The 70,366-nt window shown below is 49.6% G+C and overlaps 2 protein-coding genes and 1 long non-coding RNA gene across 5 annotated transcripts; 2 read left to right on the top strand and 1 right to left on the bottom strand.

Annotated features, from left to right (window-relative positions):
• The first annotated feature begins 32,588 nt into the window (after nt 1-32,588).
• On the top strand, nt 32,589-47,763 carry IFNLR1 (interferon lambda receptor 1). Of its 3 annotated transcripts, none has more exons than XM_036914715.2 (7): nt 32,589-32,713; nt 36,084-36,207; nt 38,826-39,010; nt 40,468-40,610; nt 42,033-42,192; nt 42,499-42,629; nt 43,766-47,763. In XM_036914715.2, exons 1-7 carry the CDS (start codon nt 32,656-32,658, stop codon nt 44,516-44,518), a joined length of 1,554 nt encoding a protein of 517 aa, XP_036770610.2. In that variant the 5' UTR covers nt 32,589-32,655; the 3' UTR covers nt 44,519-47,763. The 3 variants fall into 3 exon arrangements, with proteins under 3 accessions (XP_036770610.2, XP_036770609.2, XP_036770613.2); XM_036914714.2 differs by having other exon boundaries at nt 42,496-42,629; nt 43,766-47,762; XM_036914718.2 differs by lacking the exons at nt 32,589-32,713; nt 36,084-36,207 and adding an exon at nt 36,223-36,659 and having other exon boundaries at nt 42,496-42,629; nt 43,766-47,762.
• Nucleotides 45,623-68,204, bottom strand: LOC118927035 (uncharacterized). Its single transcript, XR_005030690.2, has 4 exons — nt 68,122-68,204; nt 49,142-49,694; nt 47,791-47,990; nt 45,623-45,721 (listed from the first exon to the last, which is right to left on the bottom strand). It is a non-coding gene; the product is annotated as an uncharacterized LOC118927035 (long non-coding RNA).
• IL22RA1 (interleukin 22 receptor subunit alpha 1) lies at nt 53,350-69,760 on the top strand. Its single transcript, XM_036914713.2, has 7 exons — nt 53,350-53,508; nt 57,268-57,400; nt 58,312-58,490; nt 59,845-60,020; nt 63,523-63,661; nt 66,783-66,904; nt 67,936-69,760. The coding sequence occupies exons 1-7, from the start codon at nt 53,460-53,462 to the stop codon at nt 68,860-68,862; spliced, it is 1,725 nt and encodes a 574-aa protein (XP_036770608.2). The 5' UTR covers nt 53,350-53,459; the 3' UTR covers nt 68,863-69,760.
• The last annotated feature ends 606 nt before the right edge of the window (nt 69,761-70,366 follow it).

Below are 70,366 nucleotides of genomic sequence, written 5' to 3'. Positions count from 1 at the left end.
TTAAGCCCTTAGCACTGAGCCTGGCTACTAGTAAATGTTCAATGAAAGAAAAGAAAAAATCCTTGACCTGATCACCCCAGGGTTTCCCAAACACCCTGAACTCCTGGACGTTCCCTCTACCTGGAACATCCTCTGCTCCTTCACTTTCAACTCCTATCCATCCTTCAAGATGTCCTTCAACGTTCATCTCTTCTTTAGAGTTTTTCTTCCCTTCCCTTCTCCTTACCCAGCTAAGTGCTCCTTTCTCTGACACCTACAGCTGTGCCCCAGAACCTGGCTGGGTCTTAGAAGCTCCAGCCTCATGTTAAATCTATGTATGTCCAACTGAATCAAAACATCCAGGGTGGGGCCTAGAACCTGTGTTATGTTAGGCTTCTCTACAGCTGAGGACATGTAACCAATGGCCACCTCCACCCTTACAGCACATCAACCTATTTGTTTCCAGGACGTTCAGTGTGCTGTCTCACAGAGGTGGAGGGGACCTTGAGGGCTGAAAGTGCCTGCTTGTTTTTCAATCTCCAACCCGTTCCTAACATCTGCTGAGCAATCACTCTATGGGAGGTATTGTTGTAGGTGCTCTGCTTAGATTATTTTATTCAACCCTCAGATTATCCCAGTAAACAGGATTTGTTATCAGAGTAGGTTCTGTGACTTGACTCACTCAACCTCCATTGCACCCTTCTGGGGCAGCCATGAGAACTTCCTACTGCAGGGAGTGGTACTGCCCGAGGGCCCCATGGGATGGTCCCATCAACCACTGACTAACAAGGATACTAACACAGACTTGTTCCTTGGGGAAACAGCCCTGGGATCAGCTTTGGTTCAAGAACCCTCAGATGGCTTTGCCAAAACTTCCTTCCAGCCTTCTCTCCATCTCGCCTTCAGGCTTGGAGACCGCTCTCCTTGGAGCCAGACTTGCTTTGTAATCTCCCAGCCTTACCGGCTGTTCTACCCATTTCCCCTTTCACAGGCAGTTCCTCATAAAATCTTCAAATGTTTGATTCTGTCTTGTATCTGCTACCCAGAGTATGCAGACTATCTCACCTTTTGTGAAAAGCTTGGAAAGCGAAAGTCTACATTTCCCAGACTCCCTTGCAGCTAGGGTTCTGGCTACATATTAGAAGTTCTCATGTGATCTTTGTAGGTGGAGGAGAGGCAGAATTCCTTTTCCTCTCTTTCAGTTGTTCCTGTTGGCCAGCTAAGTTGGGGCAGTATGAAATGTCTCTGCAGCATTCTAATTCCCTTTAAGCTCAAGTGCCAAGAGGCAGTTCGATGGTGGCTTCTAAATCTGCCTTTCTGACCCATGATTGGTAGTTATTGGTGTGTTGTCTTGAACACAGCCCAGAGGTTATAGCTCCCTTGATGGGTTAATTCTTGACATGGTTCCCAGAGGCCAGCTTAGAGCTGTTCCCTCAGTCCTTCCAACAATTCCTTGAGCCCTCAATTTTCTGTATTAATCCCTCTTGTTTAACATACCTTGAATGGATTCTGTTCCCTGCATGAACACTGGCATAATTATTATTCTCTTTTTATAGATGAGAACACTGAGCCTCAGGTGACTGAGAAGCCTACCATGCTGACAGAGTGGGAATGGGCAATAGAAGCCTGCAGTCAGCGGCCCAGCAGTGTCCTCAGCCACTGCACCACACCCACTCTGGCACCTGTGCACTGCTCTGCATTCCTTACATTCTGGAAGTATCTGCAATAATTGAATTTGAGGAAAACAAATTTCCCACTTTACAAAAAGAATTCTATTTGTATTTTTAATGTGATTATTTTGTACCACACATCTTCATTCCACACATCTTCAAGTGGTTTTTACATACAGAAAAAAAATCTTCCAAAATACAAATCCAATGTCATGTTGTGCATAAGAATTGCCTCAAAACCAGGGGGGAAATGCTAGACTCAGCAAAAATATACACATTTTTTAAACTAAAAAGATATTTGGCCTCTTCCTATTTCATTGTATTAATAGGGGAATTATAAAAACAACAACCAAAAAGTAAAGACAAATTACTCAAAATTCTGCTTCCCCGAGAAAACTACTGTTAACATTGTGTGGCATGACCTCTATGCTGAGCAGAAAATTCAAATTCCTCGTCATGCCCTATAGACCCAATATGGCCTGGGCCTGTCATCTCCCTGCCCCACTTCCTCCCACACTTCCACCCCAGGGCCTTTGCGCTTGCTGTTTCCTCCACATGAAATGCTCTTCCCCAACATCCCTTGGCTGGCACCCTCCTTTCCTTCAGGACTTTACTCAACATTCACCCTCTCATTGCCATTTCCCCTGGCCACCATACTTAAAATTTTAGTTCCTCCTTCACCTATTCTTTTCCACTTTATTTTTTTCTCCTTAACTCTTATCACTGCGTAACGAGTCCTCCCTTGTACATTCTTGCTCATGATTGCCTGCCTCTCGCATGAGAATGTTGTTGCCTACATGAAAACAGAGTTTCTGTCTGTCGTTCACTGCTGTGCCTAATACTGTACCAGTCATACAGATGTGCTCAATAAATATTTATCGAAGGAATTCATTCACGTTAAGAAAGGTTTGTGCTTTCCACTGTTTTGGAATTTTTATCATTTAACAGTTTGGAATAAAACATCTGACTATTTGAAAGCAGCTGCTCTGAAATTCCAGGGCCTGTGGTTACCACACCATGAGCATTAGGCGTTCACCTACAGGCTGTGACATGTGAATGGAGCCATCTTTTTGGATACCAGTGAAATTGTTTCGGATTCTCCCCAGATCCCTCCAACTTAAGGTCTGAACCAGTCCCTCACCTTAGGGGAGTGTTGTTTTATACGGGGTCCAGCAGCCAAAGCCCACAGCCTCCACAGTTGGCAACAGAGCAGAGCAGCTCTAAGTCCTGTCCTTCAAGATTTACCTTCTCTTTGGGGGCCTCTCATTCATCCCCAGTCTTGGGGAGGGGCACATACTCTTTTTGGGGGGGTCTGTTTCAAACGTGGTCCTTACAGTCATTCCCTACAGCACAGCTGAGACCCTTCAACAAGATACTACTAAGGTGGGGGACATAACAGGGAAATAAGCACAGACGGCGTCACACTGCTAAGTTCTCTGTGTCACATGCCATGCCGCCTCAGCTTCGGGTTCAGTCATCTCAGCAAATGCCCAGTTCTATGTCTCCTCCGTGTGCAAGAGGCCCCCACTCTACCCACAAGAGAACCTTCCACCAGAAGTAGACTCCCCCAGGTCCAGATCACAGAGAGTGGGGCCCAGAGAGACTCAGATGCTCCATCCCTTCATCGAAGGCCTCTGTTCTGAAGTCCTGTCTTCCCCACCCAGGACCTCTCTGGGAGCTCAGGTCCAGGCAGTTGACCCCCTATCCGGGGGGAACCAGCTCCTTCTAACTCTAAGGCGGAGATGGAGGCCAGCTGCACTCCTTCTTCTTGTGCCCATGTTAGATGTCACTGACCAACACAACCCTCCTCCCCACTAAGCCCAGAGAGACCTCAGAATCCTTCTCAACACAGGGCCCCACCAAAAGTACTAGGGTTCTTGGGTTCCATTAAATCTAACCGCTGTCCCTGACTTGTGGCCTCAGCAGTTCAAACAGTGACACTCTAAACCCAGATTGCTGGGTGAGGAAGACCCCAGGTGCCAAACAAAAAGGAGTACAAGGGCCTTAGGTATGGCCCTGTGGAGGGGAAACTGGAGGGAAGCCACCAAGGAAAGGCAGACGAGGAGAGAATCAGGGGGTGTCGCGGGTGCAGTTCAAGGGAATTTGCTCCCGAGGACGAAGGTCATCCCCAAGGGGCCAAGGTCAGTCACTGATGGCTTAAAAACAGCAATTTTTGACCTTTGTTCCAGAATATGATCCCATTTGAGGCTCAAAACAGTCTCTGTGCAGTAACTTGGATCTAATCTTTAGGAATTCAGATTTTATGCTACAGTGCCCCACAGACTCGGATGCAAGTCCAGCCACCTCCAAGTTGTGTGCCCCTGACCACCCTCATTCTCTCTGAGCCTCCATTTCCACATCTCTAACAAGGTTCTCAACCGGGGGAGATTCAGCTCCAAGGGCATTTAGCAATGTCTGGATAATTTCCATTGTCACAATGGGGAGAAGTGGGGAGTATTCCTGGCATCTAGTGGGTAGAGGCCAGGGATGCAGCTAAATATTCTACAGGGCCCAGGAGAGGCCCCACAACCGGGAATTATCCCCAAACATCAATAGCACCAAGGGTGGGAAACCCTGCTCTCTCATAAGGGGATAATAATATCCAACTCATGGGTTGCTTCTGGGGAATTAAGTGAGGAAGTGCACATAAACCCCTGGCATGCAGGAAGTCCTAGTCGGGGAGAGCTGTTGCTGCAGTAGAAGCCACCATAACATCACAAGGGCAGCCCAAAGGTTTCGATCGTGTATAATGCAAGATTTTGTATTGCAAAGTTGCAACAGCCTGCAGAGCAACCTGAGCATAACTCTAGGGGACCAGGAGCCAATTGCCAATCACAGTTTACCAAAATTTGCATTATCAGGGGTTTTACTGAATTTTGTTATCACTACTATGTCACAACTATGAAGCCCCGTCTCCTATTGGAATCATTTCTGCCTGAGCACATGTCCATTTTTGAGGGCTTCTTCATCCCCAGCTTGATTTTTCTAGTCTGAGATGGGCTGCAACAGCACCATATGATTCTTTGTTTGTAAACCAAGAGTAACTAGGTTAAAATTGAGGATCGGAGGGTACTTCTGGGAGAAAAGTCATAGGTACTGGTGCATGAACTTTATACTGTCTGTTTCATGGGCTCAGAGATCTTTTTTTTTACTCACTTCCTGGTTCACAGATGAGGCTGCCTGATATGGGGTCTGAAGAACATAGGTATTATCACCATCTGAATAAATTCTGTCCGCTTTGGAATGCACTGTATGATTTTTTATCGTGCCTGAAAGTGACTTCCTTAGGTTGGACTTTGAAGAATTTTTTCAGCAAATACATATTAGATGCCTACTCTGTGCCAGGCACAATCGGTACAGAAAGCCACAGCCAGTATGGGATCCAGACCTGAGTACCCACCTCCACATGGTAGAGTTATCCAACATTTCATGCATGCATGCATTCACTCATTCATTCATTCACTCACTCATTCATCACGAAGCATTTAATAAACATCAATGTGTGCCAAGCATTATTCTAGGAATTCAGTTACATGAAATCCTTTTATCTTCAAAATTACTATGTGAAGTTAGTCTAATAATCCCCACTTGACAGATGAAAAAAGACTGAGGGTCACAATGGAGAAGTTGCTTGTTCAAGATCACACTTCCAGGAAGAGGTAGAGCAGCTCCTGAGCCCTCAACCCCTGTACGTCCCTCTCCCGGCTCCCTGCCCCGCTCCTCTCCCCTCCAGCACAGGGCTTCCAACTCCCCCAAGAAAGCTTTGCCTAACTGCTGTCTAAGAACCTCGCATGGAGCACTTGGCTTTGACTGGCTCCAGGAGCCATGAAATGGGTATTTTGTTAAGCTCTTTATAAGCTTGCCTGGTTCCACCCTTGACAGATACCTAAGCTCCAGCCTCCCATGACAGAGGGGAAGCCCAGCAGTTCTGGGGCCTTGGTAACACTGGCCTAGTGCCAGCTGTCCCGAGCCCCACAGCAAAGCCAGGCCTGGCTGTGAGGACTGAGAGCTAGCAAGCAGAAGGCAGGGTGAGGTGTCAGCCATCAATCAGGACAGAGGGAGGTTTGAAAACCTGTGCTGGGGGTGACTTTCGCCTCTGGGGAAATGCCTGTGTTCTTGCGTAGTTTAGTGGGAAAGTGTGGACTTTGGGGCTACCGAATCTAGTCTGCCCCCTATTAGCTGAATAACCTTGGGCCAGTTATATCATCTCTCTGTCCCTCAGTGTCCTCATTTTAAAAATGGGGATGATAAGCCCTCCCCTGTGTGGATCAGATGAAACCATGCCCTATTTATTCAACATAAATTCAACAGGAATACAAAAATTGTGGCACAGGTAACTCCCTATTTCCCTCCTATACCCATGGCAGACATCACTAATAGATCACAGAGCCCTTCCCCACCAAGCCCAGTCACAGCTTCAGACTCCTGCCCGTGGCAGTGTCCTAGGCAGCCACCTCCAATAGAGGTGACATGTGTCCTGATAACCTATTGTTTCACAAAGTTGGTGATTTAAAACAAACATTTTATTACAGCTCATGATTTTGTGGGTTAAGAATTCAGGCAGGGGTCAGTGGGACAATAATTTAGGCTCCACAGGGCATTCCTGAGGTTGTTTGACTCCACTGGCAGCTGACTTATCGGAAGACTCCACTGGCTACACCTACGTTCCTGGCATTTTGGGGTGACTCCTGTAAGGCTGGGTTCAGTGAGGCCACTTTCCCACTCCATACAGTCTCTGGGAGCCTCTGTGTGTGATTTTGCCAACCAAGGTAGTAAGACCCATCCATGTGGCAGCTCATTACCCCCCATGACAGCAAATAGAAGCTCCAGTCTTGCAAAGCCTGAGCCAGGGCCTGGAAGGGCATCGCTTCTGCTGTATTCTGCAGGTCAGAGCATTCGCAGGCCCACCCAGGTTCAAGGGAAGGGGCTCCAGACCCTGCCTCTGCACGAGAATGTCAAGAACTTCAGCATCTTTGATCCACCACAGCAGGGAAGATGAAATTTACCAAGGCCCTGAAACAATCAGCAGATGAGGAGGCCCTTCTCACCCCTCCCTAGGCACTCCCTGTCCCCATCTGTATTTATTCAGAGCCGCCTTAATGCCATGCTCCATAGGGGATACAGAAATAAGTGGGTCCTGGGCCCTGCCCTCCAAGAGCCCACTGCAGGTCTGAGAAACAGACTGTGTTCCATAAAGAGCAAAGTAATAGGGCCAAGTGCTTCAGCCAAGGGAAAGAGAGACAGATACTACGGAGGCTCAGAGGAGGGAAATACGGCTTCCACTTGGGGAAAGGGTGGGGGCAGGTGGCATCTGAGCTGCATCTTAAAGATGGACAGTGCTTTACAGCTGGATTCACATATTCGCCAAGCATTTATTGGATGTCTGCTGTATGCCAGGTGCTGTTTGGCCCCGAGGATGTGGCAGTGGCTAAGACATGGTCCCTCTCCTAAGAAGCTGACCATTCTGGTTGGGGAAGACTATTAATAGGCAAGGTTGTAAATAAAGAGCATAGTTTCTGATCACGATAAAGGCTGTGAAGAGAATAAAGTGGGATAAAGGGGCAGGGAGCAAATGGGGTGGGAGAGGGTGTTTAGGCAGGGAGTCAGGTGAGGCTTGCCCAGGCTGACAGCGGAGCAGGGATGTGACTGGCATGAAAGCACCAGCCAGGTGAGCGCCAAGGCCCCAGTTGGCCAGTGGGGCCTCTGCCGATGTCAAGGCTGTGAGACAGCGGTGGTCACAATTCTGTCTGAGGAATGGGAAAAGGCCAGTGAGGGGATACTGGGCAGTGTGCTTTGTGCAGAGATGGGACTCCTGTGGGACAGGCAGGCAGGGTCAGGGCAGTGAGGCTATAGAGGCCCCGGGAGAGTTTGCAACTGACGGAAGTTTGACCTGAGTTCCTTGTAAGAATGCCCCTCCGGCTGCCGTGTGGGCGATGGATTAGGCGGACAGAGTGGAATCCGGAGGCCAGTGAGGCTGCTACGGTGTCCGGGGCGGGGGGTGGTTGGGGTGAGGGAGTGGAAGCAGAGAGAAGGGCTGGATTGGGGTGGTTTGGGATGTGGGCAGATATAGAGTGTTGAAATCAAAGAAGACCCCAGAGTTTGGGGCCTGACTGCACTAGGTGAGGACAGGGTGTCACTCCCGGAAAGGGGAAATTGGGGGGAGGAATTGAGCCTGAGTCAGAGGTCATTGCTGTCATTTAAACTTCAGCCTCAGTTTTCCAAGCATCACCTATGGTATCTTAAAACACTTACTGCTTTAAAATGTCATCTGTGAGACAGGCTTTCTTGTGCCCACTTTGCAGCCGAGCACACTGAGGCTCAGGTAGTCCCTACCCAGTCCCACAGTCACCGGCAGAGCTGGGCTGTGAATCCAGCGTCCAGCCAATGCAAACCCATTGCCATGCATTATACGCCAGCACTTCTCAACCCCACCCCACCCCACCCTGGGAGATATTTGGCAGTGGCTAGAGCATTTTGGCTGTTGCAACTGGGGAGGTGCATCTGCTTCTGGTGGGTAGAAGTCAGGACTGGTGCTCAGTATCTTACAGCGTGCAGAACAGGCTCCACAATGGAGAATTACACCCCCCCCCCCCAAAGGGCACGAGTGCTGGGGCTCAGAGACCCTGACACAGGCCATCTGAGAGAGGCAAAGGACAGCGTGAGTGGGGCTGGGGCAGGGGATTGTGGTTTTGGTGATGGGACTCGAATGAGCAAAGGCCCTAGGGCCACAAAGCACAAGTTGTGTGAGAAGTACAGGATGGCCAAAGGGCCTGCAGGACATGTGCAGTCAGAGGTGGGCTGGGACCAGATCCTGACAGGGCTGGGGGGCAGGTCAAGGAACCTGGACCCCCCTCAGCAGGCCACGGGAGGGTCTAAGTCCAGGGGAGGGTACGATCGAAGAACATGCTTTCCCTTCCCATGTTCCTCTCAGGAAAACAGCTGGTAAACATCTTCACAGTATGGATAAATGGCAGAAAACTGAACTGGTGGCCCTTTCCTGGGCTATCTGTTTTTTAAGGATAGCCGTGTTAAGCCAAAGAAGTGAGTCAATAATGGTGGAATTTCAAGCATCGTCAGGATGAGCCTGGGCAGAGTTGGCCAGGGAGTGATTCTCTGTGCCAGGCCCCGGTCAGTGCTTCTCCGCAGCGCCTCCATGAGCCCCACAGCCGGGGATGGCAGTTCTGCCGTAGCCAAGAGAGCAGGGCCTTCCGGGGTTAAGTGACAAGTCGTGGCACCGGTACCTGAACTCCGGCAGTGCCCCTCCGGGGCCTGTGTCCTTTACCATGACCGAGCCCAGACAAATCATAATAATCACTATCACGTACTGCGCACTTACTAGTTCTCAGGCACCATTCTAAGCTTTACATATATTAACTCATTCACTCCTCACTACGAATGTGTCAAGTAGCCTATTATCATCCCCATTTTACAGATTAGGAGATAGAGGCACAGAGAGGGAAGTAACTTGCCTAAGGTCACACAGCGGCCGAGCTAGGACTCAAATCCAGGCAGTCCTGCTCCAGAGACACACGCTTTCCCTCCATTCCAGTGGAAGCCCAGGGCTTTGTGGGAGGGGAGAGGCGGGCCCAGGCCAGCTGTGCACCCCCAGGCCATTTCCGGGGTCTCCCACTCTTGGAAGGGGAGATGGACACTCTGGGAATCACAGACATCAGGAATGGGGTGGACAGTGGGGAGGGACGAAGGCAGAAAGTAGAAGACACATTCTTGGCTTGAGGCCAGTTGAGAAAGTTAAAGAAAAGACCAAGAAAAATCTCCTTTGGGGGCCTGGTGCTATTTTGCAAGGTGTTGCTTTCCTCCTCGGCTGTATTTGCTTTGCCAAACTGGAACATTTTCTGAAATACAGCAGCCTGGGAGGCCCGGGGCTGTTGGCCAGGTGAACAGGGCCGGGGCAGGCGGGGGAAGTGAGGGGCAGGACTCTGCGTGGCACCAGGGGCCCGCCTTGGCTGCCCGCTCTGGAAAGAGGAAGAGAGGGCCGGGCAGAGAAGCAGCGGCCAGAGCTCTGCGCTGGGAGTCAGGGGGCAGGCGACCTCCTGGTCCCGTTTCTACACTGATGGCTCCCAAATGTGCACAACCCCAGGCCCCCACTCCAGGCTGGATTCATATGTCCACCTGCTCCAATACTGAGCCACCTGGATGTCTCATTAACATCTCAAACTTAACATGTCCCCAAACCAAACCTGACCAACACCCCTCTGCCCTCTGATCCCTGCTTTCCTCCCAAGGCTCCCAGCCCAGTAAAAGGTGTGAGGATCAGAAATCCAGGAGTCATCCTGGACTCCTCTTCTCTCCCTCATGCCTCACTTCCTACCCATCACCACCTCCTATGGGGCTGCTCTCAAAATATATCCTGCGTCTGACCACTGCTTGCCACCTCACCAGCCTGGTTCACAGCACCAATCCATTCCAATCTGCCGTCCTGTCCACCCTTGTCCTTCCACAGTCCATGTGCACATGGCAGGCAGATCATATTTTAAGAATGTGAGTCAGATTGTACGATTCTCCAACTCAGAACGTCCCACAGGCTTCGCATCACACTAGGAAAAAAGCCACTTTTCTCAGCTTGATCTCAAATCCTGTTTAATCTGATCCATGTTCACCTCTTCTTCCATATCAGCCCCCACTTGTCACCCTTGTTCACTGTGCACCTGGAACCTGAACCTGCTGTCTGTGCCTTCTGCATTGTCTCTTTTCCCTGGAATGCTCTCCCGCCAGAACTTCCCATGGCTCCCTCTTTCCCATCATGCATATCTCAGCTCAGATGTCATCTCCTCAGAGACACCCTCTATGACCACTATGGGCAATATGACTCCTTGCCCCTTTTTCCTTTTTAAAAATGTTTCCTTTATAAAATTCTGAATTTATCAGGTTTATTTATTGTCTTTCCCCTGTAGAATGTCAGTACCTTGAAATCAAGGACTGAGTCTTCCTTGTTCTCTGCTGTGTCCTTAGCACCAAGAGTAGTGACAGGCACACAGCAGGTGCCCAGCACATGTTTGTTCACTAGGTGAATGCATATGGTTTGCAGAGGCCACTGCCACTGAGCTGTGGACACTGTCTGTATCCTGGTTCTCTCATGTGTGAAACGAGGCACCTGACCTTCACCTGCAAGGTTCCTTCCACATGAGATATTGTTTGTGACTCTCTTACTGTTCAGAATCATAAAAGTCCAGATGGAAGATTTAGCAGTAAATGCAAAAAAAAGTACAATTTTCTGTGGATAGATACCCCCGGAGAGTCTTGGGTATGAGAAGTGTCATCGGGAGAGCTGGGTTTGCATTCTCCACCCTAGCCACTTACCCGCTGAGTGATCTTGAACAAAGCAATTGGCTCCTTGAAGTCTCAGTTTCCTCCTCAGTGAAATGATTACAATAGTCCAAGCCCTGCCTGCTCTGCAAGGTCACAGGGAGAGACAAACAAGAACGCATCATTGGGGTCAGGATTTTATGAACAAAAAGATTTATTAAAAAAAAAATTCAGCAATGTCTGAGCCAGACATTGTGCTGGGGCCTGCAGGTGCCACGGGAAGTGGCCCTTACTTTCAAGAAGGAGGAAAATCACATAGATAAATGTGCACTCACCAAAAGTGGGAGTGTACTGAAGGGGCTGGTGGCATCCTCTGAGATCCTAGGCTGGGGTGGGTCAGGGAGGGCTTCCCTGAGGAAGTGCCATTTGGGCTGATAGAATAAAGGTGAGCCAGAGCCAAATAGGTGAAGGATGGAATGAGGGCTGGAAAGCATCATTCTTGGCAGAGGATACAGCTCATGCAAAGGCCCTGAGGTGGGGAAGAACATAGAGAATGCAGGGGACCCAAAAACAACTGGTGTGGCTGCAGTGATGGAGAGGGAGCATGCATCAGAAGTTGCGGGCAAGGTGGGCAGGGGCCAGATCCTGCAGGGTCTTATAGGGCATGGCAAGGATTCTGTCTTTATCTTAAGGGTGTAAAGGGTGTGACCTCAAAGGGTTCTTTTGGGGATTTGAGGATAAAGGCTTGATTGAATTTATATTTTGAAAAGGCAACTCTGACTGTTGTAAGGAGAAAAGGTGGAGTGTAGCATGGGGAATGCGGAAGGTGGTTGAAAGGCTAGTGCACACAGCCTAGCAAAGCTGGTGAGGTTGAGACAGGGGTTGGAACTTGCACTTCCTGTGTTCAGGAGGGTAATTTCTCAGGGCCCAGCTGGCAGTCAGGCAAAATACTTAATCTATAGACACCTCAATCAAGCATCTCTGGTTTTAACAATCAGTCCTATGGAGATGGTGGCACAGAAGTTCAAAGACCCACCAATGTACACGATGTTCCTTGTGTCACTGCTTAGAATAGTAAAAATTAGAAGCAACTCAAACAGACATGGGGGCTTGTTAAAGAACTCTGACAGAGCTGTGCAATGAAATACTATGTAGCTGGTAACAAGAATGAAGTAATCTCATTCACACTGATGGAGAAAAGCATATAAGATACATTGCCAAGTGAAAAAAAAGAAACAGGTTACCGAACAGCACACATATTATCAGAACATCAATTTTTTAAGTTTATATCCTCCTTGTGTCTCTCTGTTCACAGAAGGGCTGTAAAATTGCATCCTATTAAAGCGGCAACCTCTGAAGGAAAGAATAAAGGGAGGTTTTCACTTTCTTTGTATTGTTTGAACTATATTTTACAATGGTATGTATTTTTAAGAAAAACAGATGTTTCTTTTAAAATATTAGATGCTGTAATGAGATGGTTTCCTCCATCACCTCCACCCCACCATTATTACCTCCTCTGCCACCATCGCTGCCACCACCATCATTACCATCACCACCAACACCATCACCAACACCACCATCACTGACACTATCACCAACACCAACACCATCGCCACCACAATCACCACCACCACCATCATGACCACCACCATCACCATCACTGCATCATCACCACCACTGCCACCGCCACCATCACCACCACCACCACCACCACCACCATCACTGCATCACCACCACCACCACCACCACCATCACTGCATCACCACCACCACCACCACCATCACCATCACTGCATCACCACCACCACCACCATCATCACCACCATCACTGCATCACCACCACCACCACCACCATCACCATCACTGCATCACCACCACCACCACCATCATCACCACCATCACTGCATCACCACCACCACCACCACCATGACCACCATCACTGCATCACCACCACCACCACCACCATCACCACCACCACTGCCACCATCACCACCATCACTGCATTACCACCACCACCACCATGACCACCACTCTCTTACCCCATCACTCCCACCACCTCCTTCAGCCAAGAAATAGGCAGTTCAGCACCGTGCCCACCAGCACAGAGTTTAGAGCAGCACTGTCCAGTGGAAATAGAATATGAGCCAGCCACATACGCAATTTAAAATTTTCTAATAGCCACATCAAGAAGTGAAAAGAAAAAATGAAATTTAAAAATACATTTTATTTAACTCAATAAACCTAAAATATCTTCTTGCCATGTAATCAATGCAAAGAATATTAATATATTTTAATTCTTTTTGACATACCATGTCTTCAAAATCTGGTGTGCATTATATGCTTACAGCACATCTCAGTTCAGACTAGCCATACTTCTAATGCTCAATAGCCACACGTGGCTGGAGGCCACCCTGGTGGACAGCATAGGTCTACAGCCACACTGCCTGGGTTTGTATGCCAGCTTCAACACATACTGGCTGTGTGTCTGTGGGCAGGTTACCTAATCACTCTGGATTCACTTTCCCCATCTATAAATTGGGAGGAAGAATAGAGCTGTTGTGAGGATTAAATGAGTTAACATGCATACAAATGTTACTCCAGGAACTGGCATACAGGCATGCTACATAATATTAGCTGTTGTTATCCTTCCAGAAACCTAGAAGAAGTTCAGCGGCTCTGGCTGCACATTTGGAAACCATCAGAGAGAGGGAGATGCGTACAGGCCTGTGTAGCCAGAAGGGATTTAGACTCCATGGAGAAGAAGGCAATCAGCTCAGATCCTATAGCTCAGGCAGTGTTTGCCAAGGAGCCAGAAGCGGGGAGGGCTTTGTGGCCAGGGGTGGGGAGCAGGGTCAGGACAGACACTTGTCTGGGTCAGACGGTATTGGCTGAGGTAAAGAGGGAGGAGTTGGGCAGTTCCAGACAATGGGGGCAAGGCTGAGAAGCAGGCTGAGGGACCCCGGCAATCACACCCTCCAGCAGCCTCATCTGACAAATGGGAACGCTAAGGCCAGAGAGGGAGAGTGACTTGTCCGGGGAGCCTGGCAGACACAGCTGGGGCTCAGCCACACGTGCTGCCCCTTGTCCAAGCACCCGGTCCACCCCTGCCCCTGCCTCTGAAGCGGGATCGCATGTCAAGCCAGCTGAGACAGGCAGGTGCTCTTCTCTTGTCAGCCATGCAGGAGGAGCCCTGTGTCTACCCCAGGCTCCCATCACAAGGTCTGAACACCCCAGAGACCCAGAGAACTGAACCAACTCCCTCTTGCTGTAGTTAATGGTGAAGACACCTCTTCGCAGGGTGGGTGAAGAAACTGACCTCCAGGATGTGGGACCCCCTGGACCATTTAGGGGCTGGAGTTTACACCAAGGATTCAGTCACCTCCATTCTCTGGTCAGTAATTCACCAGGCCTCCTCTGGGCAGCGACAAGCATGTGGGGTCCATTAGCCAGGAGCACACTGTGCATACCTCTCCTCTGGAGATAACCCCCAACTGTTTGCTCCGGGAAGTAGATGGCATGTCTGGACAGCCCAGACTGACTAGTGGGCAGCCAGCTGCCCCCTGGGCAGAGGTGGTTCCTGGCCAGCGAGGCCCTCTGCAAAAGTCATCCATAAGGAGTGTTGCCTGCTTTTGCCATTTGAAATAATCTGTTTCGAATTTCCTACATTATGCATGTCCTTTCCAGAGACCTTCTTGCAAGGAAAATAGCCATTTTAAAAATAATTTTTGTTAATTAAATAATAAAACAAATATTTTCTTATTAATGACACAATTTTGTTATTAATTTTAATTTTTTAAAAATACATTATAATTCACTCTTTCAGGTGGTTTGAGTCTTTTGAAGAGCTCTCTTAATTCACCAGAATAACTCAGCTCTGGTGGAGATCAAACCACCTTCTCTTTATGTGGCACTGACCAGCTTGAGAAGGATTCAAGTTCTAATTGGGCAGCCTGCACAGGATCAGGACATCACTGAGTTCTAACTAGATAAACAGCTGGGCATCTGAATACCGACAAGTTCTGACTGAGTAACAGCTAGAGATTAGGTAATAATTGAGTTCTGACTGGTTGGTAAGTAGAAATGAGAACATTACTGACTTTGATTGGATGGCCTGTACAGGAACAGTCCATTGCTAAATTCTGTTTGGCTGAATGTACATGTGTCCAGATACCCCAGTACGAGTTCCGGAGACACCTGCACAGGGTGGCATGTTCCAGAAACCAATCTGACAGCAATTTGAAGCTGCTCCTGCTTATATTTATAATGATATACTCCAGTCATTGTTCTAATGAATGTCTGACCATGTCTAAAAAATGGATTTTGCAGATGAAAAGTACCCAATCTGTATTGTCTTCCCCAAAGAAAAGTTGAAAATAGCCCACAGTTTTATTGAAAATCAGAATTACTACCCTTATTGATAAGGGCTCCCATTTGTAGGGCACTTACCACAGGCCAGGGACTGTGTTTGACTTTCAGTACTTCACTTGATCCACATTAACAACCCTACGAGGGAAACAATATGGTCATCTCCATTTTACAGATGAGGAAACTGAGATTCAGAGAGGGTGAGAGGCTTCCTCAAAGACATGCAACTAGCAAGAGTTTAATTTGGGATTTACACTCAGATCTGCCTGATTTAAAAGTCCATGCTCTCATCTTTACCCTAGGCCATTTCTCAGTTTGCAAATAAACCCAAAATGTGGTCCTAGGCAGTGATGAGTGTCCTGCTTCCTCCCAGTGGGCAGGAGGGATGTTTATTGTGGGCCAATCAGGGCCTACACTCAGCATGAGCAAATCCACAGTTGCCAGAATATAGAAATCCTTCCAACCTGGTTGGCAAAGCTGCTGTCCCTAGACCCCCTGGACCTTCTCTGTCCTCTGTGACACCCTAGCTCCTACCCTCCAATCTTCCAGGTCTCCCTACAATCCAAGGAGGAAAGGGCTAATGCCCAGCCCACGAAGGGAACTCAGTGCATCTTGATCTGCCATGTGTTGGTCAGTGCCTGTGCCATGTAGGCTGATAAATATTTTGAATATCACTCCAAATAATGTAGGATCTATGGCTTGGGAAGTCATCTTGAATTAACCCATTGAATGACTTGGATATCCTTCCTTCCAGAATATGGAAGAATTTGAGAATTTGCTAAGGTCTAGCAGGTAAAAGCTTAGCACAAAGCGTGACACTGAGTAAGTCCTCAGTCCATGGAAAGATGTTGTGTTGTTCGAAGTTAGTGCTGAGCTGGGTCTGCCCTTTCTAGAATATTCCGTATCTCAGCATTTCTCAAAGAGTGGCACCCTAGGCCCATGAGATGCACCACTATAAAAAAAATTGAGGCCAACTACATTTGGGAAACTGCAGATGCTTGAAGATAGCTCTAACTATAAAAGGATCCGAGAAAGCCTGAAGTACAGAAACTAGATTAACGCTGTTTAACCCCTAAGTCCCAGGTTCTCAAAACTATCTGACCACAGGACTGCCTTGTTGTGGTGGGAGAGTGAGGTAAGTGGGTCACCTTCAATGGGCATCCTCCAGAATTCCCTTTGAAAACGTGTATTGTTCATCACCAAAACAAGATAGCATAATCAAGTGATGATAGATGGATGTGTCTGCTTGTATATGCTTGCGTGTGTGTGAGCGTGTTTCACCTGCAAACTCGTTCTGAGCGCCATTGCCAAAGAGGGACCCAACATTTGAGCATGAGATAGAAGCATGAGATTGAGCCTCCTGCCGTGTGTAAGCTCACTTCCGTAATGCGTAAGCTCATGACTGGACTGTGAGTTTACAACCCTGCTTGGTCTTATTAGTCTTACCTCCTTTCCTCACAGAGGATGCAAAGCGATGCCAGGCAGTGTGGGGTGTAGTCAATCTGGAAGGCTTCCTGGAGGAAGAGAGTGTTGAGCCAGCTCTTTGGGAGGGGTGGGGCCCAGATGGGCAGGGAGGAGGGTGGAGGTGAAAATGCTACGCCCCTGGATCGCTTGGCACCTTCCAAACCGTGGAGGGCCCGGCCAAAGCCAGCCGCTGGCCTCTGCCCTGCCTTCCAGCCCTTCCCCCTCCCCTCCTCTCCTCGCAGGTCCAGAATCATCTCCTGAGTCGGCTCTGGGCCTCCTGCTAGGGATCGGACCCCTCCTGCTCAGGGACGGGGAGGACTAGCTTTAGGACTCGTGGGTCCCCTCCTCCCTTCCTCTGAGCCAGGGACAATGCGCAGCCCAAAAGGCACAGGGTGTTCCAGGCTCTGTGTCTGTCCTCTCCACCAGGGAAAGCAAGTCTTGGGGGTACACCTGAGACTCAGCTCTCACCTCCAGCCACTTCCCCAAGAGAGAGGAGCAGGAATCAGGGCCTGGGGCGGAGAGAGGAAGCCCCAGACTCAGGCTGGCGGTAGATCAGAGTTCTCAGGCGCAGCGGAGGCCCCGCCGCGGGGCCTGGGAGGGAGAGGTGAGCTGGAGCAGCGGCGGGCGGGGGAGGCTCTGAGGGCGGGGCCCCTCCACCCCGGCCCAGGGGAGCGGGCTGGATCCCTCCCTCCCTGCCTCTCAGCTGACAGGGCAGGGCCCGCGAGCATGCAGGGACCTGGAACCGAAACTCAGCAAGGAGCACTCACCCCAGGGACCCTAGCCCAGGCGGAACCCCAGCAAGCCCCAAACTCCCCTGGAATGCACCCCGCCCCAGGGCTGCGCCTCCCAGAAAGGGGGCTAATGAGGAACTCACCTCACGGAGCAGCGGCAGCGGAGAGAGAGCTCTGGGATCAGACAGACATGTTTACTGAGCACCTGTTATGTTTCAGGCTCCAAGCTTGGGTCTGCGAACACAGTGGGGACCCAAACCAGACCTGGCTTTTTAGGGGCTACGTGGCCTTAACCACATCACTCAACCCCTCTGAGCCTCAGCTGCCTCATCTACAACAAGGGGCTCCTCACTCCCCACTGCCCGGGTTGCCTTGAAAACTAACTGACCTAAGCCTTGTCCTGTAAGGCATGTGATGCCCTGCAAAGAGTAGGTGCTCAGTAAAGGTGCTTCTCCACAGAAGGTCAGCTGTGCTTCCGTTTGCCCGGGGCCTGGCTGGCATCCCTGACAGGACCCACCCTAGCCCTCTCTGGTTCTCAGTTCCCTCCCCTCTGAAATGGGGTCACAGCACCTGTGCTGGCTACTTCCTAGGACCGAATGCGAAGGACTCTGAACCCAGCAAATAGGGCTTCCCTGGGTCAGGGAATGAAACGCATGAGATATGATTTTCCAGATATGTCATGACCCAGTATGAGCCTTGAAAACAGTGTTGTGGCTGCAGCTAGAATTTCTCAAAAATGAACTAGAACAAACAATATGATAGAGCAGCTCACAGAGCAGGGATGTTTTTAGCTCATAAGACTTTGTTCCAGTTCCATATTGCTACATGCGGGTTTACTAGGTCAGGATGTGAGATGGATTTCCCGCCGTGGCTCAGGAAGCACTGGTAGGCTACCAACCAGCGAAGAGCACAGGCTCTGGGCCTGGATGAGTCTGCGTTTGCCCCTTGACTCTGCCCCTTGCTGATGGAGCAAAATCGGGCAAGTTACTTTAGCTCTCCGTACCTCCGTTTCACCACCTGTAAAGAGGGATAGAAATAACCCTGACCTGGTTGGTCAGTGATATTTCAAGGATTATATGAAGTGCTTACAACAGCTGGGCACATGGCTCGGCGATCATGTCGGCCTGGGCAGGAGGATGAAGTCAGGCCTACAGGGTCAGGTGGACTCTGTAGGTTGGAGAGAGTCTGTGCCCCCACCCCACCCAGTGAGGCCCAGCCCCCCAGTTTCACAGATGAGAAGACAGGCCCTGGGGCAGAGAGAAGACAGCTGGAACCTGGCCTCCTGCCACCCAGGCCAGGGCTCTGCCGGCCTCCCACCACCTCTTAGGGTGGGGAAAGCACTTGACCCTTTCGCTCTCTCACCTGGATAATGGGAACAGGCAACAGTCACCTTCATAGGGCTGATTAAATGAGATCCTGCATGCACAGTGCCTGGCACGTAGTAGGTCTCAGTAAATGTTAGCTATTCTTACTCACAAATATATTGTTCAATAAAACAGGCAGGTTCTAAAGTATGTACAGGATGAGCTCATGTTATGGAAGGGAAAAGAAAGGTGTGTGGTCTGTTTGTACCATCCCAAGGCATTTCCGGGGACTGTTTCTAGGTGAAGGGGTAAGCCTTTTGTTTGTCTTATCTAAAATTTCTGTTTCCTATTTTTTTTTTTTCACAGCTAATGTGGATTGTTTTTTGTGGGGAAAAGAAAAGAGAGAAAAGAGAGAGAGATTATTTTTATCGACCTGAAGGGTAACCACTACCCACCTCAAGTGACTCATGTGACACTCCTGGGTCAGCGCGTGGGCCGACCCCATGCAACCTTCCACGGAAAACCACCAGGTGTGCCGCTGCGGTTTAGGGCACCAGAGCCCTGAGAAGCAGGCTGCTTTTCATTTTCTTTTTCTTGGTTGTTCACAGTGACAGCTGATGACCTTCTGGTAGCAATCCGTGTAACACACACATGCCAGAGATTGCACATTTCATACATGGGAGGGAGGGAGGGTGGCACAGGCGTGCTGAGGTTTATCAAGACATAAGGACTGGTATCTCCCGTGCTCAAAACCAGGGCTGGGAGTGGAGAGCTATAAAGGTTGGGGACAGGTATTCTCCATGTCTTGGATGCCAAACCAAGAGGGGGCATGAAGGAGGGGGTCCATGGACGGGGACGGTGGGCAGGTAAGCAGCAGGGGTGGGGAAAGAAAGGAGGTGGTTCCGAGGCTGCTTCCCAGCTGACTGGCCCTCTTCCAAGGCCTTCCCATGAACTCCTCTTCTTCTGAGCAGCAGGGTGTGTGTGGGTGTGCTGGGGTGTGCTGGAGGAGGCAGGGAGGAGGTGACATTTGGCCAAGAAAGGGATATGGTGGCTGAGAAGGAGACTAGATTGGATGTCAGGTGCGGCACGAAGGACCCTTTACAAGAGGCACACACTTCACTGAGGCTGTGGTTGGAAGGGTTTCCACAGGCATCCAAAAAGCACTGCCGCTCAGCACCCTGTTACCCCCCCCCCCCCGGTTACCCACCCTCCTGGGAGGGCACATGTGACCTGCACTCTCCCAGGCAGTGTGCCTCCTGAGACCCAGCACGGGGTCTTTCTCCAGTGTGGTCTAGCCCAGCACTGGGCATGGTGCCTGGCATATCACAGGTGCTCAACAAATGCCAAGTGAATACCTGAGTCGTAAGATGAATGCGGTCTGGGTGCTGAGTGACTCAACTATGCCTGAGGCTGGGGAGGCCAGGTTCTCGTTGCCCGTTTAGCTTGCCAGTGACGTGACTCAAGCCTGAGCGCCATATGGAACATGCGCATTCATTTTGTCCATCCAAACAGTGGGGCTGGTGGAACCCACTTCCACCTCTTTCCTGCTCTGAAGAGGAGGAATTGGCGTAAGGCCTGCTCCAGAGCTAAGGGGGGAAGAGGATGCAGGACGCATGTTCCACGTGGGCACGCACGCAAATGAAGGCCACTGAGGCATGCCTGGTGGCTTTGGGGAAATAAGCCTCAGCTGGGAGGCTGGACAGTGAGAGGGGGTTGGCTGGGGGCCTGTGAGGCCAGGGTCAGTGGCATGGTTTGACTCTGTAAGCAGGAGGCCAGGAACCATATCTGAGAAGATAGGACCAGACTCAGTGAAGAAAGCTGAGACCCTGCTGTTTGCAAGGAGCTAAGAGCTTGGTTTATTATACCAAAAAAAGGAGTCTAGGCAGCTGCCAGGACAATCATTGGAGGATTTCCTACTCCAGGGCAAAAATCGCTACTGGAGTCATGAAATCGCTGTGGGTAATAAATATGTAAATATCAACAGTGCCTCCTGCTGGACATCCCCAGAATTACAGTATCTTTGTCCTAGGGGTCAAAAACAGCAAGTAAGAGGGACATATTCTAGACTGTTTGAGGCAGAATAACACAGTTCAACAACTGTTACTGCTGTTTCTGCTTTTATTGGTTAAGAGTTTATTGGATCCCAGGCACTGTGCCAAGTACTTCCCTTGGATTATTTCATTTAATCTCACAACAACCCCATGAGATAGGAACTATTATTAACCCCATTTTTCAGAAGAGAAAAAGGAGGCAGGGAGAAAAAATTATTTTTTTGAGTATCACAGGTTAGTTTGTAGCAAGATCAGCTTTCCCAGGTCTCCCTGACTCAGAAGTCCACTGCATTCTTGGGCCTCCCTTTAAATCCAAGGATGACGGAAACTTCCATCTTTGTATCATCTCCACCTGGTGGGTTGTGGCTGTTTAGAGCTCTGGGTTGAGAAGAATTCTGCATGCTATGATGAATTAACGTTATCTGCCAGGGTCACTGGAAGGGATGTGGCAGCGTGTACATCAGGTATGTTTTCATCTCTGTCGTAGCCCGACATCCTGTGGAATGTGACCTATGGTACCCTGAGAAAGGGCTCACTCCTCTCACCTCTGCCTTCATTCATCCACGCAGTGACCTAAAAGGCATCTCAGACTTGTCCAAATATGAATTCTCGACTTGCACCTCCAGAGCCATCCACCCACCATCTTCCCCACCTCAGCACAAGGCATCACTGGGCTCTGATTGCACAAGCCAAAGCCTTCCTCTTTTGCTCAAGCCGTCCTTCCTCTCACACCCCACATCCAATCTTCCAACAAATCTCGTTTGTTCTACCTTCAAAATGTATCCAGAATCCAGCTACTGCTCATCAGCCCCACAGCTGCCACCACCATCATCTTCCCTGGACTGACACACAGCCACCTGGCCAGTCTCGCTACATGCATCCTTACACTCCACACTCTAGTCTACACACTGCTGGCAGAGTTCTCAGGCCTTCTTGGTTTGTAGGGTAGTTTTGCATAAGCTACACACACACACACACACACACACACACACACACACATACACGGAAAGAAGGCAGGGAATTGTCACTCCCATTTGACAGATGAGAAATAATTGAGGCTCTGAACAGTGATGTAATCAGCCCAAAGATGCAGAACTGGGAAGCTGCAGTTCAGGGCTCTTATCACTATACTGTACACTGCCTTGGCCCTCCCAGACATGCCCCTCCGACTCCTAAAGGTCCATCTGAAGGTCCCCTCCCACCCCCACCTGGAGGACGCAGGAGGTCAGGTAAGGAGGATTTCAAGGAAGCCAGGAGACACAGTCTTCTCTCTGCCTTGGGTGGCCCTGGAAATGTCTGTCCAAAGAAATGGTTCACATTCAGTCACTTTCTTTTGGTGTGTGGTGCCCCCTGGTGCTCACTTTTACGAAATGCAGTGATAGCTAAGAAAGCTTTCGAGGGCAGGCTTTAAGGGTGAAATGCCTGGGGGGCTGCCTGACCACCCTCTCAGAAGAACCTTCCCCCCAGCAGGGTCTTCTGTCCCTTAGAGCCCAGACTGTATGCCCACGTGGGTGAGGGCCATGCTGCACCTTTGAATGCTTACCCATCTACACCTTCTTATGGGAATCCAAATGGGTACAGCTTTTCTGAAAGCTGTCATAAAAAAAAAAAAATCAATATTTCAAAAAAGGTTTTAAATAACATGCTCATAACATAATGCTACGGGAAAAATTAGACAGTGCAACACCAAAAAACCCCAAATAATCTGATTAAAAAACAGGCAGATCTGAATGGACGTTTTTCCAAAGAAGACATACACATGGCCAACAGTTACATGAAAAGTTGCTCAACATCACTAATCACCAGGGAAATGCAAATCAAAACCGCAATGGAATATCACCTCGCACCAGTCAGAATAGCTAATATAAAAAAGACAAGAAATAACATGCGTTGGCGAGGATGTGGAGAAAAGGGAACCTGCCTACACTGCTGGTGGGAATGTAAACTGGTGCATCCACTATGAAACTAGTATGGAAGTTCCCAAAAAAATTAATAATAGAAATAGCATATGATCTAATAACTCCACTTCTGGGTATTTACCCAAAGAAAACAACACTAATTCAAAAAGATCTATGCAACCTTGTGTTTATCACAGCATTATTTACAATAACCAAGATATGGAAACAATTTAAGTGTCCACCAATAGATGAATGGATAAAGAAGATGTGGTACATATACACAATGGAATATTAGTCATGAAAAAGAATGAAATATTACCATTTACAACAACACGGATGGGCCTAAAGGGTTGTTATGCTAAGTGAAATATCAAACAAAGACAGACAAATACCATATCATTTCACTTACATGTGGAATCTAAAGAGCAAAACAAACAAACAAAACCCCAGAAACAGACTAATAAATATAGAGAACAAACTGGTGGTTGCCAGAGGGGAAGGGGTAGAAGGATAGGCAAAATAGGGAAGGGGACTTAGAGGTGCAAACTTCCAGTTATAAAGTCAGTCAGTCATCATGGGGTTGAAAGGTACAGCCTGGGCAATATAGTCAATAATATTGTAATAACTCGATATGGTGACAGATGGTAACTATACTCATCGTGGTGAGCACTGTAATATATAAAAATGTCAAATCACTATGTTGTACACCTGAAACTATTATAATGTCAACTATACTTTAATTTTTTTAAAAATAATGTCTATATACTCATCTATCAAAGACAGACACAAATGGCAGCAAATGAGTTTGGGGAGTGGGATTATGTTTGATTTGATTTGATTTATAATTGTCTTTATTTCCCAAATTTTCTACACCGAACACATCACTATTCTAAAGTGAAGTTTCATACAGGAAAATAAATAAATAAACAAAGCCCTTTCCTCTGGCATCCTCTGTGGCCTGCTGAGCTGGTCAGAATGTCCCCTCTGGAATGCTACACAGCGATGAATGGGTGAGTTGAAGGTTTGTCCGCTGGTGGGAACGTGTGCATTCTAGCGGGCAGCCTCGGACCCCTGACTTGCCCAAGCATTCAGAGTCCAGGCAGGGGACGGAAGGGGAAACAGAAGGACTGAGAAATTTTGCATCTCAGAGGCAAGGAAACAGGGAACCTATAAAAAAAAACTCCTGACCAATATTCTCAACAGAGAGACATCCAGGATGAAGACAGAGTGTTTACGGGTGTGCCCAGGACCAGCGAGGTGACAGCAGATGGTGACAGAGTGAGGCTGGCATTCAGACCACCTAGCCCCAATTTCTGAGTTCTCTGACACCAGCAACCTGGAACTTCCAGAAAACTCCCGCGGAAATGCAAATTAGCACTGAGAAAACCTTAGGGGCAAAAAATGTTGTTTGATGAGATCAAAGATTGATAAGGATGTTGGGAAAAGACTATTTTCATGTATAGTACTGGTAGGAATTAGACTGGTTCAGCCACTGTGAAGCACAATTTGCAGTATCTGTTATATTTTTTAAGTGCACACACCCAGGATCCGGCAGATCACATCTCCCAGTCATCTACCCCAGAGAAACACCCGCCCCAGTGTACGCGGCGTGGGGAGCAAAGGTCATCGTGCGGCGTTTTAGTCATTATGAAAAGCGGAAAACATTCTAAACTGGAGAACGTTTAAATAAAAATGGCACACCTGAATCGCGGAATACTTTGAGCAGATAACAAAAACGGTCTCCAATGTATTGACGTGGAAAGTTCTCCAAGAAGTTTTGTTGAGTGAAAAATGCCAGAAGCAGGTTGCATAATGGTAAAGTACCAAACAATTTATATAAAAACCACACAGAGAGACGCACAATATCATATATTCAACGGGTCCATAGAAAAAGATGTGGAAAAGTCCCCCTGAAAAGGGTAATAGCAGTTACTGGGGCAGGGGGAGGAGAAAGGGTGAAGTAATGGTGAATCTGCGCTATTTTAACGTATTAAAAGATAAATGTATTCATCTATTGCTTGCACAATTAAAAATCAATTATTAAAAAGAAAGAGATAAGAGAAAGAAAGAATAAAAGGAAGAAAGGGAGTGGGGAGCCCCCGAAGAGAATGCAGCGCATAGCAGGCCTGCCGGGACAGGCGCGCAGGACGGAGACCCCACGGAGGAGGAATCGGGTGTCTGCAGAGGCTCGGGCGCAGACAGGGGCCTGGGCCACGGGTTCGCGCCCGGCAGCCTCGGCCTTCCCAGAAGGAGCGGGTGCGCCTCGGCCTCCGCCCCCGGCCGGGTTTGGGCAGGCGCGCCGTCGGTCCCTGCCCGCCCGCAGGCCAGCACGCCTGGGGATCGTCCCAGGCCAGGAAGGGCAAAGGCAGGTTTGGAAAGCGCCGGGCTGTCCTTACGGGAAAGCGGAGGGTTCTCAAACAGAGCGGCCCTGCCCGCTCCCTCACTCCCTCACTCCCCCGCTCCCCCGCTCCCCCTGCCCCATCCGCTGCGCAGCACCTGCCCGAGCCCTCCTCTCCTTGGCCCCGGGGGGGGGGGGGGGGGGGCAGCAGGGGAGGCTGAGGCAGGAAAGGGAGGAGGGGGCTTGCGCACGGTTAGGGGCTGGGCAAGAGCCGCTGTCACGGGCTCTTCCCAGGCTGCCATATGCCCCTGGGCTCAAATCCCAACTGTACATGTCTCTCTCTCTGCCATTAGGAATCCCCCCACCCCTTGAGATATAATCCACCTACATAACATTCACCTGAAACGTTCACTTTAAAAGTGTACGATGCTTAATATATTCAGTTATGCAGCCATCACCACTACCTATTCCAGAGCATTTTCATTGCCGGGAACAGAGAAACCCCCTGCCACTAGCAGTCACCCCCAGTTCCCCTTCCTTCCTCCAGCCCCAGGCAGCCACTAATCTACCTATATCTCTATAGGGTTGCCAGTTCTAGACATTTCATTATAAACGGAATCAGACAATATGTGGCCTTTTGTGTCTGACTTCTTTCACTTGGCGTGTTTTCAAGGTTCATCCATGGTGTAGCAGGCATCCGGTTCTTCAGTTCCTTTATTCCTGACTAGTATCCCATTGTGTGGACACAACACATCATGTTCATTGTTCATCAGGTGATGGACAATCACCTTCCACGTTTTGGCTATCATGAACACACACACAGATTTTGAGTGGGCATGTTTTCAGTTCTCGGGTATAAACCCAAGAGTGGAATTGCTGAGTCATATGATAACTGTTTAGCTTTTTGAGGAACTGTTTTCTACAACAGCTGTACCATATTACATTCCCATTAACTCCTTTTCTTAACCTCTCTGAACCTCAGCCTCCTGCTGGGGAAGCATAGTATCGATGCTACATAATTTATAGACTGGCTGTAAGAATTAAATGAGATAAAGTAGCAAAAGCAGTTAGCACATAGTAGGTGCTCAATAAGTGGCATTATTATAATTCATTCTGAGCCTGTTCCTTTCAGTTCCCTTTAACTGGGCATCTATTCCTCATCCCTATTTGCTTACCAACTTCTTGAATTTCCCTTGAATTAACTTTACTGTGGAACAAAATTCCTGCTGTCTGCTCTCTCTCTCTCTTTCTCTCTCTGTCTCTGTCTCTGTCTCTCTCTCTCTCTGTCACACACACACACACACACACATCCCACATTTAATAAAGGCCTAGGCCCAAGCTAACTGGAAAGGCAAAATTTCCCCCACCCCACATCATGGTGTGTTAGAGCTGCAATCAACTACTATAGTGGTTCTCAAAGTGTGGAACCCAGATGGGCAGCACCTGGGAACTTGTTAAAATGCAAATCTTTAGGCCTCACCAGGAATACTGAATCAGGGACTCCAGGGATGAGCCCCAGCAATCTGCAGTTTAACAAACCATCCAGGTGATTCTAATTCACACTAAAATTCCCAAGCTACAGATGAGAAAACTGAGACCCAGAGAAAGGATATAACTTTCTCAAGACCATAAAATGATTAAGAATGGAAGCTTTGGAATTATGTAGTCCTGGATGCGAATTCCAGCTTCCCCATTTCCAGTCATGTGACCTTGGTCATGTCCCTTAACTTCCCTTTACTTCAGTATCTGTCTTAGTTTAGGCTGGTATAACAGCATGTCATAGGCTGGATGGTTTGAACAACATTGTTTCTCACAGGTCTGGAGGCAGGGACATCAGATGTCAGCCAAGTTTGTCTTGATGAAAACACTCTTCCTGATTGTCTTGCCTGAGGGTTTCAGCCCCAGACAAGTTCACTATGGATTCACTGAGACCAAGTAATGACAACGGAACATTCTTGGGGTAAAAATGTTTATACCTGCATTAATTGTCACGGCAGTAGGTCGAGCACTAGAATCATGTCTGCATCCAGCAGTCTGCAGGTCTGTAATCCTCCTCCATCTCTGCCTCTGCCCAGAGCACTGGGCAGAGCTCTTTCTATAGTGACTCAGTCAATAATTGCCAAGGGTGTGAAAGCATTAGCCTAGCAGTAGGCCAAGTACATCATCAAGTACTTTAGGGTCAGGTGAGGATCCTGACCATAGGAACTTTCATTTTTCCCACACTGGTTTGCAGACAACAAACATGTCTTCTCCTTGCATTCCCACATGGCAGAGAGAAAAATGATCTCTTCTTATAAGGGAGCTAATTCCATTCATGAGGGTCCCACTCTCATGACCTTATCATCTCCCAAAGGTCCCACCTCAAAATACCATCAGTAGGGGGATTAGAATTTCAACATGAATTTGGGGGAACACAGTAACCTCATCTATGAAACAGGAGGCCATGATTCTGCATTAAAGACAGAGTGGGGGCTGGAGCTCAGGCCTCCTGATTTCTAGGCTGGTGCTCTTGTCCCCTGGAAACTGGTTATCACCTTTACACCATCTGATAAGAAGGATCTGGACACCTTAACATCTGAAAGGTCCACATCTAGAGAAGGGGGTTACTTTATTCTGTGCAGTTCCAAAAAGGATGCATTAGATGATTGCAGGATGTTACAAGGCTGTAGGTCAATTAAGAAGATGTACCTAACAGGAATTGCTCAGAAACAGAATGGCAGCCCCAAAAGATAGGAAGAGCTCATCACGGGAGAGTCCAAGCAGCAAATGGATGCTCATATTTCCAGGATTTTGGAGATGGGAAACTTTCAGAGTAGGAAGTTGGTGTGGACGATCTCCGAGGTCTCCTCATACCTGACCCTCTGTAGTGGATGTGTGCTCTTTGTCTCTGCAGCATTCATTCTTGGTGGGGGAGGTGGGGGCACCCTTTCTTTGCTCCACTTAGTTAGTGGGCCTGTTAATCAGGGTGCTCCATGCATCCCTCCCTCCCCAGGGGAGGGCGTAATATCCAGACTGACCATTCAGAGCATGCCATCTCCCTGATCATACTTACTGGGTTAAGGAATGACATGTGACCCAAGCCAGGCCAGTCAGAATCTTTTTCTGTTAGAGCCATCCCATAGCCACACCAGTTCTTGAATTTCCTAATTCAATAAGCCTGAAGAATTTTTTTTTTTCCTTAAGCTGGTTTGGGATTTCCATCCTTGTCACTGATAAAGTCTTAAATAATACTACCATTTAAAAATGGGCCTTCTTGCTCTTGTACTGGGGCCTGCATTGCATGAGAGCAATAGCAGCAAGAAAAACAACACTCAAAATAATAGTTTCAAACCACTTAGACCTTTATTTAGCCTTTTTTTAAAAAATCACCAAAAGGGATTCCAGTCCTAATACAGAGCAAAAAAAATTTTAATCCATTTTCTCAACCTCTGGCTTAACAGCTCGTATGCATGGCAGCTGGCCCCTAAATTTGCTCCTTTCTTTTACAAATGCCCAAACCCTTTTGGCTTTTACTTTTTTTCTCTTCTCCTGCCTTTTCCAATGTCCATCAGTCCAACTTTGCTGGACCCTTTACTGGTACCAGACAGAAGAGGGGAAGGCTGGGAATCCTCACACAGTAATGTAGTTTTATATACATTATTCTCAGGTCAGTGGAAGAGGTATGATTATAAAATCCCATCTATGGAGGGAGGTGTGACTGTGAAGTCATACTTTTAGAAGAGATTCTGAGGTCTTCTAAGTATGAGTCACATGCCAACTTCAGCTCAGTACAGTTTAGTGAGTGGCTACCTTGTGCTAGCTAAGATCCAGGAGGGGGGCTGCGTTGTTTGGGGCTTACTAAACTGCATTGGACTGAGCCCTGTATACTGAAGGTCTGCTAGTCTTCCCTGAGTTCCTACTGTGTGCCAGGTATCTAGGAAGAGAGATATTAAAAGCACAAAAGTGATTTCTATGAAATGGTGATTAAGTACTGCAAAGAAGATGTCTATCGGGATTAGGAGCAAATCAAGTCAGGAATTGAGGAAAGCTCCTGCCATAGAGCTGAGACTGGGAGCAAGAACAGGAATTGGCTAGAAGATTAGGGGAGGATAAGCCTGGCAAGGGAGAAAGAGAGAGGGCGAGAGATGGGAACCAGCAGGACTCTGTGGCTGGAGCATGGAGAACTGGAGGGCAGCTTCAGAAAGAAGGTGGAGGCCATGTTTAAAAGCTTTCAAATGCTGTGTAAGAGATCTTGAGCCTCACGCTGTGGACCAGAGACTTTCAACATAATCCCTCTAGTCCTCTTAGGGCTTGGGTGGGATGTGGTTTGTTCTACACATGGAAAAGCTCAGCGTAGTTCTCCCACCCTGTGGCAGGCTTGGGTAGGCTCCTACAGGTTCAGGAGGGCCAGCTGTGTGTGTATCTTCCTGACTCTGTGTTCAGTGACCTCAGGTTGAAATTGACCACGTGGAGGTATTTACACCACAGAAACTGGCAAATATTGTCAAGCAGGATTTCCCCCCTGTACCCCAAGACCCAGCTGTTAAATGTTTGCCAGCACCCCTGCTTCCACCTGATAATCCAATCCAAAGAGGAAGCCACACTCAAGCACTTATAGGAGTTTAGTGCTGTGATCTTAGCAAATTGGGAAGTGCTCCAGAGAGGGGAATTCTATTTTTGTCTGCCCTTTAACATCTGGAGACTGAGTAGCAGAAGTTTGAAACCCACAGACTAGGAGGACAACCAGACCCCTGTCCAAATCCCAACCCAGTCACTAATGAGCTGTGTGACTTGGGCAATCAGTGTAACCTCTCAGAGTTTCATCTGTTAAAAGGGATATTAATACCCACTTCATGGAATTGTGAGGATTAAATACTATCATATATGTAAACTGTAGTGCCTGCTGCATAACAAGGACACAAATAAATACTAAAGCTATTGAATGATGTTTTGATAGAGATCTCAACACACATATACCCATATTACTCCAGAATGGATTTATCATCAATATTTGAAATACTGAAAAGAAACTGAAGCAGCACACTGAGGACCTGTATAGAACCTAGGTCATGGTAATTGACTGAGATTTTCTGACCTGCATCCAAGATGACTGTTTTCAAGCTTTTGAGAGATGCAACTTGCCCAGCCTTTGTGTCACAAAATGTCCTTTCATATGGATGCAGCAAGGCATCCAGACACACAATTCCTAACTTGAGATCATGGGTTGAAGGAAAGGGAACAGGAGAGAACAAGCATGTGGCAGGTTTTATAATAAAATTTAAAAAGGTACAAGATTCAGACAAGCCACGCAGGTGAATCAGGTGGCAAATAAAGACACCTCTGTCCTCACTGCCAGAATGCTCTTATTTCAGTGGGATTCTGGGTCTGAAAGTGGTGCAGTTGACTGGGTGAAATCACATTTTCAGAGGAGATTCAAAGATATTTAAGCATGCCTCCCACATGAGGCCTCTTCCATTTTCCTTGCCTTTGACATTTGAATATGGCCCCTGTGAGCCCCTGGTAAGAGTGCTGATGGAGCTGGAAGCATAAAGCAAATTCCAGAATCCTCCTGAAATTTCCAAATGTCTGTACTCAGGGCAGCTTAAAAATTTTTATTTAATTGAGGTACATACAACAAATCTTAGCATATAGCTCCATGCGTTTTTGACATGTGTATACCCTCATGCAATCATCACCTGGATCAAGATATCAAACATTCTCACTAAAATTTTTGTCCTTCACATGTTTCATCCATCTTCCTACCCTCTCCCTTTGGCAACATCCAGTCTGTTCTCTGTGTATATGAGTCTATTTGTTTTTTGTTTGTTCATTTGTTTTGTTTTTTAGATTCCACATACAAGTGAAATCATATGGTATTTATCTTTTTCTGTCTGACTTATTTCACTAAGCCTAATACCCTCTAGGTCCATCTATGTTTCTGGGAATGGCAAGATTTCGTTCTTTTTTATGGCTGAGTAATATTCCATAGTACATATGTACCACATCTTCTTTATCCATTCATTTATTGATCAATGCTTACATTACTTCCACATCTTGCTCTTGTAAATAATGCTGCTATCAACATAGGAGTACATACATCTTTCCAAATCAGTGTTTTGCTTTCTTCTGGTAAATTCCAAGATGTGGAACTGCTGAGTTGCATGGTATTTCTATTTTTAGTTTTTTGAGAAACCTCCACATTGCCTTCCAAAGTGGCTGCACCAATTTACAATCCCATCAGCAATGTAGGAGGGTTCTTGCTGCAACTTTGGGATCCACTAAGCTCTGTGAAAATACATTCTGTCTCCCAGAACTGCTGGGATCCAAGCGAAGAGCCAGCATCTGTGACAGAGACCAGCTGCAGGATCTTCTCTGCTACTTGTCAGGTCCTTGTTTGTGGCCATGGCCACAGCTGACCGACAGTCACCTGACCTGTCACTGAAACCCACAGACTGTTCAAAGCAGTTAACCAGAGGCAGTGTGTCCACGGAATCAGATAGGCATGGGGCTAAATCCAGAATCCAGCACCTGCATATGCTCTGTAGGTTCTCAGAATCTGTAAAGAGGAAGCAATACCTCCCCTGAGAGTTGTGGAAGGACAGAAAATAACACTTAATGAAAGAGAGTCATGAAAAGTTTTATAGTAAAAGTGACTTTTCTTGTGGGCAAAGCAATTCCAGAACCCTCCTGAAATCTCCAAATGTCTGTATATCTATTCACTGTATATGTAATTCACTACTGAAAACCTTAGAAACTAAACATGAACAAAAAGAAGAAACAAGAAAATATATCCTCACCGCCTAGAGGTAATAACATATTGGTGTTATCAATGTTAACAACGTTTCTGTTCTCAGTACCTACAGACATACATTTTTTAAAATGGTGCGGTGTTTCAGTACTTGCTATTCTGCTACTGAGTGTCCTGTAAACATCCCCGAGTCACTACGTGTTCCTCGGCAACATCCTTTTTAATGACTGTAGACCTTTCTGCAGTGGGGCTGTTCCATTATTTGGAAGTGATTACTGTTCAGGTGTCTGGTAATGCGCCACAGTCTCTGGCCCGGGAAGGACCCGCTTTCCCAGAATAAGTCCACTCCATTCTGGAGGCTGCCACGCCGGCATGAAAAATGTAGAGGAACAGGACCGGCCCACAGGATGCTCGCGGGGAGTACGGTACGTAATGGGTAGAAAGGGTTGGCTTAGGGCCTGGCACACAGAGCACGCTTGGATGCGCCCAGTGGTCTGAGACTTGTAAGGCTGGCCCCGAACTCTCAGTCCTGTTAAAAAGTCCCAACTCGGAAATGCTAGCTGTGGTTATTAACAAAGTTCTCCATCCCTTCCCCCAGACACGGGTTTTCGGATCCCCCGCCCAAACCGAGGGTTGTTGGGCAAACCAGAGCGAAGTGGAGGCACCCGGGAGCCCAGGGTGGTTTCCGAGCCGGAGCTACGCTCGCTGGCGGCGGGGCCGCCCCAGGGGAGGCCCCGGGAGCCCCGGCGGGCGGGGCGGGGCGGGCGGCGCTCGGCTTCCCGTTGGCTGCAGGCGGCGCCCGTGTCACCCCCGTGTCGGGAGGCCGCACCTCCACCCCCGCCCCGGCGCGCGGCGGAGCGGCGACATGGTGGGGGCCGGGCGGTGGGCCCCGCTGCTCCTGTGCCTGCTGCAGTCGGCGCCACGTAAGGCCGCGGGGCGCGCGGGGTGGCGGCTGCCGGGCGGGCGCGGGGCGGCGGGCGGGCTGGGGGTGGCGGGGCGCCCGCCCTCGGACGCTGAGCTCCGGGGAGGAGGGACGGGGGCCGCAGCCTGCCCGCAGCCACCGGAGCAGGTGTCCGAGTCGGCCTTGCCCACCCACCACCGGTTTTCTGCTGCCACGAACCAAACAGATTCCAGTCTTGGAAATTCCTTTCCGGGAGGAATCTGCTCCAGTTTCCTAATCCCACGTCAGCTTCAGGTGAACAGGAATAAAGTGGCAGTTTAAAAATCTGTGGCCTTTATTTATAAAGTGCTTTTTAAGGTTTCCTAAAAGCACTGCCCCCTGCATTACTATCACATTTGACCCTCGTTAGTAAGGGAAGCCGACCAAAGTGCCCTGCCCTCCCCATCACCTTCCCCCGGAGTGGGGGTGTCAGGAGCCCCACCCAGGCCTGAGGGAAAGGGGTTCAGTTCAGCTTGTGCCCCCCTGTCATAACAAGCCATCTTTAACTGAGCTCTCACTGGTAAAAACGGGGCACAGTACAAAATACTCTCAGATAGGTCCCAGCCACCAAGCCGCAACTATCCAGGAAGAAGTTCAGAATTTGCCCCTAGGCTATCTTCCTAGTCTCGGACTAACAATGTAAGAGTTAGAAGGGACCTTGGGCACGATCTAGTACTAATATTAAGTCAGCATTTATTGAGCAGCTTCTTTGTGCTACGCACCCCATTATCCTATTTAAAAATCACCAGCCATCTGTCCTATGAGGTAGGTATTATTTTCTCCCTCCTTTTTCATATGGGAAACTAAGGCTCAGAGCGATTAAGGGAATTGCCCAAGAAGGAAGGCAGAAGTGAGACACACAGAACAGTCGCGACCGGTTTTGGCTGTGGAGTGGGAAGCTGGGGCAGGGACTGTCCATGGACCCAGGTCAGCTCAGCGATGCCCAGCTCCTGGTGCCCCCAGGCAGTGAGTGTCATTGAAGCTGATAGGGAGACAATGTATTTATGGCGGGGAGAGGAGGGGGTCCTCTGCCCCCTGTTTCACTGTCAAACCCAAACCCAGTAGTTTTCCTGTCTAGACCTGGCTGTACCTTTACCTGAAGGCTACTGAAATGTGCGCCACACAAGCTAGTGTGATGGTATAGGATAAAGATCCAGGTTCAAATCCTGGCCCCTCTACAGACTGGCTGTATAGCCTCAGGCAAATTACTTACCTTCTGTTTCTGAGTCCAGTGTCCCTGCAAGGAGGGGAATGATGCCCACCCCTAGGGTGGTTTGTCCTGAGGACTGAATGAGGTTTTGTGTATCAAGTGCCAAACCAGTGGCTGGCACCCTTTGAAGGTTCAAAAGAGGGTAAATACTTTGGCCTCTATTTCTCCACTGTGGCCAACCTCAGACTTTGAACCTGTCCTGCCCACAGGATACCTTATAAGCTACTTGCAGACAGACTGTAGCCTCCTGCCAGCCACCTGCTAGAAAGTTCAGAAGCTGGGCGTGACAGCATCAGCAACCTGGTGATCCAGCTCCGACTGGAAGACATGGGATGGGCTGGAAGTAGCCCCCATATCTGGCTCTAAAAGCCAGGGGCGGGGAGCAGAGCTGAGGGCCATCGGTAGACGTGGCTCCTGCCTTCCTGATACTGTTCTGTAACTGTATGGATTTTCACCAAGGCCCATGTGATGCTTCAGAGTGCTGAATTCTCTGGGGGATCATGAGCTCCTAAAGGGAAGAAATGGAGTTGTATTCCTCTTTGAAACTTAAGACATGCGGTGGTCAGTGGATGTTGTTGACCAGTAGTGGTCCCTAGATGTTGGGAGAATAAAGCTGAGCAGGTGCCATGAGAACCTAGAGGAGGAAGTGCAGGCAGTCAAGAATTCGACTGTGGAGTTAGCTAGGCCTGGATTTAAATTCTGATTCTACAACTTATTAGCTGAGAGGGCCTCCATTTCCTCATCTGTAATATGATGATCATAATTAGTACCTACCTCTTAGGGATGTGGGGAGAACTGAAAGAGAAAATGCGGGTAATGTGCATCGTGCCTGGCACAGAGGTAGGGCTTGATGTGTGGTAGGTGCTGTTATTAACAGCTGCAGGGACATCACCACTTCTTAGAGATGTCAGGGGAGACTCCATGGAGGAAGTGACAACTGAATCAAGTCTAAAAGAGAAGATGGTGAACACCAGGCAGTCAGGGACACCTGGGTTCAAGACTGCAGTGATTTGAGGAGGGCAAGAAGGAAGATTGGCTGCAGCCTGGTGAGCGTGTGGGGGAGCTGTCAGGAAGAAGTCAGCCAGATGACCTGGCCAGGCCAAGTTGGGTAGAGCCTCACATACCTCGATAAGGAGTAGGGACTTTATTCTGAGCAGGGCATGAACCTGGGGAGTAGTATGATCAGATACATATTTCAGAAGATGACAGCTAGCAATGAGAAGGAAGAGGTGCCAAAGGAGGGGGCAATAGGGGCCAGTTAAAGGTGGTTAGGTAAAGTGTCCCTGAGGCAGTGACATCTGAGCAGAGATGTGAAGGAAGCTAGGGAGTGAGCCAGATGGGCATCTAGGGGTAGAATAGTCTAGACGGAGGGAACAGCTCACAGAAAGGCCTAGATGTGGAAGCGCACCTCCCATGCTGCAGGAACAGCAAAAAGGCCAGTGTAGCTTGGAGAGGATGGAGAGGGGGAGGGCAGTGGGTGGGATTGCGTAGGGTTTTGTGGATGACGGTGAAGACTTTGGATTTAGCCTTGAGTGACATGGAAGCCAGTAGAGGGTTTAAAGCAGGAGAGTGGTGTGATCTGACTTTCCCCCTTGCTCTGTATGGAGAAGGGATTGAGGGGACAAGGTAGGAAGCAGGGAGACAAGTTAGGAGGCCTTTGGAGTAATCCAAGTTATCACAGTGTTCATTCATTCACTCAACACATACCGACTGTGCATCTACAATGTGCCCCGGGGGCCCTGCAGGCAGACTCTGGGCACGTGGCTGAGAATAGGACAGAGCCCCTGCTTCTTGAGACCCTCGGGGCTGTTCCCTCCGGAGTTCAAGAATCCATTAGATGGTTCCTGTTCTGTGTTGTTCTACCGGAACCCTCAGGTGCCAGAGTGGGCAGGAGATTCATGCATAAAGAGGCCACAGAGGCCTAGGAGGGGAAGGGGCTGCTTGCTATACAGCCAGCGGGTGGCACAGCTGCGACTGGAGTCCTGACCCCCGGGTTCCCAGCCTTTGTCAGGGCCTCTGTACTTCAGCCGCCCCAGATGACTCCTGCCTCTCAAATCAGTGAGCACCTGACTGCCTGCCAGGCCCCTCCTCTGCCCCAAATGCCCCTCGTCTCCAGGCTCCATGACCTCTCTCTCCATCACAGGGCGACCCCATCTGGCCCCTCCCCAGAACGTGTCGCTGCTCTCCCGGAACTTCAGTGTGTATCTGACCTGGCTGCCAGGGCCTGGCAACCCCCAGAACGTCACCTATTCCGTGGCCTATCAAAGGTAGAGGGGCGCCGCCAGGCTGGTGGGTGGGGCTGGGGGCTTCCCTAGGACAGCTGCATTCGGTGCGGTCAGCATTCCTGGTTTTTCTGCCTCCCACCGAAGATGGCGTGTGGCCAGCATTTGGAGAGGGCATCTGGTAAAGGTCCGGAGGTGGGAATGACATTGACTGGAGAACGTGCACAGGTGACCGGCCTGCCCAGGGTTGGGGTGGATCTCTGAGACAAGTTGGAGAGGGGCTCCAGGAGAGCGATGAGGCCGGATGATAGAATTCTTGAGGCCCTGGATGAGTTGCTCCGGTTGTTTCGTGGCGCTAGATGGTCACCCTTTTCCCCACGGAGCGTGCTCAGAGTCTTGGCGTCCTTCTCAGCTTGGCAGACCAGGTAGCCACTGTTGCTGGGAGCACACCTGCCTTCTTGGCACATAGGTGGGGATTATCTGAAGGTCTTTAGTAGGTGAGTAAGATGATGAGCACAGCTCAGGAGAGTTAGTCTAGAACAGGAGAGGAGGAGGAGGCAGGAATGGGAAGGGGCTGCTGGGTACTCAGAACCCACTCTGCACCTGGTAGGGCGCTAAAGCCTCCATGAGTACTTCACCTCTTCCCCCAGTAACACCGGGTGGGCACTGCCTTTCCCCCAGTTTTGAGATGAGGAAACTGAGCCCAGAGACTTGCCCGAGGAAGCCAGTGATGGAGCCGGAATTAAACCCCAAGTCTATCTGACCCTAAAGCTGTGCCCCTCCCATTCTGGCCCAGTCCCTGCACTGTAGCGTCCAGATGTGAGCAACGGGGCCTGGCTTACAGAGCGAGGCATACGAACAATTTCTCATTATAACCATGGAGTTTCTATTTCTTTGTGCGTATGTCTATCTTTCATATAATAACAGTTTTTAGTATTTTAATATTATAAATAACATAAGAAGTAGTTTGGGCTGTTTTTGTTGTGTAGTGTGAAGCTATTTAGTAGGTTAGAGTTTTTATATCTTCCTGGTAAATGGAATCATTACTAGTATTTGGTGATTCTTTTCGTTTTTATTATTACTTTGGAGTTTATATTTTGTCCCATATTAAGATAACTACTCCAGCCGTCCTTTTTGGTTATTGTTTACATAGTGTAACTCCACCAAGAACACGACAGAGGAATTCTTCCCTGACCTGTTCTTTGCCTTCCTCCATTGAAGCTGTCTTCGCTCACCCACTTCTCAGACCCCAGACCCAGGAGTAGCCCTTGGTCCTCCTTCTCCTCATGTTCTACATCCAACCCATGAGCACATCCTGTTGGCTTTTCCTCCCCAGTAACCCCTGGGGCAACCACTCTCTCCATCTCCCATGTTCTCTCCTGAACCTCAAACCCTTGCTGGTGTATCAGAGTGATCTTTTAAAAACATAAGTTCAATCCCCTCAGGCCCCTATTCAGAACCTTCCCCTGGCTTCCTATCACACTTGGAATAAAATCCAAACTCCTTTCAAGATGGGTAGCCCCCCATCTTGCTGCACTGATGGACAGTGACTGCATTGGGGTGTGGGTGAGGACTTGATAATATGGGTAAATGTAGTAACCACATTGTTTTTTCATGTGAACCCTTCATAAGAGTGTATATCAATCATACGTTAATAAAAAAAAATTTTTTTTAAAGGTGGGTAGCCCCTGCCCCGGCTCTGTCTGCCACCGACTCTCTGCATGCACCTCCAGCCTGTCTGCACCACTCCCTCCCTTGTCCACCGGGCTTCAGCTGCACTGGCCTCTTTGCTTCTTCCTGTGCAGCTCAACCTCCTTCCCACTGCAAGGCTTTTGCTTTTGTTGTTCCTTCCCCAAGCTGTCACCTGGCTCCCTTGTCATCATCTCAGCTTCAGTACTGCCTTCCCGGCCTTTCCTGAGCTGCCTTTGGGAAGCAGCTACTCCTTGTTACCCCATGACCACTGTGCTTACCAGCTTCTGGGTTTATCTTGTTGATGTGATGATTGACAACCCTCACCCCCACCAAAGTGCAATTTCCTGAGGGCAGGACCTCATCCATCATGCACTGCAGATTCCCCAAGAATGCCCTTCCTTGGACCTGTTCTGAGGAGGCTGGGGTCCCCTCTGACATCCGCACAGCTCCCAGCACAGTCAGCAAACTATAGTCCCTGTGGGCCAAATCTAGCCTGCCACCTTTTTTTGGAAACAGTTTTATTGGCACATTTACAGTCAGTGGCTGTGGTACCTCATCACTGCGCAGATGAGGGTGTGGTTAAGAGGATGAGTCCAGAGGCAGACCCCCTCAAGTAGAATCCCAGCTCCACCACACACGGTGGGCCTGGCAAGCAGTAGGTGGCCCATAAATGCCTGAGTGAGTAAATGCGGAAACTGGTTGCTAGTACTAACAGCAGCCACACAACAGCCCGGGAGGGAGGCAGGGCAGAGCAGAAGCCTGCGGCTCAGGGCCGGGGACCAGCGTGAGGTCCCAGAGCCAGTGAGGGGCACAACCAGGTTCCCTCGCGTGTCTGTCTATTCCTGTTCTGTCTTGGCCGATGGCTGGCTGGTTGGACAGACGGATGGAGAGACGCGTGAGCACATGTTCTCTGCATCCCCTCACCCGAGAGGCCGAGTCCACAACCCAAGCTCTGCTGTCTCCTCCCTCAGCTCTTCAAACCCCAGACGGTGGCGGAAAGTGGGAAAGTGTCTGGGAATCCAAGAGCTGGTGTGTTCTCTGATGTGCCTGGCGAAACAAGACCTGTACAACAAGTTCAAGGGGCGTGTGCAGGCAGTTTCTCTCCACGCCAGGTCCCCCTGGGTAGAGTCTGAGTACCTGGATTACCTTTTTGAAGGTAGGTCTATGGGTTGGGGACAAGGAGGAACCTCTTTTTCCAGGAACTTGGCGAAGTGGCCCTGCTGTCCTAGCCATCCATCTCCCATTTCTCCAAAGCAGAGGCCAGCTCTCTGGGGCAGCCCACCGTGGGCCCCCACCCATGTCCATGCAGCCTGACTCCATGGCAGGGAGTTAGGGGAGTCCCACCAGCCTGAGTCTGTACAACAACTCAGTTCATACCTCCTATCAGAGATGTCCATTATCCACTGAACACAACCTTGGTCATGAACTCCACCGGGAACTTTATATACTTATTCCTATTTTCTTTGATATTCAGCCTCTCTAAGAAACAATTTTTAAAATTTCTAGTTGCAAAAGCAATTACTATACAGTGTAGAAATTTAGGGGGTAAAGAAGTTAAAAATAGAGAGGAAAACATTCCCTATGCTTAATGGCATTCAGAAATCATCAGTGTCAACACTGAGTGAAGGCAGCACTTTTTTCCCCAACATATTTTATTTCTAATCTTCACAACAACCTGTGAGGTTTGTTTTTATCAACTCATTTTTTTTTTTAATAAAGAAAGCAAAACTCTCAGCAGTTCAATAACTAGCCAGGAGACACAGCTAGTAAGTGGTGGAGATGGAATGTGAATCTAGATCTTTCTGACCTTAGGCAAGGCCCTCACCAGATGGAGAGTGAGGTGGGCTGGTGAGGGGAGGATGCGTTCTCAGACAATAGCCTTGTGGAGGGGGGTCTGTGACTTGTGGCCTAGGCTTCTCAAAGTATGAGAGGGCAACCAGGTCTGGAAGAGAGGGGATTGCAGGGAAGGAGGAAGAGGTGAGCTGGACAGGAAGTAGCTGGCTGGGCTGATGGATGACAGGGGGGAAGGTGGGTGGGTAAGAACAGAAGCATGGAGAGGATGGCGGAGGGGGAAGGAGGAGGTTAGATGGAAGGAGCAAAGGATGGAGAGACGGAGGACGGGGAGGGAAAGGCGGGTGGATGGTCCGTGGGCAGAGAGGATGGAGGGAAGGAAGGCTGCCCGAAGGGACGAAGGGACGGATGACCAGGAGGGAAGGAGAGTTACCGGGGGAAGGGAGGAGGGACGGGGGGGAGAACAAGGAGGGGAGAGGAATGGGCGGATGGGAAGGATGGGGGAGCAGAAAGGTAGGCCGGTTGGCTCGGTAAAAGGAAGGAACACTGGCTGGGAAGGGAGAATGATTAGGAAGCAGGGAGGATGGGGAGCTGGGTGGACAGGAGAGGAAGGGAGGGAAGGAGGCAGGAAGGCCCTCCGGCCAGGGCAGTGGATGGACCCCTGCAGTGGTTCGTGGATGTAAGGCTCTCACCCAGTAGGTGTCAGACAAACACTGATGCCACTTTCCCCTTCCGGGAGAGCTCTCTGTGCCGCGTGAGGAGCAGCCTGCCTGGGGACGCTGGCCCCCGGAGGGCACCGACAGGTGTGCTCTGTCCCTGCAGTGGAGCCGGGCCCGCCCGCCCTGGTAGTCACTAGGACAGAGGAGATCTTGAGCATCGGTGCCACATACCAGCTACCCCTCTGCATGCCCGCGCCGGATCTGAAGTACGAAGTGGATTTCTGGAAGGAGGGGACTGGGAACAAGGTGGGAAGCCCCTTTCCTGCCCCTAGGCTGGGCTCCCTCCCTCACTGGCCCACCAAACCCCCGTGCTCCTCACCCTCCCGAGCCTACTCCCTGCACACCTCCTCCAGGAAGCTTTCTCACATACCCCTCACTCCTGGCAGTGCCCCCCGACTCTGTGCAGTGCAGCTGGCCTGTGGCCCACCCCTTCCATTCTCCACCTGAGAGGCCAAGTATGGGGCCCCCTGCCCCTGCGCATGCTCACACTCAGCTCTGCACCTGTTAGCCACTGACCGTAAGTGTGCCAATAAAACTCTTATGTCCAAAAAAAGGTGGCAGGCTGGATTTGGCGCACAGGGACCATAGTTTGCTGACTCCTGTTCGTTTTTCATTCGCCACCACCTTCACACTTTGAATTCTAGGGACACAGATCTTCTTTCCACGTGGTGCCCGTCTCCAAGAACCTCACAAACATTCTAGACCAGCACTGTCCAATAGAAATCTAATGTGAGCCACAGAGGTAATTTTAAATGTTCCTCATTCAATCAGGTAAAAAAAAAACAGGGGAATTTACTCTTTTTTTTTAACTAAGGTATCATTGATATACACTCTTACGAAGGTTTCACATGAGCAACATTGTGGTTACTACATTCCCCCATATTATCAAGCCCCCCCCCCACATACACCATTGCAGTCACTGTCCATCAGCGTAGTAGATGCCATAGAGTCACTACTTGTCTTTTCTGTGCATATACTCCCTTCCCCGTGCCCCCCACTGCATTATGTGTGCTGATCATAAGACCCCCTAATCCCCTTCTCCCTTCCTCCCTACCTGCCCTCCCCATCCCCTTTCCCTTTGGTAACTGCTAGTCCCTTCTGAATTTATTTTAAAATGTACTTTATTTCATTCAATAGAATGTTATTGTTTCAACGTGTGATCGATATAAAAATCACTGTGATGTGGTACATTCTTTTTCCAATAAGTCTTTGAAAACCAGAGTGTATTTTATACTTAATGCACATCTCAGCTTGGACCAGCCACACTTCAAGGGCTCAGCAGTGACTACTGTATTGAACAGGGAAGCCCCAGAGTTTTGTGTCCATGAATGGCTGAATGATGCCCCCCCTCCCTGATAAACTGAGAGATCCTGAGGGTAGGAAGCCTGAGGAATCTTCCCCCAAAATGTGGACCAGCAGGCCCTGGGGGTGCACACAGGAGTGACTCTGAGTGGCAGAGTTTTTGAACCCAGACGCCTCTACCTTGAGACTCAGTGGAAAAGAAACCAGATAATGTTGGGAAGTGCTCCCTTAATGCTTAAACTTTAAGGCAGGAAAAGAAGATGTGGGGAACATAGCTGTATCCCACCTGCCAAGCCCACCCCATCCTGGCTGTTCAGACCAGTCCCTACAGCTAATCTGCTCACCTCTGCATCTCTCTCCACACAGACCCGATTTCCAGTCACTCCCCATGACCAGCCAGTCCAAATCCCCCTCCAGCCAGCAGCCAGCGGACACCACTGCCTCAGCGCCAGAACCATCTACACCTTTGGGAACCCTAAATACAGCGAGTTCTCCAAGCCTACCTGCTTCTTCCTGGAGGCCCCAGGTGGGTACAAGTGGTACGGAAGTGGGGACTTTTCCCCCTGGACCTCAGGATCTTCATAATAATGGTGGTTAAGAGGATGAGTCCAGAGACAGACTCCCCTCAATTAGAATCCCAGCTCCACCACAAACTGTGTGTCTTTGGGCAGCTTTCATAACCTCTCTGAATCTTGGTTTGCCCAATCTGTAGGAGAGGTTTATTCTCATGAAGATGACTTTGGATAACATACGCGAAGCCATCTGCACACAGGCAGTTGCTAGATGGGAGCCACTCTTGTGTCTGTAGTTGTTATTTTTCCTTCCTGAGGAGCCAGCTGGGCATTCCTGGTGCTGCTGCCGCTTCTGGGGCTACTGCTGTTGGTCATTGCCACAGGCCGTGTGATCTGGAAGAGCTTCGCGGGAAATCCTTGGCTTCAGCGGGCAAAGACGCCACGGGCCCTGGTATGGCAGATCTGGGGATGTGTAACAGAGGGGGAGGGTTGCTGAGTAAGGACGTGAGGGCAGACTTGGAGATAGTTCATGTAGAATATCAAATCATCCAGAATGCAAAACAGCACCCATCTTCGTGTCTGAATTTCCACCATTAGTAACTCACTCCTTTGGCACTAATTTCAAATAGCAAATATAACCGGGAGGGAAAGGTTCCTTCAGCCCCTTTAGTGAAATAGCTTCATCTTCGCTAAGGATTTGTCAGGTGCCAAGAGCAGAGCCCCCGGCCTTGGGACTCGGGGGAGATGCACAGACGGGGCTGGGGAGGGGGTGTGCCCAAAGGGGATGTCTTAGAAGGGTCCCAGCATTCACAAGTTCACAATTCAACTGAGGGTGAGCCCTACCCAGGCCGACTCTGGGATTTGCTACTCGGCTGCTGGCTCACTCTCTTAGAACCCAGGGGCCAGCTGGGTGGGGGGAATGCTGAGCGGTCAGCTGGGTCAGACTTGTGCAGATGAGGGTGTGGAACAGGAGGCGGGGCTGTAGGTGAGGCTCATTGGGCACCTGGGTCACGTGGGGACTCTGAGGCCGGATTCTGAGTGGCCCCGCCATACGTGAGTATTTTCGAAGTTCCTGGCTCCAGGAGCTGCAGGGAAATCCCACTCACTGAGCCACCACCTCTGTTAGTCAAGTCTGTCCCCGGCCCCATCCCTCCACCAGCCTGTTACATGGAAGGTCACCAGCTCCACTTCCAGCAGCCAGCAGCCGTCTCCTGGGGCTTCCTCGGGCCTCTTGTGTCCACTCTGCCTGTGCACGTGGCAGGCTGCCAAGTGCCAGGGGATTAACACCTCCACCACCCCTTCCGTCTCTCACCTGATGGTGCTCTGAGATGAATGCACTCAGTGTCTCTGTGCATCCCCAGCGGGCTGAAGCTCCAGCTTGCCTGATAACAACCCTCTATTGGCTGCTCCCCACACACCATCCAACTTGCCCACTCCCTTGATAGCATTTCCTGGGGTCATTTCCCAAAGAAACTACTTACATCGGAACCCTTGTATCCGGGTCTGTTTCCAGGGGAAGCCAAATGAGTACACTCACGCATCAGGAAAGCCTGAATTTTCTGGTCTTGTCTCCCATTTCCAAATCAGGACTTTTCTGGACACAGACACCCCGTGGCAACCTTTCAGCCCAGGGGCCCAGAGTCCCCAGATGACCTGGTCCTCTGCCTGCAAAAGGAACTGAGCAGAAGGGTCCCGCTGAGCCCTGGAGTCAGGGTGCCAGCCGCCGTCCAGGCAGGATCACGGGGCAGTGCTGAGGAGGAGAAGGATGATGAGGCGGACGCGGGCGGCAGCCTCAGCTTCGAGCCCTACAGTGAACCGCCCCCCTTCCTCCGGCGGGCGCACCGGCTCCCCGGGCATGCTGAGGCAGGGGGGCCCTGGGCCCCTCTGGTCCGGGTCAGAGGCTCCCCTGTTTGGGATTCTTCAGGCGGAAGCTGGGCCAGCCCTGTGGGCTCCTCCCCCTGGGACGAGGCTGGGTCCTCTGCTTCTTTGGCCAAGAAGGGGCCAGATCGAGGGCCAGGTGGGGACAGGTGTCAGGAGCATCTCCCACTATCTCAATTCTCTGAGGACTCGGATTCCCTGGAAGAGCCCCCGAAAGACGACTTCTCCTCCTGGGCCAACTGGGACTCATCACTGGAGCTGCATCTGGACCCTGGGAAGCCCCCGGTTTCTCTTCAGACACTGACCTTCTGGGACAGCTGCTCTGAGGAGGAGGAGGAAGAGGAAGAAGAGGGTGGGAGAGAATCAAAAATTGAGAATAGCAGTACTGACAGCTGGGGGGCCGAGAGTCTCCCGAGGACTGGGGTCAAAGGTGGGACGCTAGGCTATTACATGGCCAGGTGAGCTTCCCCCAAGTCTGGTGCTGCTGAGCTTGCCAAGGACCCAAGATGCTACTGAGACTTGAGAGCTGGGGGGGCCATCCCTGGGCTGACCTGGCAGGGGAGGTCATCCTGCACACCGCAGCAGCAGGGGGACCCCAGCTGGACGCTGTTTCTCAATTGGGTTGAGCAGTAAAGGACCACCCCATCCCATGGCCTCAGCTTCAGGCTGAGCTCCAAGAGCGGTAGAGACAAGGATGGGCTGAGGTCAGAGACTGTTTGAGTGTCAGATCACCCCACTGTCTCTGGGGTGACAGGCCAGTCAGAAATCCCATCCCTGGACAACATGAAACAGGTGAGGTCAATCACAGTGGGCCTCAAGGACGGACGCTACAGGGGCCATCTCGATTTGGGGGAGGGAATGTGGGGGCCCATCGCTGTCTGCCTCATGCCCTTTCTCCGGCATCCGCCCTGCTGCCTCCTCCCCGGAGTCTCGCCCTGCTGATTCATGAGCCCCTAGGGCGGGCGCAGCCGAAATTGTCAGTTAGCAGAGGGTGTTGGAGTGAAACGGAAAGGGTGGTTGTCGTTCAGATCCCACTCTCTCAGTCATGGAACTGCATGGTTTTTAATATCAGACAGACCTGGGTTCAGATCTCAGCTCTGCCATTCACTGGCTGAGTGACTCTGGGTAAGCCTCCTTCCTTCCCCACCGCGGTTTGCTCATCTGCAGCTACCACCGCGCTGTGATGAGGGCTCCGAAAGAGATGTGTGCACTCAGTGCCCTGCTCGTCACTGGCACTGTCCACACGAGGGCTGGGAGGATTCTCCATCCCCCAGGCTCCCAGGGACCTCTGGGCCCCTGAGCTCAGAGCGCCTGGGAGCGTTCACTTGATCAGCGTGCCTCACCTCTTGTCTACCTCCTGCCGCCACCCTCCCTGCCCCCACCTCCTGGTCAGGAAACTAAGCTCTCAGAGGCAAGAGTCCAGCCAAGGGGGCCCCTGGTCTCTCCCTTTTCCCTACAAAGAAAGAAACAAATTGCCCAGCTTTCCAGGGTTCTGATTTGGTGGGGGTAGGGTGCAGCCCAGCAGGGAACTGACACCTGGGCCTGTAGACCCTGTTTCAGACCTCACCTCAGACCCTTTTGTTGATGACTGTGGTTGTAAAGAAGTCTCATTTTCCTTCCAGTTATCAGAAGCCAGTGTCTTCTGGAAATAGGTGACTGTCTTACCTGGGGGTACTGATATGTGTTCTCAAACAAACCTCCCAGTATATGGATGAGCATAGCTGAGATTTCAGCCATAGGGACCAAGATTTTTATGGTGCTGTGGCCAGAGATCTGAACAATCTTGGCTCTGGGACCTGGGACCTGCCATTTAATGTGCTGGGACTTAGATTTCTGCATTTGTGAAAAAAGAGTCTTTGTAGCCACTTCACCCACAGAGGCTGTGTTGTTTTGGAGCCATTATGAGGATATAGCTTTAAATGAAAGGTCTGGAAAAGCTTTCGAGGGCATCTGGTCCAGGAGTTCTCAAACCATGTTCCTAAAGGTCTTGGGCTTCATGGGAGAAGTCTCAATTGCAGGGGGAGCTGTGGGCTATAGGATCCCCCACGTCAGCCAGAGCTGCCTCGTTTTGCCCTGACTTAACACAGGTGGCCTTCCATGGGGGTGGAACTGAGAGCATTCCACTTTCAAGAAAAAGTTAGTAAACCACTTTTTCATGGCGATAGAGATAGTTTGCGGAGCTGGCGCGAGTGAGCAAACCACTTTTTAAATTGAACACCTGTCTTGTTAAAACGAAGATGCTGAAATGTTGACTTCTTGTATATATCCCTAAGGGTGACGTCTTTGGTCTCTGGTTAGCTGGCCTTGGCCACGTCAATAAAATGCCAAGGTCTTAGCAAGGATTTCCCAGGGGCAGCATGCTGACTGGAGGCCTTCACCTCTGCCAGGATGCATACACATGCCTGCATGCACACGTGTGCGTTTCTGCATCACAGCCGCATCACTGAGCACAGGAGGAAGAACAAACCACAGAGTAGGGAAGGCTGTGGCTCAGGGCTGGTTCCCAGGAAAATGCCCAGACCATGGCTGAAGTTTTTTTCTAGGACCCAGCCAAGTTGCTTCGTGAAGGTAATTTCAAAAAACTAAAAGCTATCATGTCTATTGTCTTAGGCCTTATCTATTTAAGCATTTTTTTTTCAGTGTTTAATGTCTGAGATAGGTTTAGTAATTCTAAATTCCAGCTCCTTTTTAGTCATGAAGTCATTAACAACCATGGGAAGCATTAGGAAAGAGCATTGTGACCCATATATAATTTGTCAGGTGTGCTCAGCACGTCACTGTTTACAAAGCCCCTTCCCCGTGCACAGCAGCCAGGAAATGCATAGCATGAGCTCCGGGCCACGCTTGGAGCACGTAAGGTGAGGAAGGGACAATGTCTCAGGTTAAAGCAACATTATAAAGATTACATAGTAGTCTTAGGTACTTGTATTTATTTCTAATTTTGTCCTCTGTTTATATCATATTTAAATAATTTCCTAATGCTTGTTGGTATCTACCCTAAACTGTTTTAAATAAAAAGTTCTACTTTTAGAGAAAAAGGCAGAATTGAATGGGAATGCCTGTGCTCTTATTTGTCAAAGGCTCCTCACACCCATCTAGCTGTTAAGGCTACAAGGCTCTTGGGTTGAGTTCCCAGCAGCAGACCCAGAGCCTGGGATTTGGGGGTGTAAAATGAAGGCAGTGATTCCAGAAGGCACCCATAGGGAACTGGGGAGTGACACAGGGAGGGAAGGCAGTTAGTCCAGGTATGTAATCAAACAGGGCACTGCTTGGGCTACTGGGGCTCAGTCCCCCTTGGGGAGCTTTGGGAGTTAAGTGTCGGACCCTCCAGATTTGTTCCCCTGCCAGAGGAAGAAGTGGGGGCATTTTTCCACCAGCCCTCATCAGCCCTGGGTAGATGTGCCCCCCCACAGAAGTACATCCATTTGAAATCTATCAAGCTGAGTGCATGAGAAAAATGAGTGTGTGTGTCAGGGGATGTGGGCTAGGACACCCACATTGCCTGTTTCAGTGAGGCCAGAGCTATGCACACCACCCTGGAAGCTCCCCCTGTTGCAACGAAGGTCCATGGAAGGTTACAGAACAGCCTCTGGGGCTGGCCTAGCAAACCCCAACTCATTCCAGCAGATCTCTATTGAGGAGGGGCTCCCAGCTTCCAGAGATTCTCCCGGGGCCGCATGGTCGTTTGGGATCTGGGATGGTGTCATCTGACGCAAGATCTCCAGTCACCTTACCTGTAAGTTGCAAACACATGACTGCCCTCCCCCACTCCAGCATCTGCCAGAGGGGGTCCGTGCTGCTTGGTGAGTGGAACGAGGAGGAGAGGGCAGAAGTAAGAGGCAAAACAGCACCTTCATCCCCGAACTCTAATTTTCTCCCTAATGATTTAGGCTCCGTCAATGGCTGCTGGCATACAGCTTCCTTGAGCTCATTCCTGTGTGCACAGAGTGGGATGATTGTGATGAGAGTTGTGGGGTTATTAAAAAAAAAAAAAAAAAGACCAGAAGTTACTGTATCTAAATGGGTGAGTCAGTTCTGTGAGTCAATTGTTGAAGAGATACTGGTTGGCACCAGGACAGTTCCAGCCCAGGGAGCCCCGCCCCGCCACATGCAATGGTACAGGATAGAGGGGTGACAGCTTTTTATAAACCATCAAGAGTCTTTTCTCCTCCTTACTGCCTCTCTAAGTGGGTTAGGAGGAGAAGTGGAGATCCCAAGGTAAGAACGCCTCGGAGGTCACTGCCCTGGTACGCAAGCCGTCAGCAGGCAGGGGCACCTCTTCAGGTCCCAATGCCTGCAGGGTGAGTCCGATCCATTCTTGCAGGGCATGTCTCATCCTACTCTAAGCCTCAGCTTCTCTGGGCATGGTATGGTCGTCTTGGAAGCCAGATTCCAACAGGAACTCAGAATCCCCCCACCCCAACTTCCGTCTTTAGAGTTCCAGGCCCTTTCATGGAATGTCCCCCCTCTAAATAACTATAATCCCACCACATGGTCTAATCTGTAGGATGCAATGCACTCACTTCCCCCATCCCTGGAATTGGCCTCAGAAACTATCAGCCACTCAGACTTTTAAGGGAATATTTTTTGCTGCCCACATGGCTCCGTCCCACAATCCCCAAGCCTACACACTCAGGAGTCCAGGTTTTTACAAAGGGTTTTAAGGGACTTCTCTTGGTCCTTGGTTCCTTATTTTGTAACAGAGGACACTAGCTGCATGAGACTCTTCCTGCTCAGAAACTGTCCTGAGATACCAGCTTTGTTAATCCTCCTAGCAACCCTGAGGAGCAGAGACTGTTATCTGTCCTCCTAAGGGGGTTATTTGTCAAGGGCTCCTCACCACTCATCTAGCTGTTAAGAGAGAAAGCTGGGGTAAGTGATTAAGAGACCAGCACACTGTGGGGAAGTGGCAGAGCTAGGATTCCAACCCGGGGCAGCCTGCCAAAAGCCCATATTCTGTTTGCTTCCTGGCTTCCAGGGTGCATATGAAACTGTTCCCCCAATCCCAGCATGAGACAGGATCTTTAATGTTCTATGAAGAAGCATGGTCATATAAGCATGCAATAAGCTTCAGGAGCTCCTTACCCTGAAAGGGAGCTGAAGTTATAAGCCAAGTCAATAAACACTGAGCTGAATTTGTGCTTCTGTCACTGACGGTAGCCATGAAGGGAATTCTGGGATGTCAGGGGGTTTCTAACCCCAAATTGACACAGAATCAGGGAGCCGTTCAAGCTCCAAGGGCCCTTAAGGTCTTCTTTACTCTGCCTCCTCTACAGACAGAGAAACCGAGGCCCAGAGAAGGGATCAGCCAAGGTCACCTGGAGTTAGGTGCAAGGTTGGGACCAGACCCAGGCTCCACACCTGGGACATTTAAGTCAGTGTCCCTCGTTGAACAGCCCAGGCTTGGAGCCAGGTGGACTCAAACACGACTCTGATTGTCAGGCTTTTCTGTAACAGGAGGCCCTGGGGTGGGTTGCCAAAGCTTTGTTTCTTGCTCCTCTGGTCCATGAATGATCAGGAACCCCCTTCTGGCTCTGTCACTGCTGGGTCACCAACCATGAACATAGCACTTGCCCTCCTTCAGAGCACAGCCCACTGCCTTTTGAAGTTCTTGCTTCTGCAAAACAGGTTCCAGCATCTGTGTGTGTTGAAAGAAGGGACAGGAGCAGGTCACACTCATATTTGTCGTTTTAGGATATGATTTTTCTACAGCTTAGGGATGTTCTACAGTCAGTAGAAGCCAGCTCCGCCCAGCACACTCATTCATTCAGAAAATACTACTGGGTACTTGTTCTATGCCAGCTCATGGTGGACGCTGAGCTATCAAGGAGAGCAAGTTACACACTTTGTCCCCATAATAAGCAGCAGGGGAAACTAATAACATGGTGCCATATGCACTGGGATGGGGGGCGATTGAAGGGGCACGGGAGCACAGAGCTGGGGCCCCTAACCCAGCCCTTGAGGGACTCACATACAGAGGGCTTCCTGGTGGAAGTGAATTTGAGAAGAGATCTGAAGAATGAACAAGAATTAGACAGGAAAAATGGGGGTTGAAAAGGTGTTCCAGGCAGCAGGTACAGCTTGGACAAAGACTCAGAGGCAAGAGAAAGCAAAGTGCACTGGGGAAATTTACCAGCGAGAAAACAAAAGCATGTTCCTGGCAGTCTGAGCCAGAAAGAATCACTAGGGTGAATCTGCTGCCATACAAGCCAATTCTGTAAGCCAATGTTGGATAGTTGCTCTATATTCAGCCACGTGGAGGGAACAGAGAAATACAAGGGGTGTTCTTTGCACTCAGGACATTTTCTTCCTCACTGGGGAGACAAGAACCATTGAATTTTAGAGAACGTCGAACGAGGTTATCAAGGGAACATTTATCAGTGGTCACAGCCCTCCCAGCAACCAAGAGCAGCCCATCCTAGTCAGCCACACCATCATGGCAAGATCTATTTCCTTAAATCAAAAGAAATTTGCCTCCTTAACATGTCCCCTCCTACCCGCCTGGTTTTCCTGTACACAAAGGGGGGCTCCACCCTTCTCCATGCAACAGCCCCTCCCGTTTTAAAGATGCTGCTGGCATCTCACCTCTGCCTCACCTGAGTCTCTCCTTTCGCATCTCAAACAGGAGAAAAATATGCCAAATGCACAGCACACCAGAGCTCTAGAAGGGTTTTATAAGTGAGACCTCGGTGGGCTGGAGCTGTTGTCACAGTCAGCCCGCAGGAGACAGACATCCCAGATGGCCTTGAAGAAGAGGGAGTTTGGCTAAGGGAGAGGTAATGGCATTTCAGGAGTGGGTATGGCCCAGACCAAGACACGTCTTTAATGCCTACTTGTTTTGCACGTACCCTTGCTTTTCCTGAATATAAAATAATATTTTATGTTATTTAATAATAATAATAAAAATATTCCTGTATTTTATAAGAATATGCATAATTTAAAATTATCCTATAAAAACTCTAGAAAATGCAGATGAGCGAAGGAAAGAAAACAAAAACCCCCTGTAATCCTAATGCCACCCACAGATCACTCCATTAATATTTTCATGTATCCTTCAAGATTTTTTTCTCTATGTGTTTTAACCAGGTTTGCACTCTCCATAGTTTAGGCCATGCTTCTTTTCACTTAACGAAATATGGTGAATCTTTACCAGCCTACAAAACATTTTGCCACAGCATTTTTTTTTAAATTTTTTATTGAAGGGTAGTTGACACACAGTATTACATTAGTTTCAGGTGTACAACACAGTGATTCAACATTTATATACATGATAATTCTAGGTACCAGCACAGCATTTTTTGAAGACTGCATTTGTCTTGCACCAGGCAGACAAACCATTATTCCATTAAACCAAACCCCTACTGTTACATGGAAGCTATCCTCTCTCTCTCCCTCTCTCTCTCTCTCTCTCTATATATATATATATATATTTTTTTTTTCCTACTTTCAGAAATGAAGTCTGGATGTTCCCCAGTTCATTAACAGTCCAAGTGTCTTCCTTCACCTTAATTCCTATATAACCATAGTCCCTCATAACTCTCGGGAGCCTAGTTCTTCCACCAGGTTCCTTCCGGCAGGTGCCGCTGGGAGTCCCCAAGGAAGGCCCTCCCGTCTGCTGGAGCCGCAGCTTGTCCCCAGCCAGCCAGCCAAGATTGCTCCAGTGACTGTTGCTCTCCCTATGGGCCCTTCTTGGCATTTTGTGACCTGTTTCTACAACCATGATCCCCCACCCCCTCCACGTTGTCTGCAAAATCATCAAAGGCCCTGGGTCCATCATGGCCCTTCAGGAACATGAAACCTCCTGAGTTTTTCAAACCAAGAGGCTTTAATACAAGGGAGTCGGTTACCCAGGTGATGGAAGAGCTGAGAATTCAGTCAGGGCCTGGGAACCAGCCCAGAGATTCCCCACAGCAGGAGCTCTTCCATCCTTTGAGCTAAAGGGAAAAATTGGGGTCAGGGGGGTGATACCAAAGCCCAGGAGCTGGCCACCTGACAGAGTGATGGTGGCGGCTGCCTGGCCGGAGGGAACTGGAGCTCAGAGGAGACACAGCCATTGCTGGGGCTGCCGCTCAAAACAGAGAAAAAAGGGGAGAGATCCCGTGCCTTCTATCCTCCAGTTCTCCAGTTTCCTCCAGTGCCTCCCATTGGTTGAGCCCATCAGAAAGCAGTAAATAAGGGAAATGTAAGAAACGTAGTTTCTAAATTCTAAAGAAATTACAATAAAGGACTAGCATGAGCCATATATTTTAATTCCTTTAAAGCACAGCTCAAATTCAGCTTCAAACAAACTTTATCAAAGACTCAGGGGTGATAGAAAACTATTGCAACACAGAAAAGAAAACCTTAAATATAGATTCCCAGATATCACAGCCTACTGCATCAAAAGCCAAACCCTTCATAGCCTCCCTCGGGAACCAGCTCTCCTGCCGTAGGCCTCAGCCTGCTCTTGTCTGACTAGGACCAGCCAAACTCTCCTAGGAACTCAGAGCTCTGACCATGTCCACCCCTTCAGTCTTCTCTGAGGCCCAGGGAGCAGAAGGAAATCATTTCCTAAACTTGAACCCCATTGAATCTCATAGTAATCTGTATGTACACAGCTCTAGATGGCCCATGACAGCTTGAGTGAGCAGTTTGAATCTTCAGTGTCTCAAACCAACGGCTCATTCGTGAATTTTTGCTCCCATCTCTGGCACAGTAGAGTCGCTGAAGTTCACACTGTTTTTTTCCTTGCCCTTTACAGGCCCCAGACCCCAAAGACTCAAGGGAAGAGTACCTGGGCTTCCCACCCCCATCAGCCTCTCTAGAAGGGGAGGCTACCCTCAAGTCTATCGTCCAGCCTGGGGACCTGCTTTGACATGGGGCCCAAGGAGCAGCCACAGACATCGTATACCTCCTCCTGCCAAAAAAAGTGAAGGACTCACAGCTTCGCCTTTGACACAGGAAAATTCTAGAACACATTTTCTGCTTCTTTGACTGCTCCAGTTAGTTGCCTCAGGGACAATCCCTGAGAACAGAATCACTGGGACAGACGGCAGACGTGTGCTGCAGGCTTCTGGTGCCCTGTGCCAAACTGTTCTGATAAAGCTTTTCGCCCTGGGTTATTTTCACCTTTTCTGCCCTCAGCTCTCTGAGAAACCACTAAAGAGTCTTGGGATGAATCAGCCACCAGACCAGATAAACAGGCCAGCCTGTCACCGTTGCTGTTCTGCAGCTAGGAAGGGAACTCCCCTGGACCCCGCCCAGGACCTGGAATTCCGAAGGAGGCTAGGCACCTTTGTACCCGGCTCCCCTCTTTCCCCGCCCACCAGGGTGGCGCCAGCTGCCGAGGCCGCCAAGCTTCCCAGCTCTCCCTCTGTGCTCGGCCCAGAGCGGAGGCCAAAAGAGGGCTCTGTGCCCGGCCCCAATGAGGACACTACTGACCATCCTGGCTGCAGCTGCAGGATCCCTGGTTGGTGAGTGCCCATCGCCCCAGGGCCAGAATCCCCCAACCACCTGGAACCAGTAATCAGGGTGGTCTGCCCCCTGCATGCCACCCAGTTTCAGTTTCTTCTCTGCTAGGGCCAAGCTGGGTGCCAAGTTTCCCTGGAGAAGTGGGTGCCAGCTCAGGTTACTGGGCAGGAGGGTCTCTCAGACCATGGGCTCTTCCAGAGCCTCAATTGACCCTCGGGACTCAGAGACACAGGCCACGTCTGAACTGGGGTGCCAGGTCCCCCCATCCATGTGGATGGAGAATTCACTTGAAGGAGTCGGACATCCTTTGACTCCTTGAAACATTCTGGTAGGAGTTGTGCCATCCATCCACTCCTCCACTTCTGGCTGGCACTGGCGGGACAAGGGGAGGTAGGAGAGGAGGGTGGACAAGCCTGATGCCGCTGTCAGCCGCTGCCTTCCTCCACACCCCGGCGGGGCCTCTTCCCGCCTTCCTGCTGGATCTGAAAGAGCATTTTCTCCCAGAGTAGTCAGGTCTGCTGCATTAATAGGTCTTAAAACATCGGGGCCCTTTTGAAAACAGGACTACAGGGTATAGTTTTCAAATCCAATAAAGTGAATTTTTTTTTCACTATGGACAATTTTCAGACGGATGCCTGAGATCCTAGATGGTCCCTCTCTCCCTGAGATGTTTAATAAAATTCAGGGAACTTTCTCAGGAAATGGAAGCATAGTTCTGTCTGAAGAGTGGAGAGGGGTGGCCTCTGCAGGGCCCCTTCCAGCTCCAGGGCAGGATGAGGCCCCTAAAGGGCCAGCTCTTCCCTGCACCCTCCACTGCCATCCCCTGACCCGCAGTGCTTCCAGCTGCTGCCAGGACCCTGCAGTCTGTCCGCCTGCTGGCATTACATGATGAGTGAGAGGACTTGATATGTCCCCAAAGACCCCAAGGAATCTTCCTTTAGACCCCCTCACCCCAATTCTGGTTGGAAGTCTTAGAGGTTCTCAGCCCTTTAAGGTGGGCACCAAGAAACAGCCCTTAGGGGATTGTTAAGAGCAGTAAGTCACTCTGGGACCCAGGTCTCCTCACACCAGTGTTCTTGGGCCGATACCAAAGCCTGCTGGATTGACTTTTTCTAAGCAAATGTGCAAACTCCTATAAAGTCCACCAGTCTGTCGGTCTCTAGACAGTACATATGTCCCCTGGATTTCACAGGTAGATTTCCGCCTGGGAAGCACAGAGGTGACACAGGTAGAAGAACAGATGACCTATTTGAGGAGGAAAAGGAATGAGTAGGGTGGGAGGAGAGGGCAGATCTTGCTGGCCAGGGCCCACCCACCAACCTCAGGAAGCCAGATTTAGTTCCTTCCTGGAAAATAGTGCCAACCTCAACCCAGCCTAAGCCCTTTACTCCTGAGCATGTCCCAGCCTCAGCCACCAGCATCTCCCAACCCAGACAGCCCACCAGGATACTGACTCCAACCAGCAAGCTTCCCACAGCAGACCCCAACCCACCATTAGGGGAGACAGACCCTGGCCGCCTCTCAAATTCCACCCACTCTCCTTCTTACCCTTGACTTCACCCTGCCGAAGCCACCATTCAGTTTTGATCTCAAGTGGACTCCCTCGCTCAACATAAGCCATAGCCCTGAGTCAAGAACCCGTCCCTCCAGAACATAACCCAATTCTGCCCAGATTCAGATTCAAACAAGATGTCAGCCTCACCTTGGGGCTCAGCAGAATAGCCTTCACATTGGCTAGAGGTAGTATGACCCACCCAGGCTCCAGGGACCCCTTATGGGGGCCCCAGGAAGCCCGGAACACAAAGATTTCTCCAGGTGCTGGGCCTGACCAGACCGACTCAGAGAGGAATGTTGCCTTAGATTTAGCCAGTAGGTGCACAGCAGGATTGGGCTGTCCTAATATTCTTCCTCATTCCCACAGGTGCCCCCTAAGCCTATGGACCCCTCTTGCAGAAATATCATAGGTGGGCCTGAAATGGAGAATAACTAATGATCTACTCCCTCACACACTGGGCCTGCTGGTGCTCATGGCCATGACTGGGGCGACATGTACATAGATCACAGACATATATACACAAGGCCTCAAGACCTTGACGCAACTGGGTCTGCACCTGTTTATTTCCCACCCCTGGCAACCAGGCCCTTCTGAGCACACTCAGAGCCAGCTGCCAGCTCTGGTCCCCATTTTCCTTCACCCAGTCCCATTCCACAGGCCCAGCTTGGAGGCTGAAAGAAGAGTTCTGTAAGTCCAGGGCTCTCATTTACAGTGAAGGCTGCCCTGGGGGCAGTGCCCTTCCCCGGTCCTCTTCTTTGGGCTCTGGCCTTTGCTGTCTCTTCCTTGGCCTTTTGTATCCACCCCACAACCAGTCCAGCACCGTAATGTATACTTCAGGCTCTGTGACATGCTAACTGTGACACTAAGCATGTAACCGTCTCTGAGCCCCAGTTTTTCTCATACATAAATTAGGGATAATGATAGTCACTGCCTTATCAGGTTGTCAGGAGAAGTTAATGAAGTGACTTGGCACTTACATGTGCATTTCATGAATATCAGCTGCTGCTACTGTCATTATTGTTTGTCTTTAGTTAAGTCAAATCCTTCCCATTTTAGAGATGAATTGATGTTCTGTTGACAAAGCTTCCCCTGTGTCACCCCACCCAACCCATATGTGGCCTCAGTCAGCATCCCTCTCTCCATGGAGTCCATGTGGCTGCAGAAAGTACCTTTTCCTTCCTAAGAAGTGGTGTGGTGGGCAGGGGTTGTTCTGCCAGCAAAGAGACAGGAATTCACAACATCTTCTCCACCCTTGTTTGAAATTACTGACTCTGCAAGTTACTTAGATATTCTAGTTGAGTATCTTTAAAATATTCAGTTGGTGAGGACATCAATTCAGATGATGTTAAAAAGTGAATAAGTGACAATGACAAGTGTTGGCAAGGATGCAGAATAATGACAGCACTCCAACATTGCCGGTGGGAATGTGAGATAGTGCAGCTACTTTGGAAAACAGTTTGGCAAAGAGCTTGGCGTTCTTCAATAAAATTAAACCTAGAATTATCATATGACCGAGCAATGCCACTCCTAGCTATAGACTCAAGAAAACCAAATCATATTCCACTTAAAAACTTGTACACAAATGTTCACAGCAGCATTACTCATAATAGCCAAAAAGTAGAAACACCCCAAATGCCTACCTGATGAGGAGATTAACAAAATGTGGTATGTCCATACAATGGAATATTATTCAGCCATAAAAGGGAAATAAGTACTGATTCATGCTACAATATGGATGAACCTTGAAAACATACATCAAGCAAAAGAAGCCAGACACAAAAGGCTACACATTATATAACCATGTTTTATATGGAAAGACCAGAATAGGAAAACCCAGAGAGTCAGAAAGTGGATTAGTGGTTGCCTGGGGCTGGGGGAAGGAGGAAGTATGGAGAGTAACACTGGACACAGGGTTTCTTTTTAAGGCGATGAAAATATTCTGATAGTGGCATTAGATAGTGGTAATGGTTGCACAACTTTGTGAATATACTAAGACACCATGGAATTGTACACTTTCAAATAGTGCATTGTATGAAATGTGAATTATAGTTCACTAAAGAGAAAAAACAGCAGTGAAGGAGAGCAGTGAGGGTCAGCATCGTCTCCAGTGGGGGGGTGCAGTTCTCACCCTCCTCGTTGGACAGTGTTGGAAGGCGGTGGCGGGGTCCTCGTGCAGACCTGCCCACCCTGCTCCCACTTCCTGCAGCTCACATCGCTGAGGACACTTCGGATCTTCTTCAACAAGTGAAATTCCAGTCCAGCAACTTCGAAAACATCTTGATGTGGGACAGCGGGCCAGAGACCCCTCAAGACACGGTCTACAGTGTTGAGTATAAGAAGTAGGCTTCCCTTCCAACTTGGCCTCTTTTGACTCTGCCCCAAAACCAATCTTCCAAGAAAATAGCATCCCCCTTCCCCACACCCCAACCCAGACTGGTGTTACACAGCCTTCTTTCCCAGAGATATAGCTCCCCTCCTCTTTGTTTCTATTGCAGAGGGAGGGTAAAATAATGGTTAAGGTACAGGTTCTGGAGTCAGACTGCCCTTCATTATATGCCAGTTCTTGCCTATATAGCCTTGGGCAGTGAAGTAACCTCACCAAGCCTCAGTTTCCCCATCCAGAAAATAAGGATAGCAATAGTGTTTTCATCATAAGGTTGTTAGGTGGATTGGATAAGACAGTCATTAACACTTGTGCCTGGCAAATAACAAGTTACCAATAACTGTTTTACTATTATTGGACAGAGGAGGTTGACAAAAAGTGGTGCCCGCCCCCTCCAGCCCATGTCCCTGTTTCTGCTCATCTCCCTTCCCATGCAAGAGAGGAGGGTTGGCAGACCTGGGTTCCAGGCCTAGTCCTACCACTTCGTCCTGTGGCAGGTCACTCCCCCTCTGAGCCTCAGTTCCCTCATTTTTAAAATGGGGATGGATAACAGTGCCTGTCCCAAAGGCTTGTGGGGATGATGAGCCCGGAATGCGGATCCTGACTGATGAAGTTCAAATCCCACCTGCCCAAACACCTGGGAAATTTTTACTTCTTTAAGCCTCAGCTTCCTCAAGAGAAAAAGAGGGAGAATAATGTTTGACCCTCAAGGGATCATTGTGAGGATGGATGCCTTGTCCACATAAAGATCCTGGGATACAGAACGTGCTAAGCAAATATTAGATGTCTTATCATTATTAATAAACCATAGGCCTGGTGCCAGGCCTGTTCATTAAAGGTGTGCTCCTGCCCCTCCCTCACCTACAGGTACGGAGAGAGAGAGTGGCTGGCGAAGGAGGGCTGCCAGCAGATCACTCGGAGGTTCTGCAACCTGACCATGGAGACGGGCAACCTCACAGAGCTCTACTATGCCAGGGTAACTGCCGTCAGCGCGGGAGGCCGGTCAGCCACCAAGATGACCGACCGTTTCAGCTCACTGCAACACAGTAGGAGCCGCTCATATTGCTGAGGAGGGGAGGGGAGGAGAGGATGGCCCAGAGGGCCTCTGCCTCCTGGGCTGGGGGGAGGCCATCAGGCATGTGATTTTTAGGGATGGTGCCCCTAGAGAGCATGCCCAGTGTGCTTGCTCTTCTTTCTCCATCTGCATCCTGACCACCTTCATCTTCCTCTTGACTAGAGCCACGGCTCCTAACTGGGTCCACCTCCTTCTCCTCCCTTGACTCTTTTCTAGTTCTTAGCCTTGGTCTCAGCTTCAACGTCACCTTCTAAGTGAGCGTCCCCACTCCCAGCCCCCAAAACTGATTTCGCTAGGTCACCACCTGTTTTTCTCTGTCACAATAAACAGGTCGTCCTCGTAGCTCAACTCACAATCTGCAACTATTGTGCTTGCTTCCATGTATATCATCCACCACCCCCACTGAAATGTGAGCTCAGGAGGACGCCTGTGGGTGGAGTATCCCCTGTATTCCCAGTCCTTAACACAGTGCCTGACATGTAGGAGATGCTCAGTGCATAATTGATGGATGGATGAATAAACGAATGAATGAATGAATATGAGTGGCCACACAAGTTAAGCAGGTGGCGATGGTCACCAACTGACTGAATGGTCACCTGGTTTTTAAAGAAAATGAGAAATGAACTTAAATTATTTTTTTCTTGACTTATTCAATGAGTACATGTGTATTGCAGAAAATTTGGAAAATGCAGAAATACACAAAGGAAAATAAAAGTAGCCCAAAATAATCTGAACACTGGAATATAACCACACCTGTTTCTAGTCTTTTGTAATCTGGCTGTTGTTTTGTTTTTCATATAATGGTATCATGAACATTGCCCGTGTCCTTAAATATTTTCCCGCAAAATATTTCATGGCTGCAAAATGATCTGTTCTATGGCGGCACCCTACTTTATTTCCCAAATTCCCTTTTTTAAGACTTTTAAAGCAGTTTTTGGTTTTATAGAAAACACTGAACTGAACATTCTTCTACTTCAGATGTTTTTAATTTTGGGGATCAATGAACCCTTGAAGGACTTTCATAAATTAACTTCAGGAGGAGTGGGACTCATGAATCCCTAAAATTGAGCACAAGATTTTTGTATATGTCCATTCGGGGAAGAGAAAAGATTCATAGCATTCAATCAAATTCCCAAAGGGTCTATAAACCAGTAAAGGTCATTTCATTTTTTTCTTCTCCCCTGTAGCTTCGCTGATGGTTTCAGAAGCATAGCTGGGGCAGGGTTGGGAGATGAGGGGAAGCAGTCATTTCTATGAGCCAGGCCAACCTTAGACATTGGCGGCTGGTTCTGACTTTTTCTTTTTTCCTCTCTCCATTTGTCCAGCTACCATCAAACCACCTGATGTGACCTGTACTCCAAAGGTGAGATCCATCCAGATGGTTGTCCATCCCACCCCCACGCCCATCCACGCAGGGGATGGCCACCGGCTAACCCTTGAGGACATCTTCCATGACCTATTCTACCACTTAGAGCTCCACATCAACCACACCTACCAAATGGTAAATATATGCACTGCCCTGGGCCTTCCCTGCCTGGGACACCCATTTCTCTCTCAATTACATTTGCATTGTTGTAGGTAAACAGGGGATGTGTTAATATAAAATTAGCATTTCACAAAACATATCTACAGTGTCCCTCTTGCAGATTCACATACACAATAGCATGTTAATTGTGTATGTTCATCTGTCCTGCCAAGCCAAGAAGCCAGTTTCAATTTGTTTAATAGAACATCTTTCATATTTATTTGACCAGAGAAACTCCTTTGGCTTTGCATAATTTTTTTTTGCCAAATGCCTTCTAATATCCTGGGGAACCACCTCTATTAACATCCTCAGGTGTTCACTTTGGAAAATGCTGAAATCAATTTCTACTGCTGCAGTTCTTTTTACTAATTCTCCACTATTTCCTGGATCTGGATACAGGCAGTCTTAAGATGAATAATAAGGAAAAGTAGAAGGCAAGGTCATAAATTGTCAAATGATATATATAAAACTTATTTATTTGTGCATTCAGAAAATGTAGTATTTTCCCCCTAACATGTGTCAATAAGCCATAATTCCATTGAGTGACCATTACCTCACTTAAGGAGTTTATAATCTAGTGGGTGGGAAGGAGTTAAAACAAGAATTCAAATAGCTATAGGTAGAGAAAAATAAGGTTATTTTATGGGGTGGGGTGGGGGTGGGGAGGAGACAGGGAAGATGTCAGCTCAGAGAGATCTGGGAAGACTCCCAGAACGGAAAACTCTCTGTTACCAATACCAATTTCTGGGTGTGCCGATTAATATGTGCTTGTCATGTCATTTAATCTTCACCACAACCCTGTAAGGTAGGAGCTATTTTCTCCATTTCCTGAATGAGAAAACAGAGGCTCAGAGAGCTTCAGTCACTTGCTCAAGATTGTTCAGCAAATGATAGCACAGTCAGGATTCAAATCCAGCTCTGTTCAAAGCCCACTGGCCTACATGCCCCACTGTGATCAGAGAGAGAAGCAGGAAAACTCAGGACAGTTCTGAAAAGCACAAAACTGCCACGTCTGGCTGGAGCACAGAGAGAGAGATGTACAGAACGGTCTCTCAAAGCACGGCCCCAAACCTATGGCGTCAGAATCTCCTGTAGCAGTTGTTTCAAATGCAGGTGCTTGGGCCTCTATCCAGTCTACTAAATTAAATTCAGATTGCACTCCTGGCATCTGAATTTTAGTGAGCAAGTGCTTCTTAGCCACCCTGGAGTTTGAGAACCACTGATGTAGAGGAACCATGGGAGATAAACCTGGAAAGTCAGCCATGCTGCGCTGTAGGGGGTCTGGGTGGTGGACAGAGGAATTTTCACTATTTCAGTCGTCAAGGGGAACTGCTAAAAGGAGAGTCCTTATCACAACCATATTTTGGTAAATATTTGGGGTTTTACTGAATATTTTTTTGTTATTGACCTACACTTTAATTGTTTGTGTTCCAAAAACATAATCTGAATGATTGCAGTCCTTTTCGATTTATGGAGACTTGTTTTATGGCCCAGCAGATGGCCTATCTTGGTGAATATTCCATGTGTACTTGAAAAGAATTTGTATCTCGCGGTTGTTGGTGGAGTGCTCGGTAAGTCTGTTAGGTAAAGGTGGCTCAAAGTGTTGCTCAGATCCTCTGTCTTTCCTGATTCAGGGGAGCTCCGCTGTTCTTTGGATTGCTGAGAGCATTAAAATTTCCAACTGTGATTGTGGATTTGTCTCTTTTCCCCTTTAATTCTGGGCATATTTGCTTCATGCATTTTGAAACTATTACCAAATACATACACATTTATGGTTGAAGCCTCTTGATCAATTGACCCTTTGGTCATTATGAAGCATCCTTTTTTATCTCTAGTAACACTCTTTGTATTGAAGTCCACCTTCCCTGCCATCAGTACAGCCACTCCAGCCTTCTTAGACTTAGAGTTTACACGGTATATCTTTTGACATCTACCTCCATTAGTTTTCAATCTATCTGTGTCTTTATATTTAAAGTGCATCTCTTACAGACAGCATTTTGACATTTTGCCTTTTTTAAAATTGAGATATAATTCACATACCATAAAATTCTTCCTTTTAAAGTGAATGATTCAATGATTTTTCGTATATTCAAAATGTTGTGCAACCATCACCACTACCTAATTCTTTCTAACTTTTTCATCTTAATTGATAAGTTCTCTGACTCTTCTGTCATCTCCAATCTTTTGTTAAGACCATTCAGTGGGGTTTTTTTTCAGATATGGTATTTTTCAGTTTTAAAGTTTCCAACTTTTATAGTTTCTATATTACTGATATTTCCTAGTTCTTTATTCATTATGAGTACATTTTCCTTCATCTCCTTTAGCATATTTCTACTGGCTGCTTCAAAATCATCATCTTCTAAGTCCACCATACTGGTCTTCTTGGGTGAGGCCACCATTGGCCAGCTTTCCTCCTGAATATGGATCACAGTTTCTCTTTCTTTGTAGTTAATCTTTTAGAAAGATCACCATGGCACCAAGATGAATATGGAAGCGGACAGGGCAAAACCAGAGACAGGTGACCAGTAAGGGAGCAAAACCCGAGACAGGAGGCCTCTGAAAGAGTCCAGACTAAAGATGTTGAAGCCCAGCTAAGGTAGAAGCAGTGAGGAAGGCAAGAGAGGGATGGATATTAAATAGTTTTTGATATTTGATAAAGAAGAAGGAGGAGGAGAAGAACTAGAAGAATAAAGGATGATGGGAGAATGGTGGTAGAAGTGATGGTGGTGGTGGTGGTAGTCATGGTGGTGGTGGTTGTGGTGGTGGTGGTGGTGGTGGTGATGGTGATGGTGGTTGTGGTGGTGGTGGTTGTGGTGGTAGTGATGGTGGTGGTGGTGGTGGTGGTGGTGGTGGTGATGGTGATGGTGGTTGTGGTGGTCGTGGTGGTGGTGGTTGTTGTTGTTGTGGTGGTGGTGGTGGTGGTGGTGGTAGTCATGGTGGTGGTGGTGGTGGTGGTGGTGGTGGTAGTCATGGTGGTTGTGGTTGTGGTTGTGGTGGTCGTGGTGGTTGTGGTTGTGGTGGTGGTTGTGGTGGTAGTGATGGTGGTGGTGGTGGTGGTGGTGATGGTGGTGGTGGTAGTGGTGGTGGTGGTGATGGTGATGGTGGTAGTGATAGTAGTGGTGATGGTGGTGATGGTGGTGATGGTGATGGTGGTGGTGGTGGTAGTGGTGGTGGTGGTGGTGGTGGTGGTGGTGACAATAGGAGCTAATATTTAGTGGGCTGACTGTGTGCCAGATGCCATTCTCAATAGACATTCATGGAGCTTGGACCAACTGGCTTTGAAGATAATGTAAAAGGTGGGGGGATGGGAACAGGAAGGGAGCACTGCAAACTGACCCACCAGTTCCTGGTTTGGGCAGCTGGTGGTACCATTTTACTGAGAGCAGTAACCCAGGCAGAGGCGTGAGCAGGCTTGCTTGGGCTCCATGTGGAGGTGGGTGTGAATGAAGAGTCACTCTGGGTTCTCTGTCAAATTCAGCACCTTGGAGGGAAGCAGAGAGAATATGAGTTCATTGGCCTGACCCCTGACACAGAGTTCCTTGGGACCATCGTGATTTTTGTTCCAACCTGGTCCAAAGAGAGTGCCCCCTACATGTGCCGGGTGAAGACGCTGCCAGGTAAGTTCAGCTAACGCCAGAGGGAGATGGTGGTGGTCATGGTGGTGGTGGTGGTGATGTGGTGGTGGTGGTCAGTTCAAGTCTTGACCCTGTGCCAAGGGGAGGCTTGGCAGTGCTCTAAGAAACCACAGAAGGAGGACTAGTATATTGTTAAAGTCAGTCTGTTTATGCACACATCAGTTAGCTGATGGGTTATCACAGCACATGTTTAATTTCCACCTGTCAGCCTCTGTCTGCATTTCCTCTCTGGCAAGCTGTGTGTGTACCCTGGCAAAACAAATTTGCCTTAATATTAACCCAAATGAGATATACAGGGAAATAACCTGCCGAAGGGAGAGCAGAGAAGATGAAAAGATCCTTCAGTACTTTCCAGGTGATGATAACTGTGAATTTCTTCAGTGCTAACCAGGGACCAGGCACTAGTAAGCACAGTCCTCTTGCACAGCCCATGAGGCAGGTACTATTATCATCTTCGTTTCACTGAGGAAACCGAGGTTCAGAGTGGTTAAGTCAGTTCCCCAAGATCACACAAGTGGTGAGGAGTAGAACCAAGTCTAATTCTGGAGACCACATCCTCTCCATTGCACTACTATTGAAATAGTTTTGAGTCATCTGCTCAAAATGAGAGGGTGTCTGGTGCTCCCTCCCTCCAGCACATTGAAACTCAACTCTCCTCATAAGCGACATGATATTTTAATTAGTGTTTCTTTTCATAGAGATAGAAATGTTGTCATGCTCAACGCTGCAAGCTGAGAGGACGGAAGTGAGGTAGATTGGATGGATTTGGAATAACCATCTCCACCTCAGTCATCACGTTCGCATTAACGATGTCAGTAGGTGATTTCTGCCGCAGTGAACACAGGAGAGGCGGCTGCTACAGGCTGGGCCCTGGGGCTGAACTGCAGCTTGGCAGAATCAAGTTGCTTCTGGCCCTCAGCTTTGTTCAGAAACTTAACTCATCTGTTGCTCCCAGGAGCCCACAAGAGACTGAGTTCTCTACCTGCGTCCCAGTGTATTCATTTCCAGGGGAAGGTGTGCCTGGTGGACCAGCCGGCACTGGCCACTTGCCAGGGCATGGCCTTCCTGGGGAAAGGGCCACTGCAGAGCCCAGAATAGAACTTGGCAAGAGGGGAACTAGAAAAAGGAAACTGACTTTATAGGGCCTAAGCTGGGAGTGTATATGTGATGCGTGACCTCCCCTGGCCCATACTAGGCAGGTCTCTCTGATTCCTGGCCAATGCCTGCCCTACAGCATGCAGCCACTCCACCCTGGGCCTGCTGTTGGCTTGTCCTTACACGCTCTAGCTCATGATGTGAGACCATTTTTTTCTAAGACTGTAGCTGCTTTTATTTAAATCACACTTCTTGTGGGCTATTTCTTGCCAACATGAAGAAGGCACTTTATCCTTAAGAACAAAGTATATTAATAATAATTCCTACCACTTATTAAGCACCAAATCTATTGCCAAGCATGGTGTTAAATGTTTTACATATATTATCCCATTTAATCTTTATAACAATCCTGTAAGTTGGGTAGCATCATCCCCATTTTACAAAGGAAGAACTCTGGCTCAGAGAGGTTAGGTAACTTGCTGGAGACCACACAGCTTGTCAGTGACCTAGTTAGGTTCATCTAATCCCGAAGCCTGGACTCTAACCACCACTCTGCAATTTTATTTACAGCTAGTCCCCTTTATGGCAGATTTATTTCCCTTACTTCAGTTTCAGAGTAATATGGTGTGCCCTGGACCCTGTATCCTGGGGCCCATTTATCCTCAGAGCCCAGAATGCCCATTTTATCTGCCTCTCAGGCTGTCTGGGAGGGTCACAGAGCAACACCCAAATATCTTGATGCTGGAAAGGGCTTTAGGGTTCATCTCATCCAATATCCAAGTTTTATAGATGAGGAAACTGAGGCACACTTGTGTACTGGCTGTGAGGATGAGCTTTGGAGTCATGCATGTCAATCCTGGCTTCTCCACTGAGTAGCTGTGTGACCTTGGTCAAGTCACTCAGCCTCTCTGACACTCAGTTTCATTATCTGTAAGAAGGGAGCATCCCTGGCTCCTTTGTTTGGGTGGAGAACATCGGTAGAGCTTACATGCTTCTCACCAGTCCCTCTTGGACTGGTGACAGGAAGGGTGTCATAACAAGAACTGACCATGTCCATCCCAAAGATGTGCGACCCAGGGAGAAGGCTCAGCAGCAAAGCCCTTAGTCCACTCTCTCTTCTCTTTTAGAAACAGTTGTGTCTCCCCAGCATCCCTCCAGAGCCAAGGTCTTCCCTGGTACCCCGCCCATTACCTCTGTAGGGAGGTCGGGGAACAGGCCCCTGCCTTTGTCAGGTCCTCCTTCCACCTCTGCTACACACTCCCTACCAGGGAGGCCAGACTGTCCCCACATCCAGGCAAGAAGGGCCTGCTTTAGGAGGCTCTGCCCCAGCCCTGCTCTGGCCGTGGCCCTCCCCACAAGATGAAGAGTCCTTGGGTCCAAGTGGACAGGTCCCCCTGCAGCCTGTGACCTCCCTTCTAGCCCGCACTCTGAGTGCCTGCGACCCTGAAGTTCGCCATACAAATGCCCCAGTACTGTCTGGTCTAGGCAGATCTTCCTTGCCGCCTTCCTCATGAAGGGAGACAGTCTGCTGATGTGCAGACCCGTGGCCCTAAGGGTGGCCAATAGGCGGCTACTTGTTGGGAGACATGGGTGAACTTGGCTAAGTGAGCTGGGGAGGCAGAGACCTCACTCTGTCGAACTCCATCATGGAACTGGCCGTATGCGTGAGGCCCCCGGCAGTGTGGGAGGCATGGAGGCCTCCCCATTTCAGCACAGTACCCCAAGGAATCCAAGAGTTCAAACTCCAAACTGGGCCTTCTAGGTTGTTATGAAAAGTACATTTGTCAAGGTAAACAGACAACACTTTCACTTTACAGTATAAAAACATGGTTTATAAATTCTGAATATTTAGACATTATGGTACTCTCTTTGGGCCCAGACCCTGCAAATCTTGAGGGTAGGAGAGGGCAGGGGAGGGAAAGCTCTGGGTCTGCAGCATCCACACTTGGGATTGGCCTCAGACCAGCTCTCAGCCTCACCTTCCTGTTCTGCCTCTTTGCTCACGCAGATCGGACTTGGACCTACTCCTTCTCGGGTGCCTTCCTGTTCTCCATGGGCTTCCTCGTCGCAGGGCTCTGCTTCCTGAGCTACAAATATGTCACCAAGCCGCCTCCTCCTCCCAACTCTCTGGTGAGCAGTTGCACGTGGGGCAGGAGGGCGAGGTCCAGGGGAGGGCCCAGAGCAGCAGAAAGCACGGCCCAGGGCCCCCCTGCTCTCCCTCAAGGGCAGGGATCAGCAAAATTAGGCCTCGTTTCCCCCCCTCCAACCTCAAGTCACCAAAGTCATGGCCGGCAGGGTGTATTGAAGAGGGGAAAGTGATCAGAAATGGTGGACTTGAGATGAAAAACCCACATGATGCCCAAGCATCCATATCCAGGCAGGTAACACAGGACCCAAGAGAGCAGGCCCCGCAAGGGACCGAGGAGGGGTGCCCGCGCCCTGTCCAAGCGGGCAGCCAAGCACTGCCCCCTGGGAACGCAGGCCCACTGCTGCCAGACCTTCACATTTTTTCAGGAGAAGTCAGAATTTCAGATTATAGTGGGAAATGCCAATTTTCAAATGTTGGCAACTAATTTTTAAAACGCAGAGCCCTACGTAAACCACACAAGTCCCGTGGGCAGGCCCACTGTGGCCACCAGAACGGTGTCTCTGCTCAGAGGCCTGAGCTGAGCTGTGCGGGGCTCTGGGAACCAGCTCCCACCCACGGAGCGACAGAGGAGCACGCGGCCACTTTGCTCAAAGCCACAGCCCGCATGGGCCATGTCCTGCACAGCTCTCCCAGCCTCCCTTCAGCCCCATCCTTCCCACCTCCCTGCCCACATCAGGGACCCTGAGGAGCAGCAGTGTGGGCCACCTCACTTGAGAGTGCACCTCAAGGCAACCCCGAATCTGGGTCATCAGCTACCTGGTTTACTCCTTCCTAGAGAAACCACAGCCTCCCTGAGACAACCCAGACATTAGACGTGGCCCCTCACTGTCCCTTCACGAAGGCCTCAGCATCGACAGGCCTCTCTGGGAGGGGAAGGGGGTGTGCCATGTATGCATCTTGAGAAAGCCCCTAATGACCCCCCATGCCCTCCTGTGGAGGACCCCCCACACACACACACACTCTCAGGGAGCTTAGAATGCACCCTAACAGGCAGAACGTTGTCCCTGCACAGAACGTCCAGCGCGTACTGACCTTCCAGCCTCTGCAGTTCATCCAGGAGCATGTCCTGATCCCCATCTTTGACCTGAGCGGCCCCAGCAGTCTGGCCCCACCTGTCCAGTACTCCCAAGTCAAGGTCTCCGGGCCCAGGGAGCCCTCAGAAGCCCCACCACGGCACAGCCGCTCTGAGGTCACCTACCTCGGGCAGCCGGACATCTCCATGCTCCAGCCCTCCAGCGTACTGCCTCCCCAGACACTGTCCCCACTGTCTTATGCTCCCCAGGCTGTCCCTGAGGTCAAGCCTCCATCGTATGCACCGCAGGTCACCCCAGAAGCCGCACCCCCAGTCTACAGTCCACAGGCCATCTCTGAGGTCCAGCCTCCTTCCTATACCCCTCAGGTCACTCCAGACAGCTGGCCTCTTTCCTATGGGATGTGCATGGAAGGATCTAGCAAAAACTCCCCACCTATGGCCCTCTCTAGTCCCAAACACCTCAGGCCTAAAGCTGAGCTCCAGAAAGAGACACTAGCTGGAAACTACATCCCAGGCGGCCTTTCCCTGCAGGGGGTCATCTCCTCGGATCTGGAGGAGCCAGGAGAAGCAAAATCCTTCCACCAGCCCCTGGGGGTTCACATGGACAGAGGGGAGCCAGGGACACCAGGGTGCCTAAAGGGCCAGCTGCCCCTCCTCTCCTCTGTCCAGATCGAGGGCCAGCCCATGTCTCTCCCTTTGCACACTCCTTCTCTCCCGTGTTCCCCGGCCGACCAGGGGCCAAGTCCCTGGGGCCTGCTGGAGTCCCTCGTGTGTCCCGGTGATGAGGGTCCCGTGCCTGAGGCTGAGGCTCAGAGGCCAGGCCCTCAGCCCTCTGACCTGGAGCAGCCCCCAGAGCTGGACTCCCTGTTCAGAGGCCTGGCCCTGACGGTGCACTGGGAGCCCTGAGCGGAGAACAGGGCAGGTCTTCGTTCCTGTCCCTGCCCCACCTCACACCCCCGGCTGCTCCCACTCCTGCCCACGCTGCGGCCTCTGCAGCCCGGCTGGGCACCCTGGAGAGATCCAGGGGGAGGGAACACAGGGCCCCTGCCACGGGTAAGCTCCCACCGAAGCAAAGAAGCACGACGAGGACTCCGGCCAGAGGAGTTACAGGCATGTATCACCTGCGTGCAGAGCTCTGCGGGGCCTGTCCGGTGGCTAGTGTGTAAGGAGTAGGTGCAGGGAGACTTCCTGGGGCCCCAGAGCCCCCAGCTTCTGAACCACTGGCTGCAAAGTTTTTCAGAGGCTACCTCTCTTCACCTCACTCCTGGCCAGTTCCATGATGTAATTCGACAGAGTGAGGTCTCTGCCTCCTCTGTGACTCCCCCAAAATGAGGACAGGAGTCTGGAAAAGGGCACCTCACAGCAGACGGGGCAGAACCAGAGAAACCTGTGTGTCTGCCAAGGCCAGAGGTCGTGAGCTGGGGAGACGCCTTCCCCGCCAACACTGCTGCTGAAACTGCGCCACTCCAGCTCGGCTCCAACGGGACGGAGTGCAGGCCCACCGGGGACGGAGGATGCACACAGCTTTTCTGTCCCTATCCTGAGAGCAGGGTTTGAAAGGAGCATGGGACCATGGAGCCATGGGGCCCTTGAAGGAGACGCAGCAAGAAGCTGTACTTATTTCACAACTTTGGAAAGTCAGGCCTTGGGTTCAGCCCATCTGGGTCCAAATTCCAGCCTCGCCATTTACCAGCTGCATGACTTCAAGCACACATGAATCACTGTTTCCTCATCTGTAGAATGGGAATAATACCTATCTCACCAGACTATGGTGAGGATGAAATTAAATAATGTCTGTAAAGTGCTTGATGGTACCTGATACATGGGGAGTGCCCAATAAATGATAGCTGTGTCCTTTTGTGATTTATTTGTCCTTGGGTAGCACAGGTGACCCCTGCCCCAGTGCAGATTGGCTTCAGACTGGGCATTTTCTCCAGAGGCACCAAGTATCCTGATTTCCTCAGGATTGCTCCAGGCCAAGCCAGAGGGGCTGGGCTGTCTGGGGGAGGTGGGGGTATACAGGGCCTTCTAGAAACAGGGTCCAAAGGCAAATGGAGCCTTCTCCCTGGGGTTGGAGGTGCAAGCTGCTTTGGGGGCATGGTGTTCTTGGAGGACCTCCTCCTCGTAGAGCCCCCAGGCCTGCCTCCCCAACACCCCACCAGAGACAGCACAGTGGTCCCCTGACCTCCTACCCCTGCACCTGCTCCTGTGTAAGCAAAGGGCCCCTTGCTCTGTGCTTTCTGAATGCTCGGCATCCTTTGTATCACATGCAACGCAGATAACCCCTACGATGAAGAAATGGAGGCCCAGAGAGGAGAAGGGACTCTCCCAAGGGCCCCCACTGAGGCCGGGACGCAGTTGGAGCTCAAGCCTAGAGCTTTTCGTCCTCATAAGAGAAGAACTTTCCACA

Source organism: Manis pentadactyla, chromosome 4, assembly GCF_030020395.1.
Source record: "Manis pentadactyla isolate mManPen7 chromosome 4, mManPen7.hap1, whole genome shotgun sequence".
Taxonomy (NCBI): domain Eukaryota; kingdom Metazoa; phylum Chordata; class Mammalia; order Pholidota; family Manidae; genus Manis; species Manis pentadactyla.
This window is presented reverse-complemented; position numbering and strand designations above follow the sequence as displayed.

What these genes read in the sequence shown, in the direction of transcription:
- IFNLR1 (XM_036914714.2), top strand. Translation starts at nt 32,656, where the DNA reads ATGGTGGGGGCCGGGCGGTGGGCCCCGCTGCTCCTGTGCCTGCTGCAG. An exon ending in CCTGCTGCAGTCGGCGCCAC is followed by an intron (nt 32,714 to 36,083) that starts GTAAGGCCGCGG and finishes TCTCCATCACAG; the next exon opens with GGCGACCCCATCTGGCCCCT. An exon ending in CCTGGATTACCTTTTTGAAG is followed by an intron (nt 39,011 to 40,467) that starts GTAGGTCTATGG and finishes CTGTCCCTGCAG; the next exon opens with TGGAGCCGGGCCCGCCCGCC.
- IL22RA1 (XM_036914713.2), top strand. Translation starts at nt 53,460, where the DNA reads ATGAGGACACTACTGACCATCCTGGCTGCAGCTGCAGGATCCCTGGTT. An exon ending in TCAACCACACCTACCAAATG is followed by an intron (nt 60,021 to 63,522) that starts GTAAATATATGC and finishes TGTCAAATTCAG; the next exon opens with CACCTTGGAGGGAAGCAGAG. An exon ending in CTCCTCCTCCCAACTCTCTG is followed by an intron (nt 66,905 to 67,935) that starts GTGAGCAGTTGC and finishes GTCCCTGCACAG; the next exon opens with AACGTCCAGCGCGTACTGAC.